This window comes from Malania oleifera, chromosome 9 (assembly GCF_029873635.1).
Source record: "Malania oleifera isolate guangnan ecotype guangnan chromosome 9, ASM2987363v1, whole genome shotgun sequence".
NCBI classification, from domain to species: domain Eukaryota; kingdom Viridiplantae; phylum Streptophyta; class Magnoliopsida; order Santalales; family Ximeniaceae; genus Malania; species Malania oleifera.
In genome coordinates, this window is record NC_080425.1 from 8,521,250 (window position 1) to 8,593,338 (window position 72,089).

The window sequence follows — 72,089 nt, forward strand, 5'->3', positions numbered from 1 at the left end:
GTATTGGTGTGAAAGATACTATTGTATTCCAGGCGTGGCCTAAGGGGGCTTGATTTAGCCTGGAAGGATCAGGTTGAGGTCAGCCCTATGAATTTAACCTAGGGCCTTCTCCGCCCCGCAAGGAGAATTTATAAAGGTTGAGATCAACCCTGTACTAATTGACCTAATTGTATTAGGTGCCGCTCCCGTTAAGTGAGCATTAGTGGAATCCTCGAATTTGCGAGCTAGAGGCGGGGACGTAGGCACAGTTGGCTGAACCCCGATAACATATTGTACGTGTTCTTTACATTTCCACAATTTATTTACTGCACGTGTATGTTTTATTGTGAATGATTGAGTTTATTTTTGTATAAACAGACCCTAGGTTGAGTAATACTGTTGATTTGGTTTAACCTAGGCGATAATTTTTAAATACCCAATTCACCCCCCTCCTTTTGGGAATACACCAAAGCTAACAAGTTAAGTTCGTCATTAGGTAAAACAGTGTAAGATGGTGCAGTGGTGCATGTAGGTTGCAATAAAATCCATAAGCGTGTGTGATGTTGGTGCAGCCATATTTTCTTCAAAGCTCAATTCCTTTTATTTTTTTTATTTTTTATTTTTTTTTCTTCATGAGAAAAATTAAACTAACAGGAAAAATAGTAGTTTGAAACTAAAACTGAGATTCCTCGGCAATGGCGTCAAAAACTTGACTCACTCGAAAAATGAGCAGGTTGGAAGTTATCCCAAGTATAGGAGTTTTGTCGTATAATATTTAGCCCAAAGGTTAGATAGTCTCCTTAAGGAATGCAGTTTAATCTCAAATTTTACGTAGTTCCAATCGGAAAGTGAGAAACAAAATGGCACTGAACACAGTTTAGATTCGGGTTTTTCAGGATGTTTGAGATTTCTTTTGATAAATTAAACGAACATGCAATTTAAATTCTAATTCCTAACACGCGTTGAATTTAACAATAAGAAACGGAAATCCTACATTAACAATTGAATAAGAATTGAAACACGCGTTGAACTTCGGAATAAAAACTAAAGACGATAACTTTCATACGTAATTAAAACATGCAATTCTAAAAACTAAACTAATCACAAATTTAAATAAAAACTAATTTTAATGCAATCAAGAACTTAAACAAAAATTCAAAATTTTAAGAACTAAGCAGTAAAAGGAAACATGGTAAAAAAATCGAACTTTAATAACATTAAACTTAAACTTAAAGAACCCCAACACAATTTAATTCTAAAACAAAAACAGCAAATTTAAATCCTCAAGAAAATATAGTTTTTTTTTTTAGTATTTTATTCTTTTTTTCTTTCAAGAAACTAAACTGAACTTTAATCAAATAACAATTAACTCGAGCAGAGATGATGTCTAAAGATAATAGTAATTAAGAGGGAAAGAAAATAAATAACTTTAATAATAACACCCAAACAAGGTTTAAAATTAAAACTTTAAAAGAAAGTCTAATTGAACTAACAATATTCAACCAAATAATAAAAAGGAAGAATAAATAAATAAAAGGAGAAGTTGTGGTGGAGAGAAGATAGCTAGCTGGCCGTGTGCTGAAGCAGGAGGGAGCCTCTCGGATTCTTGGGCTTGTAGGAGCCGTGGAGAGCAGCAACTTGATAGTAATGGCCTTCCGGTCTGGGAGGTACTTGAGCAGCCACAGCAGCAACAGAAGGAAGGGACTCGGGTTTGTGGCAGCTTCGAACAGCAAGGAGGGGTCACGGGTAGCAGCTGGGGGAAGAAGATGAGGAAGGAGCAGCAGCAACAGCAGCCAAAGGTAACAGCTACAGTAGGGAGGTCTCTCAGCTGGGATAGCAACAGTAGCGCAGGTAAGTCAGAAGGAGAAGGAGAGAAGGGAGAGAAGGATAGGGAGAGAATAAGGGAGAGAAAGAGAAGGGAAGCTGAGGGGCAGGGAAGAGAGGAAGAAAGAGAGAGACTGAGAGGGAAGAGCTATGAAGAGATAAGAAGAAGAGAAGGGGCTACCGGAAGGGGGGAAGATAGTGAGGGAGAAGCGAGTTAGAGAGAGTAAGGGAAAAAATAGAGGGGTGATGTATCTGAAAGGAGAAAAAAAGGATTATAATGGAGAATGGGAAGAAAGCCCTATGCCTAGTGCACGAAAGACCCGGCTGCATGGCCGAGTCACATCAACCCAAGTTATTTTTTTTCTTTTTTTTTTTCTTCTTTTTTTCTTCTTTTCTTGTTTTCCATTTTTCTTCTTTTTGCTTCTCAGTGAACGAGGGCAGTTTTGACCATCTTAGAGCTTGTATCTCTTAAAACTCAAAACATAAAAGTCGTAGATAATTTTCTCGGCTTTCCACATAATTTTGAATCGTCTCGATCAGAACTTGAACAAGAAAATTACGTGCATATTACGATGCAACGTCAATTTTAATTTCCAATAATTGCCCTGTGATAAAAAAATACCGAAAATTCATAAATTACTCAATAAAGCCCAAATATTATAAAAAAAACACAGTGTTAAAAAATTAAGAGTAATTAGGTATTTAATTAAAAACGTAAACCTCAATGCATAAATTAAATAGCCTAATTATGCAATTTAAGTGCGCAATCAGGTGTCTTATAGGGCCATCCCCCAATCCAGCCCTTCATATCAGGCATTCGTTGAGAGGCATCTCATTTTGCTGTCCCTCACACCAGCAAGCTCTCGAACTAAGGTCCCAAGGATCAGGGCGTTTTGCCTCGTCGTCCCCATTTGCCTTTCCTTACCTTTATCGGGGTGTTTCTTGTCACCATCGCCCATTTCCTTTCCTTTTATCGTAATTACTGAAACAAACATTAGTACTTTCACTATTTCCAATCAAGCATATGTCCATGTCAATTATCATTTCTGTAACTCAGTTTCAACCGTCACTTCCTTAATTTGGTATAAAAGTCACATTTTTGTACATACTTACATCATAGTATAAATTCACAATTTTGCACATATTCGTAACTCAGTATACTCACATCTCACAAATCAATGCAAAGTCTATCATACCATGAAACAGAATTAAACCGTCATTTTCACATGTTCATATCAAGCCTGTCATTTCATAATTAACAAAGTTAAACTGTTATATTCAAATACCCATATCGAACCTATCATTTCATAATTTCACAGTAATCCCGATATATATATATACATAAATCAGCATAGCAACATATACTCGCAGTATAATGTCGTAATAGTTCAACAGATCCATTTAAAACCTATTATTAACTTATCCCATGCCAGACGTTTTATTCAATAATTATAATTTCATAAAATACCCGAGAAATTTTCACAAACATATATCCAGTAAATTTAAATAAAAACGTGGGTATGATTAATTTCACCTATTCAATTTAATTCCATTATATCCCAAAAACCCGATATAATCAAATTCCTGCAGTTTAATTTAATCCCAAAAATATTCCCAAAAACCCAATCTGATCACATCCCTACAGTTTAATTTAATCCCAACAATATTCCCAAAATCATATACTCAAATTTAATTGGTTAAATTTTTAAAAATAGAAACCTGACATAATCTATTCCCCTTATCTTATCCTAGGAGTGGTGCCTACGACGCCCAAACCAGAAATTTCCCCGATTAACCCAGGGATATTTTCTGTTCTTCAATCGGCGCAAGTTTCACAGAGAAAATTGAGGAGAGAGAGAGACAGAGAGTACAACGAGAGAGAGAGAGAGAGAGAGGCGTGAGATGGGGGGTCTCCTCTGGAAACAACAGGAAGTCTCAGACTTCCTGTTGAGATATATATATATATATATATATATAAAATATTATATTAATATATTATAATAATTAATTAATTAATTAATTTTTTTAGGTTCACTACAACAGCGGCTGTGAGGTGCAGATGCGGCAGCGAAGGTACAGCAACGACGACAGCGATGGCGTGTGGAACTATTGGGCTTGATGGTAATGTCTCTCATGAGGTCGGGGTGGTGCGTCGTTAGTTTGCTAACACTGTTGTGGCTTGTACTGGGTTTCCGGTGATGAGGGAGATAGGGTATTATGAATGGTGGAAAGGTTGTGGGTTGCGAAAGGGTTACCAACGACAGTAAAGGAGAACTCCGCCAGCTCTAAGTTCCATGAAAGTTGTGAAAAATACTGGTATCAATTGCCGATGCATTTTTTTTTCTTTAAACAGGTCTAAGCATGGATGGATATACTCTATTTTAAGAGGAGACTTTGCCAAAATTTTTACAGTAATTCGATATACTGTGAATTTGTACTTTGCCAAAAATTTTAAATATTTTTCCTTTTTATCTTTGTTGCTATGATTCTAGATCGTATAGATCGCATTGTATTTGTATAAATGTTACCTAAGTACATTATCTTGAATTGTGCATACATTGCTTTGGGCTAAACTTAAAAGAAAAAAAAACTACTTCAAAAACAAAAATAAGTCAATGATGACCCTCCATAGATGCGTATATAAGTCACAGTTAAAGTTATAAAAATAAGAGCTTGAATACCGCTTGTAAATAATCAAAGGAACCTAACGAGTATAGGAACCACTAAAAGTATTAATGAAACAAGAACAACAACTAATTTATTGGCTCATATATTCCCAAAAAGTTAAAAACTAAGTGATAAAGGTTTTTATTTAAATTTTCTTTTGATCATTTGTTGAATTCAATGAAATCAATTAAAATCGATATCTATAGATCCAAATAATTCTAATAAAAAAATTATATTTTTCAGGCAATGTAAAACCTGCTAGATGGTCCAACGATTTTTAAGCAAAAGACGTTGGACCATCTAGTGAGTTCTGGCTGCCATGCATCAACCAACAGGCAGCCCTCCTTGTTTAAAAATCATTGGATGGTCCAACGTCTTTTGGACCATCCAGCGAGTTTCACTTCGCATCAAAGTGGGAAATAAAGTTCCCACCGTACCTTTAAGTTATTAAATATTTTAATATAAAAAAAGGAAAAAACTCCAATTCCAAGGGGTTTCGTACTTCTCTCATCTTTTGAATGAATCTTTTTTATTATTATTCTCTCTTTATAGCCATTTCATTTTTTTTTTTTATTTCTCCATGTTGTTCGCGGTTATTTGGTTAGCTCATCATCTACTTTCCACTATCTTTCTCTTCGTTCTCTTCTTCTTTATATTATTTGATGTGTTCTTCTTAGTTGATTGTTGGCTTAGCATATGAGGTCATGTGTGTTTCTGTTTTTTTTTTTTTTGTGGGTTTTATTTCTCCTCTTTGTTCATTTAGAGGTTTCCGATTGCTCTTTGTGGATTTATTTTCAGATAGGGGAATTTTAGGGATTTTTTTGTAAAGATATATCCCACATGAATGTTGAGATATATGTCCCATATGATAAGGGTAATGAATAGTCAAGTTTATGGATTAACTAAAGAGATTGGCTTTTAAAATACTATGAGATTTAATGATTGGAAGTTGAAGGGTTTTCTTGTATGACTACTGTTATGAGGAGTAGCTGAATGGTAATAAAATAATAGAGATATAGGAATTGATCTCTCTCTACCTGTGCTCTCTTTTCATTAACCTTTCTCCTATATAATCTGGTGAAGTACAGAAAGAAATCGGGGTAAAGCGAGGGAAACGATTTCTACGAGTGTTCTTCTCGATTGAATTTATATCATGAATGATCCCGGTATGTCAATTTATTGTTTCATTTTATTTTTTGAAGAAAGGTAATATATGTGAAGATCATGATAATTAAACATCCTATTTTATCAAATAACAGAAAAATATTAGAATAAATTCTTACATTTTTTATCGCAAGGCTAAAATACCCTAAATCAATAAGCTATGATTATCAATTTATCATATTTTATTTTCACCCAAATCTTCTCTTGCATTTCAATTGCTACGAAACAAAATTTAAATGAAATCAAATTATAATTTTATTATAACTTTATTTGTCAAGATCCTGTTGGAAAGCATGGCATCAACAGTAACCCCCCCCCCCCCCCCCTTTTTCCAAGTCCTTAGTCTTGTTCTCTTTTGCATAGATGAATGTACATGGTGTATCTTAGCCAGTGTTGAGATGGTGCTTTTTATAGTTCCTCAGTGACTCCAAAATACAATACTCTAACAAATTAAAGGCTAAAACGGTGCTGCTGAAACCTACCCTAATTAAGTAAATTAATTAATTAAACTCTATTTGGATACTGATGTAGGAATAAATGTGGTTCCATGGAGACCTGCATAGGTATAATCGTTTGCATAAATTAATAAACAACCCATTAGTGCATAAGATAAAATTTCTCACAAATAAAAGTAAAATAAAGAAAAAGAAGCTGATGTATCTCATCTGTTAGGGGGAAAAGAGATGATCCAGAACACAAACACAACACAATCAATCACACAGAACAAAAAAGGATTATGTGGTTCGGCCAAACTCAACCTACGTCCATGGGAGAGAGGGAGTCTCACTATATGATCAATAAGAAAGATACAATAGAGGAGGAGTAACACAGCTCAACTCAACTCTCGGCTCTAACCTCTCTACCTCTCGCACACAACTCACTTCTTCTTCTCTTGTATATTTTCTCTCATACATTTTCCTTTACAAAGCAGTGTATTTATTTTACCAGAGTGGAACATTGAGACAGAGCATAAATAAAAACAATATGCATGCTCAAGGCTATGCATGCTCCATGAGGCTGCGCATGCTCAAGGAGTTGCACCTTCCCAAGTAGAAATAAATGCACCCACATTAGTGGGCTAACAAATCACCTCCTCCAAACATGTGGGGGCAACCAAGTGTCCGCTGCTCTGGTGTTACAAAACTGTGACCTTGCTCTAGTCTCTAAGCAACCACACCCCCTTGAGAGAGTGCCCGCACCCCCTTGTTGAGGTGCTCATGCAGTGATCATCGTCTAGATGATTTCGGTAGATCTAGGAGACCCACTGAATTTGAGCATAGCAGTAATTTCTCTCTAGTCACTGTCTTTTTCAACATGTCTACTGGGTTTTGGCTGCCAAGGATCTTCTCAACCGCTACATCTAGAAGAGATCTGATGAAGTGATAGTGGAATCCAATGTGCTTGGTCTTTGAATGGAATGCTGAATCCTTCGCCAAGTGTATGGTGCTCTGACTGTTACTATGCAAAACACTCTTCACTTGCTTGAAACTCAACTCTGTCAACAAACCCCATAACCAAATCATCTCTTTGCTAGCTTCTGTCATGGCTACATACTCTGCCTCTATAGTGGATAGTGCAATAGTCTTCTATATCTATGATATCCAACTAACGGCAATAGTGCCTACTATGAATACATATCTAGTAGTGCTTCTTCTATGATCTATCTCGCTGGAAAAGTCTACATCCACGTACTCCTGCAATGTCAGATCACTTTTTCCAAAGCATAAACATTTGTTAATTATACCTCGGAGATATCGTAATATCCATTTTATCACTTCCCAGTGGATTTTTCCTGGATTCAACATAAATCTACTGACGGTTCTCACTACATGACCAAGATCGGGTCTTATGCAAACCATGGCGTACATTAAACTTCCTACAATTGAAGCATATGAGATTTTTTCCATTTCTTTCTTCTCTTCCTCTGACTTTGGTTTGATAACTTGAAATGGTCGGCTAATGGTGTGCTAACTATTTTAGCATCACTTATGTTGAAGCTTCTGAGAATCCGCCAAATGTACTTAGCCAGAGACAACTGCAAGGTTCCATCCTTTTTGTCTCTAGTGATTCTCATCCCAAGCATCTGCTTTGTTGGACCCAAGTCTTTCATTTCAAATTCAGTGGACAACTGTTTTTTCAATTTCCTAATTTTGTCCATTTTTAATCTTGCAACTAGCATGTCATCAATATAAAGAAAAAGAATTATGTAACTTGATTTATACCTTTTGAAATAGTAACAATGATTAGCATTGCATTTGTGGTAGTCATTCTTTTGCATGGAACCATAAAAATTCTTATACCACTTCTTTGGAGCCTGCTTCAAACCATACGGACTCTTATTCAACCTGCAAATAAGTTTTTCTTTGTCTTTCTCTGCAAAACCTTCAGGTTGGTGCATTTATATCTCCTCCTCTAGATCATTATGGAGGAAAGTAGTTTTTACATCTAATTGCTTGAGGTGTAAATTCACTACTGCAATAATGCTCAAAACCGACCAAATGGTCATGTGTTTTACAACTGGTGAGAAGATTTCTGAGTAGTCAATACCTTCTATTTGTTGGAAGCCTTTGACCATGAGTCTTGCTTTGTATCTTCTCGAACCATCATGCTATTCTTTTATGCAGTACACCCATTTGTTTTGAAGAGCTTCTTTTCCCTTGGGTAATCTAGCTAGCTCCCAAGTCCTGTTGTCAGTGAGGGATTTCATCTCATCTTTCATGACAAGTTCCCACTTGCTAGCCTCATCCACTCGACATTCTTCATCATAGCACTTTGGTTCACCTGCAACAATTAGTAACAAGTAATCCAAATATCTCTTTTTTGGTACAAGCGATCGGGAAGACCTCCTCAGTGTCAGAGTAGGAGTTGGAGTTAGAGTCTGTGATGCTTCAGTGTACTCCTCTATGATAGATTCCTCTGTCTGAGATTATCAATAGTCTGTTGTGCCACATTGCTATTAGTGTAATTATCCAACTCTACAATATCGGGGTTATTTAGTGCGGGATTACTTGATGATGTTGCATCTTTGTACATAACCTTTTCATTGAAAACAACATTTCAACTCCTGATTATTTTCTTGTTTTGGTCATCCCAGATGCGGTAACCAAACTCATCTTCACCATATCCAAGGAGTGTGCATTTTTAAGATTTTGGATCAAGCTTTCCCCTAGCCTAATCACTAGTATGTACATAAGCAAGACAACAGAAAACTTTTAAATGTGAAAGTTTTACCTCCATTTTGCTCCATACCTCCTCTGGTAAATGGAATTGCAATGGTACTGATGTACTTTGGTTGATTAGATAAGCAGATGTGCTGATTGCTTCTACCCAAAACTATTTTGGTAAACTTGCTTGTAATCGCATACTTCTGGCTCTCTCAGTCAAGGTTCTGTTCATTCGTTCTGCTACGCTGTTGTGTTGAGGTCTACTTGGCATGGTTCTTCCAAGTCTGATCCCATGCTCGTAGTAAAACCTTTTGAATTCTCTATCTTTATATTTACCACCATTGTCTAATCCCGACTTTTTGATTTTTAAGCTTGTTTCATTTTCCACCATGGCCTTCCATTTCCTGAAAATATCATACACTTCGGATTTATGTCTTAAGAAATAGGCCCATACTTTCTTAGAATGCTCATCAATAAAGGTGATGAAATAGGATTTCCCGCCAATGGATGAAACTGGGCTCAGTCCCCAAACATCGGTGTGCACTAGCTCCAATTTTTCTTTCTTTGGAGTTCTGTTGTATGTTTAAAAGTTGACCCTTTTCTGTTTGTTGAGGATGTAGCTCTCACATTGATCAATATTAGCTTACTGGAGACTTGGTATCTTTCCCTTTGAGTTCATGATTTTCAAACCTTTTTCACTCATGTGACTGAGTCTCTGGTGTCATAGGTTTGAATCTTCATTCCCTGCAGCAACTGAAATTGACATGCAAGCATTTGTGGTCATATAAAGAGTACTAGTTTTCTTACTACGCAAGCATGTCATTGCGCCTTTGGAAATTTTCCAACTATTGCCACAGATGGTTGTAGTGTAACCTTCACTTGCAAGTTGTCTAAAAGATATTAAATTTTTCTTGAGATCAGGGATATATTTGACATCCGTCAAACTCCAGGTGGTACCTGTCAAATTTATTTTTGCTTCTCCTTTTCCTGTAATTTCACAAGGTTTGTCATCACCAAGATAAACATTATCAAAATTTTTGAGTATATACATGTTAAGCATTTCTTTGTTGCTTATTGCATGAAACGAGGCTCCAGAGTTTAATACCCAAGCCTCTCCCTTTCTTTCCAAAGAGCATAGTCGTGCATCTCCTTCTCTTGAAGAAGAGGTGACATTTGCTTCAGTCTTATTTTCTAGTTCCTTTTTCTGGGAACGACATTGATTTTTGTAGTGGTCAGTCTTGCCACAATTCCAACACTTGATCTACTTTTTGCTTTGACTGTTGTTGGAATTTCTTGGAGCTCTTGATTTGGACCATCTGTTTCCCGATCTTCCACGGTTGTGAGAAAAATTTATGTTTTGATTTCTGCCCCTGACATGTTTCTCACCTTGTGTGACCAAGGCACGCCCTTGGAGGTTAACGATTGACTTTCTTAGGGTGTCAGTATCCTGTAGTGAAGCCATCACTTCTTCCAATTTCAAAGTTTCCTTACTAACAAGCAATGCTTTGGCAGGACTATCATAAGAAGGTGGTAGAGATGTTAAGAGAAGAAGTACTTTATCTTCTTCTTCAACTTTTACACCAAGACTCATTAACTGGGTCATGATCTTATTGTAATCATTTATATGGTAAAAAATATTTACCCCTTCCTCCATTTTTTGCTGATAGAGTTTCTTCTTCAGAAATAACTTGTTAGTTAGAGATTTTGACATGTATCTCTGTTCTAATTTTTTTCATAGTTCAACAGCTGATGATTCATCTAACACATAATATTTATCTTCATTTGACAGGCATAAACGAATGGTACTAACCGTTTTCATTTCCATTTCTGCCCAATCATCATCTTTGATATTATCTGACTTTTTCTCGATTAGCGGCTTGATCAAGTCACGCTGAATCAAGATATTCTTGATTGTGCTCTGCCATAAATTGAAATTGTTTCGACTGTCAAATTTCTCCATGCCACTTGGATAAATTATCATCTATTATAAAACAGCAACTAGTGGTTGATTTTGGCAAAATCAATTGCACCAATGTGACCGAAGCACCTAAATATAGCTAGAAATGAGTTTGGCTTGACATATGTGGGCCCCAATGATGATATAGCATGGGCCCCCACGGGTGACTGTGGCATATGGGCCCACTAGTGACGTAGACAAATCATATTTCTGAATGTGACGCATCAGACAAGCTTCTTCTGCTTTTGCTCACAGCCTTCTCCAATGCAATTATTACTCCAATGCAAATATAAAAGTGCCGGAATTCTGATCCACTCCTTTCTTTTTAATAAAGAAGTGATCTGCCCATTTTTTTTTTTTATCCAGTTTAGTAAACAGGTTGATTTCCCTGAACCCGAACCTGTTTAAAATGGGCGGGTCACAAGTGACCCGACGGGTCATGACCCGTTTTGTCAGCCCTAATGGTATGCCGTGGGAAGATTCCTCCTTCCTTCACCTTTTGCTCCGTCTCTACGCAGAGAAAATGGAGTTCTTCGTAAGACCTCACCAGACGCTGCAATCACTCGCGGTGGAGAGCTCCGACACGATCAGCAGCTGCGCGAGATCTTCACGGGAAAGCAACGAGGAGCTGGTAGATGAGAAGAAAACAAAATGGCGGCACGTGAAGATGCCGTTCACACCTCTGTTGGGCGCGTGAAGACTTTCCGAGATGAGTTTTTGCGACTCGATTTGTTGTCCCAGCTTCGTCTCGTCGTCGCCGACCCAATGTTAAGCTCAGATACCAGTTGTTAGGGGGAAAAGAGATGATCCAGAATACAAACACAACACAATCAATCGCACAGAACACAAAAGGATTACGTGGTTCGGCCAAACTCGACTTACGTCCACGGGAGAGAGGGAGTCTCACTGTATAATCAATAAGAAAGATACAATAGAGGAGGAGTAGCACAGCTCAACTCAACTCTCAGCTCTTAACCTCTCTGCCTCTCGCACACAGCTCACTTCTACTTTGCTTCTATATTTTCTCTCACACACTTTCCTTTACAAAGCAGTGTATTTATTTTGCCAGAGAGGAGCATTGAGACAAAGCAGAAATATAAACAATACACATGCTCGAGGCTGTGAACTTTGCAATCATTTCTTGAAATCAGATTACTCTTTTGCAATGTGAACTTTGCTTCTTTTTTTTTTTTTTTTTTCTCATTTTCCATTACAGAGATCTAAAAAATCAATTTAATTTAATTACTTGTTCATTTGCCCTCTCTTTATTTTCTTGCCTTTTCCCCCACTTTTTATTGTATGCATATATAATTGATTTTCCCCCTGCTTTCTGCATATTGCCGAGGATCAAAATTTTCTATTCTCCTTGAACTGTGTATAAGAAATTTCTTTAGTTTTGGTTCCCACTGTATTTTTCTATCGCAAAAAGATAAATAGGCTCTCTTTTCCTTTCAATCTGTCATTTTATTGCTGATCCTTTCGTTGCCTTTAATTTAACTTTAATTATGTTTTTTTTTTCTTTCTAGAATTCAGCTCTTAGGTTTTTTCTTCTTTTTTTAATGCTTTTTTTAGGTTGTCATTTTAACTGAGACAATGACAAGTTCAACTTTAAAATGTTTGCTTCAGGTCACAACCAAATCATGTGGGTAAGAGCCCGCCCCTAGTCTTTTCATTTTTCTTCTCCTCCAACTGAGATGTTTTTTTTTTTTTTTTTCCTTTTTCCTTCAGAGTTAAAACTCTAAGAATTTACCTATTTAAATTTACATACAAAACATAGTAATTATGTTTTTAAGTTCGCTCAATTTTTTTACATCTCTATTTTGGTCTATATATATATATAAAACATTAATGTATATTTTTACATTTTTGATCATCGTGTTTTATCACGTTGTTATTGTATTAATGAGTCTAAAACTTACTTGAACCATGCCCTTTAAAATTTCTACATTTATCTATTTCTTTAACTTGAAGAGATTCTTAAGATCATGTTGTTTCATTTTATGGGTTTATCTTCCTCTTGACATTTTACATAAATTTTAGATAAACATTCTTTTAACTTTGTGCACTCTACGTTTAGGGTTCTACATTTATGTGAAGATTCATATTCACCAATTAATATGCCTTGGGTCATCTCCTTAAATACACAAATCCTCACAAATTCTTGAGTAAGTTATCTATTTATGTTCATATCTTCCGTTAATTAGTTATATTTTAGAAAAAAAAAAAAAAAAAGGCTGAAAAAAAAGGAACATTATAACATAACCTACATTATAATATTATACGATCACATTTGTTAGGTGGTGTTTTTTTTTTTTTCTCAATTGTTCTTATTTCTTTGTGTATCTTTTGGAAAGGCCAAGATAAAGAAAAGTTAGGAGCGAAGGCATATTCCTCTCTCCCTCCCTCAAACTCCTTGGAGGCATACATTGCACTCTTTTTGCCTGTATTTTTTCCTTTTTCCTAAATATTTGATTTGCCTTTGTGGATTACTTTGACATTCTATTAGATGACTAATGAATTTGTACTCTAGAGTGTTTAAATTATTTGTTCATATATTTTTTAAACAAAAAATACAAGCACATATTATTGTGAAAGGATTGTCTAGAACCTATTATTGAACAAAGATGTTTCCAACAGATGCGAACTACTCTTTGGTCCTAGTACAACCTTGAAGAAGTCAGATTCATTGCCTTTCGCCATATGGAGCTTTAAGCTTTCCTTTATCCTATATATTATTTGTTTCAATTCCTCTGTTTCATTTTATTTGTTTTGGATTTTTCAATTGATTTATAATTTTTCAAGGAACCATTTTTTTGAAAGTATCTTGCAATGTCATGCCATTTCACCTTACTCTTGCTTCTGGGTTGTGTGTTGCTTAGTTGTCAAATGCATACTTAATCTATAACTTCTTCCTGTGATTATATGACTGACAGCATGCAAGCTGACACGCTTACCTTCAAGCCATGCTTACACAAGCTGATTGCTTATATGCTGACTTTTCCTAATTGAACTACCTCGATTCACTGAATCCGAATCCTGCCTCTTCCTTGCCACCACGATCTCCGGTGTTCTCAACCACACCTTTGACACACACATGGGTGCAATAGAAGAGGGAGCTTGTTCTTTTTATTTTGTCTAACACAAATATAATTAAAATATATATAAATACAGATTTGACGAATGCCTAACTGGCATCAGAAGCCGTGACAGCATCCGATTAACTCGGAGGGCAAACAGGGGAGGGCCGCCGTCTTGTGGGTTTGGTGCCACATTGGGGGGGTCTGAAGGGCTCGTCAATGGCCGGAGTTTCCACGTATACCCCAAAAAAAAATTATATATAAATACAAAGGTTTCTATCTTTTTTTTTTCCTCTCTCCTAGGCTGCATCTATCTTTCTTTATACGTGTGAATTTCTTGCAAACTTCTTTATAAAATTTTCATTGTTTATTTCGTTGTGTATTGGAATGAAGACCTCAAAACCAACCTTAGCTCCTTTTATTTTCTAACAAATAATTGTTCTATGTGATTTCACATTGAAAATTCATGTTTTGTTTTAACATCTTAACTTTCCTTTCTTTGTGCTCTTTTAAACAATGAAAAAGATTTTGACAAAAAAACCAAAGTGCTGAATTTTATTCGATTCAGGGAACTTTTTCAGTGTATTAGGCTTCTTAATGTATTTATACTCTTTATTTTGGTAGGCTCGTTTCTTTTGTCGTAGTCTACATTATTAACTCAGCATCCATTGTATAGTGCATAGAAGTTTCAAATGAAGACCCTTGGGAGCTGAGGCTGATATGGCCAATGAATAAATATTGGCTTTTAACGGTGACTCTAAGTCTAAAGTATTATGATGGTAAGTCGCCATAAATTGTTTTTTTTTCTTTTCTTCTTTTTCTGCTCTTTATCTGAATTAAAATTTATTCAAGTGAAAAATGAGATTACCTCTAATACTATAGTTTATCCTTTATTTTTTTGTAGGTAGCAGTTCTTTGAATTGTTGGGGTTGAAAAATCCCAGTTGAAAGTGTCCATTGGTGGAAACAATGATATTGCCAGCGTCTCCAATGGATTGGGATTAGTTAAGCTATCTACTACGCTGCAAAAAATGAAGAGGGAGAATAAGGAGAACATAGAAGCAACCCATAAGTGGTGCGAACCGACCTTCATCTTCGTTGGTGTCTTCTATCATGCTTCTGCTCACTGTTCATTTCCTCTGAAAAACCGGAGAAGCATTTGACATGGAAGCAAGCAGAAGAAGTAACACTAAAGAATTGAATTTAAAAGGCAAACCTTATAAGTTCCACTAAATTTTGCTACTAACTTTACAATTTTTTGCTTGCTATAAATCCATTTGTATGTCATTTTCTTCCCATCACACTGCATTATGCAAACAATTATGCGCCAACTGTTTAAACTTTGAACCAAAGTTCAGTTTTCTAAGTTTTACATAGATGTTACATGTACAAAAGGATAAAATTACTCTACATTTTCTGAAAATTTTTGGCTACCTATGAGCTCAGAATAAATTTACCTTTTATTTTGCTTTTTAACAATTGAATATTAATGATTTATTTATATTTCATATACGAGTTGTCTACATCAATCTGCTTATTTATTCAAATCATTATTCATGCATATTTCTCACTTTCATTATATACATTTAAAAAAAAATAAAATTAATATTATTAATTGTCCTGCCATATAGCGCTGGCCATTTTTGCTAGTTAAAATAATTTTCACATCGAAATAATGTATACAAACATTTGTAATTTTCTTATTATGCTAGAAACATTAATTTGTGGTGGTCTTAGGAGCATGGCCTTTTTGAGCCACAGAGCAAATAAATAATATTGAATTTGCTTGCACAAAAATTCAAAGTTCAAATAGTAGGATGTAAATATGAACAATGTTAAGAGCAGTAAAAATTTGTTCAGTAGGAGAAGATCCAGGAAATTTGTCCTACTTTGGATAGAACATAATATAAACAATTATTTTTAAAATTTAAATTCCAAATTTAAATTTGTGCTAGCAGAATTATTCAAGAAAAACAATTGACTTTGAGCATTGGAGCAAGTACCAAGCAGGCCAACACAGCAAAACCAAAAATAAAGGGTCGGAATAATCCTCACGCATCAAATATGTTAATTTATAGGAAATATTAAAGCAGTAAAACCACCCAGAAAAAAAAAAGTAAAATTAATGAACTCATTTCTTGTGTACATTTATATGTGGACACAAACTAATGGATACATTAATTTCAAATGTTAAACATCTGCATGAGTTCCAGATGATTCACAAGATGCACAGGTACAACCCAAATCTTTGCTTGAGAAACCCTTGATTAAAACCAGAATGGCAGAACATATGTGGATCCATCCTGAAAGAATCTATTAGCTAGCCCTGTAGCCATGATGATAAATTGGAGAGTGATCCACCCTCAAACGCCTGAGGGCTTCTCAATGATCATGAGAACACACACAGCCCATCATACCCACCGCAATCTACCTTGGCATTCCACACATTGTTGAACTTTCCCATCAGGCGACATAACTTGGCTCCTCACCTTTGCCGGTCGGGTGCGGTACTTCACTTCAAACCTTGGCAACGGTCTTTGGTGATCTTCTGCATTAGATGTCTCTGGGGAGACCTCACCGAGAAACTCATCCGCAACATCTCCGTCTTCATCTACCCTGAGACGCTTTGCATACCATTGCAGGCCCTGAAAGAACATTTTAAATAACACCCCAAAATCATTACAAATACAATGCACAAAATATAGGGCTGTAACCAGAAACTACAAGTATTGCACAGAAGGGGATAAGAAACAGAATGAATAGTTGAAAAGATTATAACCACCACACCTGCAATGTAGCAATCAGTTAATTTTGCACAAACACAAGCTATGAAAATATACTATAGAATTAAGCAGAAAGATTTCTCAACAGTTCAACACACTGAACTTAGCTACTGAGAAATTTACAAAGCAAATCAATTTGCACACTTCAAAGTGCCATCGGAAAATCAATCCATCAACAACCACCTCAACTGCTGTTTCAGATAATCACCTCTCCACTTAATTATCCAGATTTATCCTGGTCCATAACTGTTGTTTGTTTCCATTTTCCATTCTGTGGAAAAACATTCTCTTCTGACTAATAGTGGATTTTAAGGACTTTGAGTCTGTGTATCTTGTCCCTCCATTTATCTCGAGATCTCAGTAACAGGTTTCCTCTTGAATTTTACCCAGTGCTATTTGTCCATATCCTGCCATCATGGTGCAGATATGACATGAAGGCTAATGGATTATACTGCAAATTATGTGTGTGTGTGTGTGTGTGTGTGAGAGAGAGAGAGAGAGAGAGAGAGAGAGAGGAGGAGGAAATGGGGGGTCTGGTTTGGTATCATTACACCAAAAAGGGGGAATTTTAGACGAATATATAAAGTTTTTTTCTCCTGTCATATTTTATTCGTTAAATTCTATATTTGATGTTCCCTCCAGTTACAGAAAAAAAGAGATGTGAGATGGACGCAGCATTGCCGATTCATAATCATACAAAACGAAGACATATTTCAATACTAATTTCAAGACAATTAACTCTCTTCCTTCTGCACAGATAGTCTTCTACTTGGATAAATGTTTTTTCCACCCAAACATAAGAGTTTTGAATTGAACCATGCCAGATTCCATAAACCCAACCCAGAATAGTATTGCTTTGCTTTAGCTGCACATCATGTTCAAACCAGTAATGAGAAAAATGAGCTAGGAAAGCATGTTCAACCAAAAAAGAATCCCATGCATAATGTCTGGTCAAATGAACAATATACAGGAAGACCAAGTTGCATGAAGCGATGATTGTTCAAGATATTCAGAGAGAAATGAGATGCAAAGATATGACTGAAAAGAACACATACTAAGATACAATACTTCAATGTATAGTGGGACACTGACATCAAAACCTTCATTTGACATGCTTAATTCAGAAACCACAACTAGGATAATAAATTTCAGATACTCCACCATTTTGGGATAAGTAATAAAGGAAAACATGAAATCCATGTTCAAGAGCATTGCATGGTGTCTCAAAACTGATGCAAAACCAAAATAAAATGCCAAAAGTAGGCATTAAAATCATTACCCAGCCTCTTCAAATTCCCTAAAACGTGGGCAAACCAGCTTTTGGGTTTAAAACATGTTATTTCTCCAAGTAGACACAGCATCATTGCAATATGTCCTATCTGACATATTAAGAGGACTAAATTAAAGCAGCAGCTAAATCTTCCTTTACCAGAATAACTATAGCTTTATCAACGACAATCATCCAAAAAATGACATTAGGATTTATAATCAATCACAACCATGCTTTGCTCCTCAATGAAAAAAAGATGTGTTTCAACTTTTAATGATATGAATAAAGATTAATTTACTTGAGTCATTTACAGATTATAATCGCTTCACATAGGCACCATCATTGCAATTACACACCTCAAGTTCAAGAACAGAAGGCAGAGACGCGTGCATCTACAGAAACACTAGAGTGAGAGGGAGACCAAAGATCAATAAGGAATATATCATGTTAAAAACATAATTAATAAATAGAAATAAGTAGAACATGCAGGTGTTCAAGGATGTTGCATCAACTCTGAATCTCAGACACTCTCAAAGAGAAAAAAAAACAGGGGTATGTAAGGTGTATATCATAAAAACAATACATCATAAGTAAAAATGCAACCTGATTAAGGAAATAAGATTTTTTTTTTTGGACAGGTGATTGGAGTAAGGATATGGAGAGGTTCAAGGCACTTAACATGGTGGACGAACAACAAAGTTTTTTTAAGTACATGACACATAATAAAGATGATTTATGAACCACTACTTCTAAACATCAGGTGTTCTATTTTTTTAAAAAGCAATACTAATAAAGTCAAATTAGGTCCTGAGGTCATCATATCAAAATTAATGTCCATGATGCATGGAAGAATAGGATCTCTACGCCAACTCTGCAAAATGTCCAGCAATTGAAGAAAATTATGGACTTTTCCTCAAAGACCCAACAAACAGCATGGTTGAAATGTGCCTAGGCCTTAGAATGCATGTTTGAAGAGAATCGACGAACCTAAATGGATCGAATTTGACTCTTTCAATTTTCAAAGCCTTAACCTGCTTACCATCAAGGTGCATAACAGTGCACAGATGCACCTTTCTTGATTTTACAGAAAAGGTAAAAAAAAAAAAAAAATGAAAACAGTAAACAACCCCAACCCATCATGGTTTGGAACTTACAAGAAACACATTTAATACCATTCTGAGAGGCAACCTTAATTTTTAACATTGGAATCCACTAATTTCAATGTTTTTTTCTTAAAAATGAAGTACAATAACAATTATGGCAGACAAATAGTGCCAAGCATATTATGCCAACTCATCTGAACATCTTTGGTGACAAAAACAGTTCTTGATGATAAAGAGTGCAATAGGGAATCTTATACTGCAGTGGACATCCAAAGCCATCTTTGAAACCTAGCCAGCTTCTTCACAAGTGGGAGCAACATCTGGAGTGAGAGCAAGAGTGAAACTGAGACAGACTGAGAACAAGAACACAAGAGCAGCAAGGCTTAAGAAAGCAGCAGACAAGTTGCCCCTCCAGAGTGTTCACAGACACATGTGATTGCACATGCACATGTGGGCATGTATGTGTGTATATATGCATCTTCATTTATATAGAACTTGCGTGTTTTCATATTCTATAGCTGGAAATATAATGGTTCATTGCCACAAAGCAACTCCTCTTTCTAACTCCTCTTGCGACTTTGTCACCTTTTCCATCTCAACATGACAGCTCAATACCCTCTCCTTGTGTTGATGAGGAATGTATAGTGATCTGTTCTAGACAACCTGTGGACATGACATCATTGACTTGTTCCAGTGTTTCCATGACCCACATGCCCCTGTGCAGAAAGTGATGATATGAACTTGAAAACACTTAACATATGGAACAAAATCTGTGCCCCAAGAAAATGAAGCTTCTGCTCCATCAATCAACTGAGAACCCATAAACCTCCCTATCTCGGTGAATGCAGTCACTTAGATGAGGACTCTAGTCCTCCTCACCCACCTAGCCCAAACCCAAACTACCTTCCATATTAGAAAGAGAAACACTATCCACTTCAAAAGATAATCCCTATAGCAGAAGAAAAACATATGAAGCTCCTCCTCAACGTCACCCTTTCTCATGATTTGAAAAAACATATAGTCTTGGTACATCAAGATGTCATACAAAACTAAATGCAGATAACCCCCTTAAGAAAGGATGTAGAATTCCTTCTATGTCCAACCTCCTAGATTCCCTCTTTAAAAACAAGATCCAGAGATAACAACAATCCATTCAATGGAGAGGTAAAATGTTGGCTAATCATGTAGTGCACTTGGAATAGGAGACAATCTTGAAGGTTTACGTTCATATAATAGGCCTTAGTGAATAACACTCTAGGGAGATTACTATTTAGAGACACCAATATCAAGCTATTAGCAAAAGAAACCTTAAGTTACCGTCAGTGGCAACCAGGGGGAAGAGGTTATAAGTTACAATAAGCCAATGAATACAACGATGTTTGTTTATGTTATCATTGTCACATTGCCTTGATCAAATATAGTTTAATAATTATTGGTAGTGCGCTCCATATATCATTTTTTACCAGCTTTAATGTGTGATAATTATGCATCGCAAGTGCATAGCAAATGGTATCATAAATTATTGTATTATATCACACGATGTGTAATGTACAATACAGTGTATCACATGGTTTTTTGGACTTGGGCTACAAATTAGTTTTGAATGGATTCTCATCCTCCCTTTGTAGTGAAATGTAACTACCGTTTCAGTCTTACCTTCAATGCTTGGAGAGATTGTTTGATGTTTGGATGTAACACCCTCACCATTGAGTCAACCCTTACTTGTCGGTGGCCAACAAATTTTTATTAAAAACATTAGGGCCCATTTAGTTGTGGAAATTTTCCTTCTTCATTTTTCAGTCCTTCAAAGAATTAAAAAATTTTAGCTTAGGGAAAAAGGCACTCACCTCCCCTGAGGTTTGACAAAAAGACAAAGACCTCCCCTAAGGTTTCAAAAATGACACAAACCTCTCCTGAGGTTTCGAAAATACCACAGACCTCCACTAAGTTTTGCTTGAAAGACACATACCTCCCCTCAAAAAACTTGTCTTCTTGCAAAATTCAAGGGTAGGTTTGTGTCTTTTTCACAAACCTCAAGGGAGGTCCCTGAAATTTTTGAAACCTTATGAGAGGTCCCTAGAATTTTTTAAACCTCCCTCCCTAGAATTTTTTAAACCTCAGGGGAGGTTAGTGTCTTTTTCCCTTTAGCTTATTTTTTAACTTTTCAAAATTCGCACTAAAAAAGGTAAAAAATAAAGAGTTTGTTTTAATGTGCAAAACAACTTTTCAAATTGTTGTTTCTAGATTCTAAAATAATTACAAAAAAAGACATGTTGTTTTTCAATTTTCCAAAAAATATGTAAGGTAAATATTTGGAATCATAGATTTTGGGGCTTGAATTTGGATTTGTGTGCATTTAGAAGAAAATTTATAGATAATCCACACAAATTAAAGTCAAAGATCCGAATTTCATGCTCTCATATGCAAAGTAAGAGTTAGAAATCTACAAAAATAATAAAAAAAGATGTTTTCTAACTTTTCTTAATCTTTGAAAATTGGAAAAGAAGGTGGCATTCTTGTAATTGTTTGAAAAATTAAATATGGAAAATAAAAACTATTAACACATGCGAATAGTGCAAAATTTCTTCAATCGTTGTTCATTTATTTCATATAAATATTTGGAAAATGAAAAAATAGCTAATTTTTTCTATTTTTGAAAAACTAAATTGGAACATCAAAATTGTTTTCCACAACTTAACAGGCCCTTTCTTTCTGTAGAGAGAGAGAAAGAGAAATGATCTTAAGAATAGACATTCTAAGACTTCTCTGTTGCAAATGTATTTATATTATGTAGGAAATTGCACATCCCCTCCTCCAACCTAGAAACTACAAGTATAATGGTTCAATCTTGTTATGTTTTTAATAGAAAAAAAAAGTTGTTTTTAGATTAAGAATGCACAAATAGAAGGATAAGAAATCCTTCAACAATGCAAAAACTGACAACAATAAGAGAAAAGAGCACAATCAAGCTAAAACAGCTCTCTAATCACCTCTCCCTTAAAATAACCCCATGCAAAAGTCCATAGACATTGCATAAAACGCATCCTGTCCCACAGTAGAAAAATATTGAACCCCTTTCCAGCAAAAAGGGACATTCTGTTCTGACCAAATCACCCACCGGGCCACCAGACAGCAAATAAAACGCAACTCTACAACCGACCCGCATCCTTACTCTTCTCAAAACCTCTAAAAGAGATAAGCAGAAGATTTTCCAGAGTCTGTGGACAAACCCAATCTTCTCAAAACATACTAAACCATTTGATTCATGAGCCCCAAACAAAAGAATGGTGTAAGAATATGTGAAAAACAGTTTCAGAACTGTTAAAACACAACATACAAACATCTGGAGACAATGACTTTGAAGGCCTCTGACTCTACAAGATTGTTAGCAATAACTCCTTTAAGAACCACCAACCAAATGAATGCTTTAATCTTGGAAGGAACTTTGGCCTTCCAAATACGATGATGGACCAAAGAACTCAACTTCAATTTAATCAGATGATCAAAGAAATATTTATAAGAAAAATATCTTGAAAACAAATCCCAAACCCGAACATTCGACCTATTTGAAGGGTCAGAATCCTCCAACAAAGAAGAGCTCCTCTACCTCCCTATCGTTAAGATTTCTTCGAAAATCACAATCCCAAGTATACGTATTACCACTAGAAATCAAAAAGGGGGAAATGACAGCAAAATGAAACATGGAAAGATGACCAAAATGAGGAAACATAATAGATAAGGCAGAATCCCCCAATTGGATAACATCTCAAAAAAGAACATGAGACACCTCACCCAATTTATATTTAGTGCAACGAATAAACAAATGGTAAAATTGTGAAACAAATCTCCAAGGGCTCTCAAAGGAACATCTAGCACTCAAATTAAGATACCAACAATTCATCTGCACAACAATTTACTTCTACTAAGTCCTACAGATTTCACCTCTAAAAACTGTCATAGCCATTTGGCCATAAGAGCCATGTTTTTAGACACCAACATCCTCTTTGTGACCTCCAGGTGAAACTGCAATAACCATTTACGCAAAGGAGCCATGTTTTTATTCAACATAACTTGAAATTTATCCCTTTTCTGAACAAATAAGCCAGCATATGAGAAGAGTACACGTATCTTCGTTCAAAATTTTTTCCACAGAAGTGACAATCAAGCTTAGCATGCTTAGTGTACTCATGAAACACTAGATTGGAAACTATATGACTAGTGGGAAGATTGTCACGATACAATTTCATCAGAAAGGCAGGAGCAGAACCAAGTTTTCGCAAGAGATGCTTCAACCACATAAGTTTATACAAGTCATTGTCCTAATGTCCCATACTCATCTTCCACAATATATTGAGCATAAACCATCTCAATGAACCACCAATAGAGAACTTTAGATGTTTATATTGTAGCTATAGCATTCAAAATTAGGACTTCTATCTTACTTTGGAAATTTTCTAGTCATTTTAGAAGTCTAGTTAATTTAGGGTTATTTTTTATATTTTAAGTATTTTGCGGCGATTTTGCTATTGTTTGTTTTATTTGTAAAATTGTAATGTTGGGTGTGTAAGTACTCTGTATATTGTATGGGACAGTTATCAAGTTGAATTCAGAATCCCAGAACTGCTTCCTGGTTTCCCTCACCCTCTTGCTGTTTCTCTCTTCTTCTCCTTCTCTTCTTCTCTCTGTTTCTATCCCGCAATTCTCTATCTGCTCATATTTCTCACTGTCCTACATCAATTTGGTATTAGAGCCACTTTGACTCCAATCCACAATCTTCCACAGCTGAATTTCCCTGTACCATTCTCAAAAACAATCACAAAGAACCTGACACTTTGATCCAATTGCCTCCTACAATTACAATTGCTGCCATAGGGCAGAGAACTCCCAGACAGCCATACGAAACACACAGAGACAATTGTGCTTGCACTGTTTTACATCTACGATTTTCCCAAAATTACAAACACCACCACTCATTTTCAAACACCCCATTGCAGAAAGATTCAGCAACACCTCCACCACCATCAAAGAGCCTCCTGATCCTTGTTTGAATTTGATTCGGCCCTTATACCCATTCGATTGAGGGGGAAAAAAAGTGACAAGTCAATTCTACATTTCAAGTTCCCCCTTGTTTGGCAATTCTCAACAACTGATAAAACCTAGATGTCCTCTTAATTTTGATGGTTGTTCCAAGTGATGCAGGACCAACATCTGACAACTTTAATTCTCAATTACAATCTCCTTAAAACAAATACATAGGAGGCTTTTCATACCCTTACAATGCTTGGAGAATAAGGAAACAAATTTACAAAACCTAAATAACTAAAATACCATTTTCCTATATAATTATATCCTTGAATCTTGCTTCCGATATAATGATATTCTAGAATCTTGAATATATGATCCTAATAAATTTTCCTTGAATAAAACAAACACAAATACATAAAAATTAGGAAATTAAAAGAGACCTCGTTCCCGCACCATATCATTCTCCCCCAATTAGAAAGAAATTCAACAACCTTGAAGTATAAAAATTCAAAGGATGAAGAACCCTGATCACAACCATGCTTGAGGGAGACCAACAAAATGTGCCGGCTTCAAAGCACAATGAGATTGTTTTCGTGAACAGCCCATGGAGGTAAAACTAATAAATTATTGCGGATGATGAAATCAAATTGTTGGGGATCGAGCTCCAATATTGAGCCATCCACTATTTCCTGCACCAGTTCCTCAATCTCAATAGGAACATCCTCAACTATCTCTTCTTTCTGGGGTACCTCTTTTTGATTGGGGCTGAAAGGAAGACTCTTCTTTTAATTCACAACACACCAGAGTCAATGATTGATATAAGAGACAAAGAGACGCAAAGCACAGAGTCAAGCTTGCTCATCCTAGAGTCAAGCATTTCCAAGGACAAGTTAAAGCTCGTGTTCTTTTCCTGTTCTGCCCCATTTTCATCTGGCCTATTCCGGTTCTGAACCGACTCAGTATAGTCTGGTATGACGGAACTGGTTTGGTTTGATCTAATTGGACCAGTTTGGTCCATTTGAAGTGAACACTGTTTAGAAGTTGCTTCTTAGGATGAAATAAGAGCAAGGTAGTGTTACTTTGGTTCAAAACTATGCAGATCTGCTGAAAGGGCAATGTCACGACAAGAGATAAAAATTTCTGGATTCTTCCTTTTTCTTCAAATCTCTGCAGATCTCGCAGCAGAGCAATGAGACAATGATTGGAAGTAATTGGAAAAAAGGTCCAATCCAGTGAGTGAGGTTAGTCAACAGCAAAGAAGAAGGTCGACACCCAATGAAGTTGACCAACAAGGCTTCACGGAGAAGGCCTGGTGACAGAAATGCTTAATTTGACGCCAGCAGCAACTATGTTAGTCAAAGAAAGAAAGATAAAAGGCCTTCAGCAATATTGGATAGATTCTAGCAAAAGTTGGATTTGGTGAAAGGTTCCCCACAAATCTTCTGGGCACTGCTACTGAACTGCACTATTCAGATCTGGAAATCGACAAGCCATATTTGATTTGAAAACTGCATGATTTTTTTAGAAAAAAATTGGTGATTCTTGCTGTTGCGGAAGATGGATTGGGTGCAGATGGCGGTAGTAGCTGCAGCAGGAGCACGGGGTGATTTAAGTTGAAATCGTGAATCCTACGAGTTAAGTGTGAACTCACACATCATCCTATCAAACACTGACAGCCATGGTTATTTGAGCAGGAATCATGAACCTTGTCAAGTAGCAATGACAGCCACGTCAGATCTGAATCTGCTCTGATAGCACTTGATGCAGGACCAATGTCCAACAACTTTAATTCTCAATTCTAATCTCTTTAGAACTAATACATAGGAGCCTTTTCATAGGCTGACAATGCTTGGAGAAATAAGAAAATAATTAAGAAACCTAAATAAACTAAAATACTAGTTTCCTAAATAAAATAATACCCTAAAATCTTGCTTCCTAAATAATAATAGTCTAGAATTTTGAAAAGATATGACCCTAATAAAAAATTTCCCCTTAAAACAAACGAAAATACAATAAAATTAGGAAAGTAAAATAGATCTTTTTTGCATGCTGCATCATAAAGTCCCCGCTAGGACAGCTATGTTTGTCAATGACCCTACTCTTCAACATAAATTGTCCATTTCTAGCCCTAGAGAATAAGCAACAAATCGTTGCTGCTCTGTTGAAAATTCTCTAAATATGGAACCTATTGTTGAAAAAATCCCCTTGAGAAAATTTCTCCTCAATCCAGTAAGCATGTGCCTCCTACATCCCTTACATTTTCTCCCACCACATCTTCTTTAACCAAATTTAGTGAAACATCATCAATCATTCTAGAATATGGACCATATGTAATATTTGCTTGAGCTGCCCATTGATTTGGATATTAAATTGATTTCTTGTTCGGGAGACTCGTTATTTATTGGAGAATGTTGGAGTCTTCTATGCTACTTAAAGTTGGATGATTTTTAGATACTCCCCCATGGTGATTGACGACACAATCCAGTTCATGCCACCTCTCGATTTTCCTGTATGTTCAATTTGTTCACACGCAAGGAGTTTTTCAAGCTACTACACCACTCGAGGTCGAGTTTTCCCTTAAAAGAGTTTGATGGAGAACTTTAGATGCTAATATTGGAGCTGAACTAGAAATTAGGATTTTTATTTTAGTTTGGAAAATTTCTAGTTATAATAGAAGATTAGTTAATTTAGGATCATTTGTGTAATTTAAGTGTTTAGGGGTTATTTTGTAATTTTTTATTTTAGTTGTATGGGTGTTTAAGTGCTTCATTTGTGTCATATTAGACAGTTACCATTTTAAATTCAGATATTCAAAACTGGTTTCCCTCTCTCTCTCTCCAGTGCAGCCTCTCCCTCTTCTCATCTTCTTCATCCTCCTCTTTTCTTCTTCTTCCTTCTCCTTCTTCCCTTCTCCTTTTTCTGTCTCTCTGTTCTGTTTCTATTTTCTATTCTGTAACTTCTGTCTCTAATTTCTTATCTGCTCTGCTGTTTCACTCTTCTTCTCCCTTCTTATTGTCTTTGTCTTTCTATTTCTCTCCCTTAAATCTCTCTCCCTTTCTGCTTCTCTTACTGTCCTATGTCACATCTCTTTCTTATTTTTTCATGACGAAAATAAATTTCCCCTGGAAAATGTGCAATATTGACTGGTAGATCTCCTATCAGATGGCAAGTTAGAATCTGAGAAACCAACAATCAGCATATGACCATGGGATTTGTATAATAGACAAGTAGAAGGGATTTCTTCTACTAAAGAAGAGACATAAATATGGATAACCTCAATCCAATGAGACATCCGAGCCTGATCCATAAATTAGCTTACAGCCCTAACATCAAAGGACGTGCCTGGCTAACTGTCAGATAATTCTACTTCGCTATTAACCTCCTATGGTGTTGAGGATCAATCGTCAAATCAACTAGCAGCTTCACATTAGGATTTGTAGGAGAATCAATTGTTCCACACCCAGTTATCATGTTTCCTTGAGGACTACCAAGTGCATTTTCCTCTAAGCCAAACAAATACCTCAGGAGAATAAACCACCTCAACCCCAAAAAAGTATCTCAGTTTTAAATGATTAAATTCTTAATGTGAAAGTAAGATGACAAAAAACCTTGACTACTCAGATGCCATTAACATAATCACCAATTAGACATTTTTACATGTCATAAAAACTATATAATTCACCGTATCATTGTGACTATATTATAGTAAACAGCTTAAATTGAACAGGATAAAAAAATGCATCATTTCCCAAAGGAAGGACTAAAGCCTTATTAATTAACTATTAAAGATTCATTGAATTTCCTAACCTACCTACTCTATTTTAATATTTGAACTTCTAAGATGACAAGAACCCCTACCAACAATTCTAGAATATTCCTTGATTATGCTGGCATGATCAAGGCCACGAGTTTGGGTTCTAATTTTCAATTATTCAGCTGATCCATGTGGTAAATATTTAATGGCATAAACAGACCCACAGTTAACAGTTGTCTTTACAGGAGGAAGGGGTACAAGTGCCTAGAGTGATTGTGATGATGAGCATGTATCTCCTCTTCCATTGTTGTCCTCTGACCCTCGTCAAAATTTGGTGCAAGCCTTTGAAAGAGAGAATGAAAAAAGATAAAATCAAAGCAAAGATATGAAGGGCTTAATGCCAATAAATCTCTCAATAGGATTGGCAGTATAGGATATAGCTCCTTTCTAAATAGCTATAATAAGGTCCAAGTCACTAGTTGTAGAACTAGAAGGAATAATATTACCTGGATGACTAGCCGAATACAGGACTGGAGCTAGGACTATCAGACCTATCTGCTTCTAGTGAAGGCATGAATTGATGGGTCTTCTTGCATCAGTACACTTTAGCAATGAGAGGCCTAGAAGATTTGCGCATACCTAATTTAGATGCAAAAGGAATAATAGAAAAGGAACAGAACAAAATAGAGGCAGTGATTCATTGAAGAAGGAAATGATTCAAAGAACATGACATCTTTACTAAAAAGTAGACAACAAGAAGGAAGAAGAAAACAAAAATATCCCCATTGAGTATGAGAAATGAGGATACCTCAGAAACAAACATTTGAGAGATTTAGGATCACATTTATCTATAATCTGGTAACAAGTACATTGAAATGGAAATCACACGGCATTATGAAGAAAGAAAGAGGATTGGAGATTAATGAGACCGAAGAAAGTAAGAATAATATTTATCTGATGCAGCATGCATGAAGGCAAGACACTGTAGAATTTGTCAGGATAGAAATCTGACATGTTAGGATTAGTCGCAACAATATTTAACAGCAAATAAAGATCCTCATGCATGGAAACATGGCATTGGAGGCTATGAAAGGAGATATGAATCCTCAACCCACAATTCCAAGTTCTTAGGAAAATTTTGAATATAACAGAATTGATCAGCCTGCCTCGTCATTATCTGACTAACATGTGTGTGTGCATGACAGCCTTGCACATTGAATGTGCCTAGTAAAATGACTATTCTTGATCATAAATGAACGTCTCTAGAGAAGTATAGACTCAAAAGACTTTATAAATGAACTCTGGAACTTCGATTCACAAATGAATTTGGTAAATAAAGATGGATTTATGAAATGGCACACTTTAAATATAATTTCTAAATAACAATAACTATTATATATCATATATTTCTGTAATTAATAAAGTAAGGAGCGAAGCAAGTTTTCAAAAAATATTAACTAATGCTTCTTGGTTAATTGTCATCTTTAATGGTTCACGCATCTTGGTATCACTCTGCATTGTTTGCTCATCTAGGACTTCCTAGTCAGGCTTTCCTATCCACCTGACTAGAAATTGAAAGTGTGTGCTCATCTAGGACTTCCAATAGGAATTTTGAATCTCAATCCGTTATTGTCTTGGGCAAGTCATGAAACCTCACAATTTGGAAAAATAGATTGCTACACGAGTAGGATCAAATGTCTTTTTTGCCACATCTTCTCCATTGTAGATAATCATTCTAGAGATTTTCCCTATTAGGAACTCATCTTTGTGACTGCAATTCACAGCCCAAGCCCCCACTTGATCCTTTCTTAATTCGCATGATATTCTTTTTCGCTTGCATCTGCAGATTTCCCTTGAACTTGTTGAACATCCTGCACATTTCCAGCATTCTTTGCCCCCAAAACTTATTTTTATTGCTATCTCACTCATGATTAGGATTCGGTAGCAGCAATTATCTCATCAATTTCTTGTTGCTGACTTTTCAAAGCTTTCTTATTGTGCATAGGAACAGAATCGACATTAGTAACACAAATTGCTTTTGTTGGAACATAACTCATACCTTTAGGGAGAGTAGATGTACCAAAAGCTTCAATAAGTGCTTCTCATTTTCAGTGACATATTGGTTTGTTTTATCAAAACTAGTGGCATGCACTTCCTCCTTTTTTGTCACAATGACATCCTCTGTAGGCTTTAAAACTAGCTTCTTCTTCTTGTCACCATTTTTGACATAGAAAGAGTACATATTGTGGTGCTCATCATGGATAGCACTTTGGTCACATTGCCATGGACGACCAAGTAGAATACATCACACCAAACATATTCTTGATAAGAGATTTAAAATTTGGATCATATGCCTTGTTGGCACAAATACTTCCTCCCCTATATTGTGCCAAACAATGCAAATACGGCTATGGGTGTACCACCACCTCAAGCTTCAATTTTTCCACTACATTTTCTGCAACTGTCACCATCAATAACTTACAAAGCTTTACTCCTGCTGTGCATCTTGTTCCAAAATGATCCTCTGCATCATGTCATTCTCCATCTAAATATTTTCACAATCTGTCTATTGATCATCTTTTGAGGTTGCCACAATCATATTACTCATTTTATCAACCAAGGTCATCCTTCCCCTAGCAATAACCAGGGTTTCCTTGACATATGGAATAATTTATCTTTGACATATACATGGGCACCCGGAATTAATGGTTGAAGCTTGAATAAAATACCAAGTAAACCCAAGAAACAAACCAATAGACTTGGTTTAAAAAGACAAGAGGAATAACTGAAATGGAATATGTAAAGAACACAAAAATCCAAGATGAAACAGCAAATAGCAAGCAACAGAAACAAACCTAAGAAGGAACTGCTCTATTACCAATTTGATGCAGTGTGGAAGGAGAAAAGACACTTTAGAATCTGTCAAATCAGAAATTTGACATATGAAGATTAATTACAGCAATATGCTGCAATGAAGCATTAGTTAATATTTTCTGGAAAACATTCCACTATCTACTTTGTTTATTGCAATAATATTTATCAGTTATTTTTACCTAGGGATCACTATTATGGTAGTCAAAGTGCTTCATTTCCTAAGTCCAACTCCATTTACCAAGTTCACTTATGAGTCAAGTTCCAGCATTCATTTACAGGGCCTGTTGAGTCTAAAGAAGTCAAGAATAGTCATTTTCCTAGGGACATTTAATGTGGTGCAAGGTTGTTATGTACTTATGTATATGTTAGCAAGATAATGACGATGAGGCAGAATTTTCCTTTTCATTTTTGTTGTCAATTCTCATCTGTTCAGAATTTTCCTAATAACTTGGAACTTGGAAGTGTGGGTCGAGGATTCACCTAATGGCTCTTTCCATAACCCCCACCACCACATTTCTGCAAGAGAGGATCTCTTGCCAACATAACAACAACAACAAAACCAAGTCTTAAGTTCCACTAAGTGGGATCAGCTACATAAATCCTTTTCCACCAATTTATGTGATCATAGACAATTACTTTCAACAAATTCATGGCTATTGAATCCTTACTCACTATCTCATTTCAAGTCATTTTAGGTCTATCCCTACCCCTTCTACTGCCCCTCAGGGTAACTCACTCACTATTTCCTCACTCGCGCATTATGTGGCCTACGTTGCAAGTGCCCAAACCATTTAAGTCGTCACTCCCTTATCTTATCTTCTACAAGAGCTACGCCTAACTTACCGCGAATATGTTCATTTCTTAATTTATCTATCAATGCTATACCACTCATTCATCTAAGCATTCTCATCTCGACAACTTTTACTTTTTGGATATGATTCTAATCCATATAGCATAGTTGGTCTTATAGTCGTCCTATAAAACTTCTTTTTTCATTTTAAGAATATTCTACGATCACGAAGCACACTTGAAACACTTCTCCATTTTACCCAACCTACTTTAACTCTATGCATTACATCCTATTCAATTTCTCCTTCAACTTGCATAATAGATTCAAGGTATCGAAATCTAGTAGTGCTATTTATTTCTTCATTATCAAGTTTAACTTTATGTCCAATATTCCTCTTACTATTACTGAATTACATTTCATATATTCTATCTTATTTCTACCTGAGGGCGGGCCTTCGGTCAATGGTAAGGTTGCTCCTTTGTGACCGGTTGGTCATGGGTTCGAGTCCAAAGAAACAGCCTCTCTACATAAAAGTAGGGGTAAGGCTGCATACACTGTCGCAACCCTCCCCTTACCCTCGCGAATTGAGGAGCCTTATGGCCCGGGGACGCCCTTTTATCTTATTTCTATCTATCCTAAAGCCAACATATATCTTGGTAATTAACCTAACCTGTCATATTTCACATATTTCTAATCTGATTCTGCATTTTATTTCCTCCACTCATGCTGCATCATCATCCCAATAGATTTTGGCATAGCCATCTCAAACATTATAGTACAAGCAGCTTCTAGTGAAACACAAGATGAATAATGACACATGCCACCATCTTCTCAACGTAGCTTTCAGGCAAAGATATTTTAAAAATAAATGTCGGGTTAGGTTTGAGTAGCGGTAAACATCAACCACATAGAAAAACTAAAGAATAATGACACATGCCTTTGAGATACACTAAAATCATTAGGAGTAGAAAAATATTCCAAGGCATTATCAAACTGAAAAATAGAAACCTTATCAACAAATTTTGAGTCTACATCACAGCACACAAAGCTTTAAAATAGAAAACAACTTAAAGCAAACTTTCATAAAAAATGCCGACATCACTTTTAAGTAATCATCAAGAAACACAACAAATATCTAAATCCACCACAAAGAAGTAACTCAACATAGACCCTGTAATGCATTGTTAAATGAAGAAGACTACAAACTAAATTAACAACTTGAGGATAAGAGTCATGAAACACCATACGGTGTCTACACAATTGACAAGCTTCAGAGTCAATGATGGATGTAGACCTATGGACATAGACTTCAACAACTTGACTAATATCTTTGAAGTTGTCCAACAAAGGATGATCAAATCAACAAAGCCATTGAAATGAAGTAGATTGTGTGGATGCTTGACAAGCAATACCACCTCATCACCATCTATGTAATATAAGACATCACATTCATGCCCATCCCCAATCAGCTTCTTCGTCTTAAAATCCTGGACAACATGCAAGAAAAGGTATAAAAAAAAAAAAAAACTAAACAATTATGAGATTGACACAATTTACTAATAGTGAGGCAAGGACTAGCATCACCAATACTAGAGAAGGGGGATAATATAGCATGAGAGTCACACCAGAAGAAGTAAAGAGAACACTATAGAACCTCGGCTAGTATTGTAGAAGATCTAGTCATATGATCTAAGACCTCAGGAGCAAAAATCTAATATTTGCTAAGGACCTTGGGACCTTAATCAAAGGTAACTAAGGCATTTGCAGATACCATGACAACCACGTAGAGCCAATATTGTAATAACAGCACAGGCTATCAATCACTTAGGCTACTAGTTTGGTTCAACCACTCAAACCTAACCACAAAACATTAACGATGTCAACAATTAGGCAAAGACTGGGGCTTTATTTATTAAATAATACATAAAATTGGCGCCCCTTATCTCCACAATAACCCCCTCAAAAGAAGCTCAAATCCACTCCAAAGCTTCAAATTCCACCAGACCAAGTTTGCCTCTCAGTAGGAACTCTTTTGATCTATCCAAAGCCATCAAACCCAAGGGACAAGAACCAACATATTACTGATTAAATAACAAATGACAGAGAAACCCACTCAAGTCAGTTGGATTGATAAAGATGAGAATGATGATCTGGTCACAGAATTCAGAGATCTTCCATACAAAATTTCATCTAGCACTCCTACCAGATCTTGAGAGAATATTCAACACTGCCCACCGCTTATCTCATCAAAGCTAACAAAAGATTACAAAGGGCTTCAATTGAATTCAATCATCAAATCAGAAAAATTCAAAGAAGGGGTTGCATGAAGCCATTGATGACTTGCTGTCAGCGGATCACAGTTTGCCATTGCCAGAAATGTGTAGAATGTGGTCAGTGGGCCGGGGGGAGAAGGGAATAACTATTGAGTGAGAAGTGCCAAAGTGACAGGGAACCTTAACTTGAAAATGGAAAACGCCCTTTACAGATTTTTCCCACCTTCACTAGTGACTGGTGGAACCAGTTGAGCTCACCGGTTCACCAATTCTCCAATTGAATTAGCTGATCCAGCGACCAACTCGAAAGTTACATTGTCGTCAACTAATAAAAAAAAAAAAAATGCATATTATATCTTCTGCTAATTTCAGATATTTGTTAGTATGCTTCAGACCATCACACTATCATAGTCACATGGCAGATGAACAGAGACTTAAAAAGACACCTCCATTATGCTAGCTGTTTCCAAAAGAGGCATGATAATGTCCCACCAAAAAATAAAAAGAATATGCATCACAAACTAACAGTTGAACAAAGTTCAGTATCTTCAGAATCAATTATAACCATGACCAAGCAATTGAAAAAAAAAAAATCGCAAAACTTACTTGAACGCCACCATCGGCGGAACTACAAGGAACAAGAACGGGGCCAACTGGGGCTCTCTCCACGGCCACTTGAACCGGCACACCGAACCCCTTACGAGGAAGACGAGCTTCCTCTGTATTCACACGATTAATTTGTTCGTCTTCGTCGTCCTCATCGTCGTCCCTCGCCTCGTGCAGATCGTCCTTTCCAAACCCTAAAAACCCCGCAATTCTCCTCAGAATCCCCATCCCCAAGCCTCGAACTTTGAGAAAAATAAGAAGAGAGGGCCGCCGCGGACCGCCGCCGTCGGCAGCACCTCAACTGCAGAAAGAGAGGAAGAGAGATTATATTGGAAAATGGCCAATTCTCTCTTTCAGTGTCGCCTGCCTGCCCAACAGCCCTCTCATCTACTCCGCCTATCCGCCTTCAACCATAGGTTGCAACAACAAGAATGATTAAGAAACAAAAGTTCAAATAATTGTTGGATTGTGTTTTATTTTCTGCGCTGTTTTTATTGTTTGGTTCTATTTCAGGTACTAACAAAACAGTTGTTAGATCTTACGTTAGTTACATTTTCACCAAAAAAAACAAAAGAAAAGAAAAGCATTTAGTAGATTTTATTATTTGAATAGTTTAATGAAAAGGTGGTCGGATAAGGGCTTGGTTACTTTATACATTGAATTATGCAGGTTGTGTCGATCGCTTTTATCAGATTTTTAATTAGTTTAATTTAATTAGCCATCAACACAAATTATCTTTATTTAATTTTTCACAATTTTTATATAGAATTAAATCATTTTTTCTTATTTTTGTTTGTTTTTATGATTAACTTTTTTTTTTTCTAAAATATTTTAAGATGTTCAAAAACATATACACCAAAAAAATTGTAAATTTTTATAAGTTATGTGAATTAGTTATAAATATTTAAGAGTTAGATATAAGTAGTTATAAATTAATTGTCATATATATTGTGATTATTTTTTACTTGAACATTTTTTTCTTATTCATGCATTATATACAATTCACACTGTTTTTTTTTGTTTTTTTTTTGTGATCTAAATTAATATTAATTGGTATATGATGTTGGGGATTGGGAATGGTTCAGAACACAAACACAAGTAAGCAATCACAAGGGACACAAGAATTATGTGGTTCGGTCAAACTCGGCTTACGTCCATGGGAGAGAAGGTGTCTCATTATATCAATAGGAAATACAATTGAGGAGGAGTAACACACTCAAACTCAACTCTCAGCTCAACCTCTATGCTTCTTAAACACAACACACTATTTACACTTTTGTATGTCTCTCACCTATTTTTCGTTTACAAAACAACCTATTTTATAGCAGGGAGAGGAGACACGGAGATAACAGCATTTAATTAGCCAACTACTACAAGCTGCAGATCTTGACTGTAGGAGGAGTCGGTGCTGAAAGAAAAAAAAAATAATCACGCATGCTCTAGCGTGATTCATGGGAGGCTGCAATTGTTGACTCATTTTCAAGCATTAATTGTATCCACATGTGTGGGCCAACAAATCACCCCCTCCAAACATGTGGGGGCAACCAAGTGTCAGTTGCTCTGATGCTGCAACACCATGTCCTTACCCTAATCTCTAGGAGTCCGAACCCCCTCGCGAGAGTGCCTGCACCCCCTTGCTGAGGTGCTCATGTATTGATCTTCTTCTGGTTGATTTCAGTAGATCTAGGAGACCCTCTGAATCTGAGCATAACTCTAGTTTCTTTCTAATCACTGTCTTTGTCAACATGTCTATCGGGTTTTGGCTGCCAAAGATCTTCTCAACTACTAACACCCCTTCATCTAGAAGAGATCTGATGAAGTGATAGCGGAGTTCGATGTGCTTGGTCTTTTAGTGGAATGGTGAATTCTTCGCCAAGTGTATGACGCTCTGACTATCACTATGCAAAACACTTTTCGCCTACTTGAAACCCAACTCTGTCAACAAATTCTGTAGCCAAATCATCTCTTTGCTTGCTTCCGTCATGACTACATACTCCGCCTCTGTAGTGGATGATGCAACAATCTTCTGTATTTGTGATACCTAACTAACGGCAGTAGCACCTACTGTGAATACATATCCTTTAGTAACTTGAACCAAGAAAATAAAAAAAATAAATAAAAGAAAAGAGAAAGGAAAGGAAAAAGAGGAAATTGGTTTGGCTAGGAGAAAACTGGCGACGGTTTTGTGAGGATCAGAAAAACCGTCGACGTTTTTCCTACAGGAACCAAGAGCAGGTTTAAGGCCAAACCGTCGCCGGTTTGGTTAAGCCCAGAAAAATCGGCAACGATTTTCTTGCGGGTTTGTTTACTTAAGGGCTAAGTTATGTATTTTTTTTTCTCGTAACTCTCATAATCCTCTCTCTCTCTCTCTCCTAGGCCTCCCAGATCATCTTCAGGTGCTCTCGATCCTCTCTCCCTTCTTCTGGCTCGTAGGATTTCATTTTTCGGCCGGTTTGGAAAGCTAGAGTTTCAGGTTTTCATTCGTTTCGGGTCGTTTTTGGGAAAACAGGTAAGGGGATTATATTATGTCAGTTGTTTTTGCATTATGGACCGATTAAAATGTAGTATATGTTTACTTAATGATTACAACTTTTATTTTCCAATCCAACCGTTCAAACTGAGGTTTTCGAGCCTAGGGTTTAGTTAATAAATATTATTTTTGAAACCAACCAATTAAATTTGAATATGAAATTACTAGATTGAAGTACTAGATTTTCTGAATGTTTTGATCGATTGAAATTATTGATTTCAAATTGATATGTGTGTTTTATTAAGGTTCAAAGTGAGTAGGGTTGATTATCTCTGTTTTCCTTTATATTTATATATATATATATATATATATATATTAATCAAATAAAATATATGGAGATAATTAAATCTGTATTTTTAACGAAGTAGATATTTAGAATGTTATGACATGTTTTCAGTCAATAATATAATTATGATTTATCAGATGAAAATTGTGTGGCATGAGAATGGTTTAAATGGCATATATAAATAAAATGTTTTCACTCATATTATACACTATGATATGACAATTATATGCCGAGATTGACATAATGATCGGGGGCCGGGATTTACATAATGGCTGGAGGCCGGGATTTACATAATGGTCAGGGGTCGGGTTTTACATAACTGTTGGGGGCCGGGTTTTACATACTGCCGGGGGCCGGGTTTTACATACGGTCAAGGGCTTGGATTTACATAACGGCCGAGGGCCGAGTTTCACATAATGGTCAGGGGCCGGGTTTTACCTTACAGCCGAGGGGCGGGTTTTCTTGGATGACAGGTTTTATATGAAATGAGATATAATACAATTTTTATTGTGTAAATTGCCATATATGATGTTAGAGCCTCGTGGATATGAAATGTGATATTATGAGTATGGTACCGTAGCTAAATTTGGATGAGGTGCAGTCACACAGGGGATGGAAATGTGATAGGGGATAGTCGATCAAAGACTTGGGCACAGTACTTCCCCGAGGTCAGTGCCAAGGGGGCCATCCGATGCAGTTCTGGGTGACCGCAGATAGGCACAATCATACTTACAACTATTTTCTGACTCAGCTATGGTCAGCCGGTCATAAGCTGAGTCCAGCCTTCGGGCCGCACAACCCGTCATGGGGGAAGCATGTCGTATAAGTATGTAATAGCGTGATGACGCTAATTCAGTAGTGCAAGTTGTATCTTTTATGTATATATAGGAAAAGTTACTATAAAATGGACTATATTGAGCTGACAGTTTATTATTAAGAACTTATGTATTTTCAGTACTATTGATTAGTACAGTTAAATGTCATTTCATATGTGGTGAAATAATAGAAGTTTTATATTCACACAGGAACTCATGCTAGCCACACACTAGTAATAATATAATCAGTCTTACTGAGAAGTGTCTCACCCCATTATACAAATCATTTTTCAGGTCCTTCATGAAATCGTGTCTAGCTTACTACAGGGCATGGATTAGACATTTTGGGGGTTATAGACAGAGTTGGTGAGTCACCGGCGGTTACATTTTGTTATTTGGTTGGGCTGTATTATATAGAAAAGTAGTTGTATGTATGTATTTGGGATCAGTTAGAACTCTGGTAACGTGTTTTGATGTTCTAGAAATCTTCCGCTGTATGGTTTTAATTCTAGTAATGACAGGTGCACTCGGGATTCCCTGGTTAGGGTGGGTTGCAGTATATTTATATGTGGTATCAGAAACATTTATATGTTTTACTAACACTCCGAGCCCATATGGCGGGTCAAGGCACTGTAGGTGGTATTAGAACTTAAGTTGATAGGTTCTGAAGACTAGGCCGGATGATTTTACCAGAGTATAGGTTCAAGTAGGGCGAGGATAGGAATGGGTAGAATAGAAATTTGGAGTTTTGCTTAGTAAACCTGGAGGCAGAAATTTCTTGACGAACTTCTGTGTTTTTCTATATTAGTCGACGGGTTTAGAAAATCACGGCAATCTAGTGATTGTTTTGTTTTCGAACGAAAGGGTAGGAACTTGAAAACTAGAACAGGAATATGAAATTGGCAGAGTATGTCATAAATTAGGGGATAAGATTTAGGCTGGTATTTGGAATTTATTTAAAGTGGGCATTTTAGTGTTATAATTGCACCATAAATGTTAGGATATTAGAATTTTAAATTCGTTTTGGTCATATCTTCAGGATGGATCCCAGGTATAGTAACGCTATAGCCAGAAGGAGTAGCAGTGAGGGGATTGGCCATGAAGGTGGCAGCAATACTACAGTGGTGCTTCGAGATTTCGCCCCCCAACAGTTTATGGCCGAGGTTATGCGGAGTTCTTGAGGGTAGGATCATCCCACTGCTGAGGTGGGAGATTCTATCGAGAAGTTCACTCTCTTGAAGGCTCCTACCTTTGCGAAAGTACCAACCCGATCCTTGTGGAGAATTTGATTCGGGAAATCGAAAAGATCTTGGTCGTACTGCGATGCACCAATGAGCAGAAGGTGCTCTATGCCACATTTAAACTAACTGGAGAGGCTGAGAAATGGTGGGAAGCAGTAAATTTGCTAGAGGAGCAGAGACTGGTACCGGTGCTGATGACGTGGAACCACTTCAGAGAGGTTTTCTTTGATCGGTATTTTCTAGCTTCTATCAAAAAAGCAAAGGCAGAGGAATTCCTGAACATGACTCAGAGACAGCTGACTGTTTAGCAGTACGCCGTCTGATTTATGGAGTTATCACGTTTTGCTCCCTATATGGTACCTGACGAGTCCACGAAGGCTTGAAAGTTCGATAGGGGTCCGAGGTAGGAGATTATAAAGTAGGTGGCAATGTTACAGGTGCAAGAGTTCACTACACTGGTGGATAAGGTCACTGTGGCAGAGACGAGCCTATAGGGAGATGTGGAGGTTTAGAACTCGAAGAAGAGGCCAATGCCTTCTAGTTCTCACACAGGTGTGAGGCAGGGTCCCTTGAGGAGGTACGACAATGGCGGAGGCGAGTGATGGGATACGGGTTGTAACGACCTGCTAATTTTTTTTTTTAATAATAAATACTATGAAATTCCATTGCATTGCTACCTTCTAATTAATGTGAAATCATCAACCTAAGCAGCGAGAAGCTGAAATCATATAACCATAACCATATATATATATATACAATACCAGAGTGCCAGAATACTCCCAAAATATACATATACAACTATTCCCAGAATACCCTCAACTGGTACTAGGGCTATACAAAAATAACCTCCCAAAATACTCACTCTACTAATAGGGCAGCACCGTAGCCCCACTACCTGCGAGCCTAATCTACTCGCCTAGCTGGATCAACTGAAAAATATTAAACCATTGGGATGAGACAATGCTCCGTAAGACGAAATATGCTATTGCTAGTGTGGAAAATGAGCTACATTTATGTAAATATCTGATTTAAAAATATCAAGGATAACTGAATCTGAGAATGCTGGTAAAAATAACATATAATATAACTTCTACCTACGTTGCTTAACATATCTGTCTTTATAAATTTACTATTCATAATACTTCTAATATTCATAGTTACCTCTATTGTTTCTGTAAATCTATATATACTTATAATAACTGAGAAAACCTCCCTAGATGGATAACTGTATGTCATGATTTAACCCCTCATGACAGGGTTGTGCGGCCCGTAGGCGGGACCTATCTTAGTTGGCCGACCAAGATAAGTCAACTGAACTCCGACAGTCAGATTGGCCCCCCTCAACCCATATCTAATGGGGAGTCTGTCCACAATATAGGCACGATCGACTTCTGAATACCACATACTATCTGAGTAATGTGATTGCACTCTGAACTGAATATAACTACGGTACCGAGCTCTGCTAACTGAATCTGGTCCATTAGGGTATGATACTATATAAGTAACTGATATATCTAAAATATTATTTTTACCATAATTTTAAAATAACCATAACCCCGTAAACTTATCTAAAAACCTGAATAATTGACTGAATATTTGGTTTCCGTATAACTGAATAGTTGTCTAAATATCTGAATATCAGGGTGTTATGGTACTGAAATCATGATGTTATGAAATTGCTGAAAATATATGTCTCTGAGTATCCTGTATACTAAAAATTCATCATTCTATAAACATGCAAATATCATGATATTTTTGCTAAAAAGTTGTAAACATGGTATTTGTAAATTGTATAAATATTGTACTGTTCTATTACCAACTCATGCCACACAAATAAATAATATTAAAGTTATTAGGCTCTGAAAACTATATTTACAGTCTGAGTAATAATCTAGTAAAAACATATAATTTGTACTAAAATCATACCAAGGTTTCCTAGCATAGCATATTTCCCTTACCTGATTTATGCTAAAGTCCCCTACTGTGACTAGTTCTACACCCGCAAGGTTTTCCACTCAACACCCTGAAAACAACATCTCTCAAAATTAAATATTATTATTTCTTTGACTACTACATTTTCTACAGCTGCTAGAAAGCCAAATATTGAATAAGAGGTCTTACCCTGAATTTGGGATGAAATTCAACTTAGTCCCACCAACGATTTGCCCCAGCAGACTTGGAGAGAACTTTCCCAAGAGCGTTGTGGTGACCTCAGATCGACGATGTCACGCCCCGAACCCCGTAATGGAATCGCATGGGTGAAAATGTAACCTAACCTATCACTGTATCAGATAAAACATCCAAGATACAGTACAATGGATGAGGGTCCGACCCCGTGGGGTTCCCAAGCACCCTAAACACATCCAATCACAATCATATACGCAGCGGAAAGAGTCATTCTATATCAACATATGCAGTACCATACCAGAGTCTATACAAGAGCAGAATATGGCTCTAACAAAACGTATAAACTGGGTGCCCAAATGCAACTCAAAATGGCAAACCAATAAACTATAGTCCTAGCACTTACCCAAGCGCTAACGCAGTACATCGGCCACTACGCTCCCTACACTAGGACGCTAGTTCCGATTACTCGAAGGACCTGTAAAAATGTACGTACAGCAGGGGTGAGACACCTCTCAGTAAGGAAGAACACAAGTTATATCGGTGTGTGGCATTTTAGTGTTATTATGATGCATAATACAAGCAGTTAAATGCAAATCCAGTACTAATTTACACAGTGCATACACGCACACACAACACATGATCAGCAATCTTGGTGTCGTCACACCCTTCGGCCCGAAGTTGGTCCAGCATTCCGGCGTTGACCCATAGCCAACCCGCGAAGCACGGCGCCACCGGCACATGGCTAGTCCTCGACTCCCATGGCATCGTACCGACGCTAATTGGTGGATCCACACCCTTCGGCCTGATCTGTCGGGATAGACTCACGCCCTTGGATATAGAGCCGGTCACTTTTTCCTACGTGGTAGACGATAAACACACGCCCTCGGATATAGAGCCAGTCACTCTCAATCCCTGGACTCATTGGAATCGCGGTCCCATCAGCAATTCTGTATATCACACACACATGCATGCTCATATAATCAAACAAACCACACTCATTTGGTAATCTAAATCATGGTTTTCCAAACAAATACAGTTTAAACAAAGTCAAGGCACGACCATCCCAATATCACAGTGTAAAGCACACATATACTCGGTTTTCAACAAAACCCGGGATTCAGCCCATTGCCCCTTTTTTCCCAAAACTGCAATAATGAAAAACTCATAGTTTTCCCCGTTAGATCCCCCCAAATGAGTAGCCAAAACACACAAAGGACCGTGGACTACAGTTCCATCGAGTCCGATTTCAAAAATAACTAATATAACACAATTTCCCCTTACCTTAACCCCGTATAACAAAACCTGAACTCTAAGGCTCCTAAACGGCGAATCGAGTTCCAAAACCTACAAATCACAGTACATAATATATTCATAAGACCATACTCTACAAAACTACCAGATCAGAAATGAAAATTAAGCCTTACCTTGATTTTTCGCCAAAACTCGAAAACCTTCGAAACGAGATTCCGATCCGTAGAAGTTGTAGAGAATCCTTCCACGATCCTCATGGTAACTTCTGTTCTCTGATTCCATCAACGATCGGTGAAGAAATCTAGAGAGAAGGAGAGTAGGGAGAGTTTAGAGAGAGAGAGAGATTTTTTTCTAAGTTACTTAGCTTGGAAGTAATGGAAATTTCCTTTTACAGCCCTTTGACCCAGCCTGATTTCGTCGACGAAATGGTACCTTCGTCGACGAATCTTACACTGAATTCATCGACGAATCGGTGGCCTTGTCGACGAATCCTAATATTCCCATTTTCCGAAACTCCTTGACTTCATCTTGTCAACGAGTCTTTGAATTTCATCGACAAGAAAAGCACGCACTTCGTTGACGAAATCTGGCTTCGTCGACGAAGCCTGGTAAATTCCAATTTTCCCCTCTCTTAATATTTAAATTTAGTTATCACGGTTCGAGTTCTTACAATCTCCCCTCCTTAAAAAAAATTCATCCTCGAAATTTGTCATCTCTCATTCATAAAGTCATACATACAATCGATACCAAGCTGTCGCATATCTACCACTCTAGAGAAAACTGGCGACCACTACAACGCAGTCCCATCACACACATACACATACATACCCTCACTTATGGTGGAGGAATACCGTGGTTACATATACAATGGTCTCAGGAGTTCACAATACACACACACTCCTGACGACTAACCACCTATCCTAACCCACAGTAGGATCATGTACAAGTGCTCAAAACAACTATGGATACTTCCGGCATATTTCCATTTCCAGTTCCCAAGAGGCTTCCTCAACCTTTTGGTTTCGCCACAATACCTTCACTAACAGTATCTCTCTGGTAGGAAGCTTCTGAACTTTATGGTCCAAAACCTGAACAGGTATCTCCTCATACACTGAGGTATCCTTAATTTCCAACTCATCATAACTAATAACATGTGAAGGATCCAACACGTACCTCCTCAACATGGAGACGTGAAACACATCATGTACCCTCGAAAGTGCTGGAGGTAATGCAACTCTATAAGCTACCGGACCCACTCACTCAAGTACCTCGAATGGTCCGATATACCTCGGGCTCAGCTTGCCCTTTCTGCTGAATCTCATCACCCCTTTCATCGAACCAATTCGCAGAAATACCTTACCCCCCACCTCGAACTCTAAATCACAGCGGCGAACATCTGCATAACTCTTCTGTCGACTCTGAGCTGATCTAATCCTCTCCCGGATCAAACCCACCTTCCCAGACGCCTGCTGTACAAGTTCAGGTCCTAACACCTGACGTTCACCAACCTCATCCCAACAGAAGGGAGATCGACACCTCCGACCATACAAAGCCTCGAACGGTGCCATACCGATACTAGTCTAGAAGCTGTTGTTATAAGCGAACTCCACAAGTGGCATAAACTGTATCCAGCTACCACCAAAGTCTAACACACAAGCTCGTAACATATCCTCCAATATCTGTATCATCCTCTCCGACTGTCCATCAGTCTGGGGGTGGAACTCCGTACTGAAAGTAAGCTTTCTCCCCAATGCCTCCTGCAAGCTCGTTCAGAATCAAGAAGTAAACCTCGGATCTCGATCCGACACAATAGAAACTAGTACTCTGTGCATTCTCACAATCTCTTGCACATACAACTTTGCTAGCCTACTCAAAGGATAACTAACTCTCATCGGTATGAAATGAGCTGATTTAGTAAATCTATCCACGATCACCCAAATAGCATTTTTACCGTGAAGCATTGATGGCAAACCGGTCACAAAATCCATGGAAATATGCTCCCATTTCCACTCCAAACTAGGCAAATGCTGCAATGGCTCTACCGACCTCTGATGTTCAGCTTTCACCTACTGACACGTCAGACACTGCTCCATGAACTGAGCAATCTGCCTCTTCATACCAGACCACCAGAAGGTCTCACGCAAGTCCTGATACATCTTTGTACTACCGGGATGTACCGTATACATAGAACGATGCGCCTCCTCTAGAATCATTCTTCTGATCGCATCATCGTTCGGAACACATAGCCTGGTCCCAAATCTTAGCACACCTCCCTCAGAGATGTTAAACTCTGTAGCCAGTCCCTGCTGTACCTTTTCCCTAACCTCGGTCAACTCTGCATCACTAGCTTGCGCGGCTTTTATACGTTCAAACAAAGTCGATTAGACCACCAAACCAGCAAGATAAGCCTGATGATCACCAACCACTGACTCTATACCTGAGCTCTCCAAATCTCGTCTAATGTGACACTGAGTTATAACAGTAGATACAGCCGTAGGCCCTAACTTCCGACTCAACACATCAGCCACCACATTAGCCTTCCCCGAGTGATAACTGATCGTGCAATCGTAGTCCTTAATCAACTACCTCTGCCTCATGTTTAACTCCTTTTATGTAAAGAAATACCTGAGGCTCTTATAGTCAATGAAGATCTCACACTGCACCTCGTACAGGTAGTGTCGCCAGATCTTCAGTGCATATACCACAACAGCCAATTCCAGATCATGCGTAGGGTAGTTCTTCTCATACTCTTTTAGTTGCCAAGAAGCATACGCCACTACCTTACCCTGCTACATAAGCACACATCCCAGACCTTTTAGAGATGCGTCACTATAAATCACAAACCCACCATCCCCTGAAGGAATGTTCAACACCGGAGCAATAACTAGCTGGTGCTTCAACTCCTGAAAGCACTGCTCGCAATCACTGGTCCACTCAAACTGCACTCCTTTCCTGGTCAAATGTGTTAGAGGTCTAGATAATTTAGAGAAACTCTCAACGAACTGACAATAATAACCCGCAAGTCCTAGAAAACTTTGAACCTCTTGTACATTCTTCAGCCTTACTTAGTCGACCACAGCTCCAATCTTGCTAGGATCAACTGATATACCATCCCCAGTAACCACATGGCCTAAGAATGCAATCTGACTCAACCAGAATTCACACTTCTTCAATTTAGCATACAACATCTTGTCCTGCAGAGTCTGTAATACTAACCTCAAATATTCAACGTGTTCTTCCGTACTCCTTGAGTATACCAGAATGTCATCAATGAATACCACTATGAATCGATCTAGGTACTCATGGAAAACCCTGTTCATCAGATCCATGAACACCACTGAAGCATTCGTTAACCTAAACGGCATGACTAAGAACTCATAGTGGCCATATCTGGCTCGGAAAGCAGTCTTCGCTACATCCTCTGCTCTAACCCTCACCTGATGATATCCTAACCTCAAGTCGATCTTCGAAAAGACCTGTGTCCTCTACAACTGGTCAAAAAGATAATTTATACGAGGTAAAGGATAGCGATTCTTCACAGTTACCTTGTTAATCTCACGGAAGTCAATGCACATCCGCATCGATCCATCCTTCTTCTTTACAAACAATACTGGAGCTCCCCAGGGCGAAACACTAGGTCGAATGAATCCCATGTCCAGTAATTCCTGCAACTACTCCTTTAACTCCCGAAGTTCTACTAGAGCCATCCGGTACGGAGCTTTAGAGATCGGTGCCTTACCGAGCAGTAACTCTATCGCAAACTCCACCTCACGATCTGGAGGTAAACCGGGTAAATCATCCAGAAACACATCCGGGAACTCGTTGACTACCTGAATGTCCTCGAGTCTCAACTCATCCTACAGTGGTTCCTTTATACAAGCTAGGTACCCCTGACATCCGTCCAAGAGTAGCCTTCTCGACTGTAGTGCTGACAGAATCTGTGGCGCTGAACGCACACATGATCCCATGAATTCGTACTCCTACTCCCCAGGAGGTCTAAAAACTACCACCTTCCTACGACAGTCGATCACAGCATAACTGGAGAACAACCAATCCATCCCCAGAATGATATCGAACCCCGACATGTCGTATACCACAAGATTCGCTGGTAGCAACTTCTCCTGAATTTCCACTGGGTAGTCCTCCAACATCTTCTTATAGAAAGATACACTCCCAGATTGCGTAGTAACAGATAATACCTCATTCATGTCTCGGGTCTCAATCCCACATCGTCCCACAAAATTTACAAATACAAAGGAATGGGTTGCACCCGAATCAAACAAAACAGAAGCTTTATTCGAAAGCAATAATAAGGTACCTGTCACCACGTTACCTGCATGCTCAACATCCGCTGGAGTAAGAGAGTATACTCTGGCTAGAGTTGTATTCGTCTGAGCGGTTCCCCGAGGTATTTGATTGCTCCCTCGGTCCCCACTAACTATAGGCATGTATCGCCTCGGTGCTCGACAATCGCGAGACTTGTGGCCAGTTTGGCCACAGTTGTAGCAACTACCCCCAAATGATCGGCACTCACCCTCGTGCCGCTTGTGACATCTGATATAATGACCACTAGTCTGGCTCCCCTGAGAATCCTGGCGCTCGGTATTCTAGCAGTAACCGTAGCACTTGCTCCTCTTCTTCCACAATCCCTCACGAGATCTTGTCTGAGAACCAGAAGGTATTGTCCTCTTCCTCGATTCCTGATTTGCCTCATCCTCTCGAATACCAGTCTCGATCACCGTGGCCTTATCCACCAATACCAAGAACTCACGGATTTGAAGCATACCCACCAGTCTACGGATATCCATCCTCAAACCCTTCTCGAACCTTCGAGTCTTTTCATACTCACTCGAGATCATACATAGTGCAAACCGAGACAGCTTTACGTATCGAGCCGCATACCCCTGCACCGTGATACTCCCTTGAGTCAGTGCAGAGAACTCATCTGCCTTCGCATCACGTACTGAAGCCGGGAAGTATCTATCAAAGAACACCTCCTTGAATCGGCTCCATGTTATCTCCTCTGAACCACCTCTCTGCTTCTCCTATAGATTCACTGCAGTCCACCATCGACCCGCCTTGTCACGACCTGCTCATTTTCCACATATTTTTCTTTTATAATAATATCATCATAAAATCAATACCACACATCTCACATTCCAGCTCAGCAGGTCACAATCCACTTGGACCCTTGGGTACCAGGGATACATCAGAACATAGAGCAGAAGCCTACGCAGCAGAAAATGTATAATCATATACATACCATCATATCATATATCATAATGTGTATTACAACACCAGAGTTACTATAATCACTATATCCCAGTATATACATCCTAAAAATCATATCTAGGGACATTTTCCACAAAATCTAACTGTCCCTACAAAAAGAATCTTACCATTCAAAAAGGGCAAATATCCAGCACTAGGTCAGCGGGGCTTTTCCCGCTCGCCTATTAGGGGCTCCTGAAAAGTTTGTCAAATTTAGGGGTGAGACACCTCTCAGTAAGGGAAATAAACTAATACTAGTGTGTGGCAACATGAGTATTCTGTGTTCAACATATATCATACATAACATGTTCAGTACTATTTATCAAATCTGGGAAAACTTATATATAAATCAAAACATGGCAGAACATACTGCATTTTCATAACATATCTTATCTCATAATAATAATAACATAAAACAATTCTGGTAGGTTAGTTGGCTGTTGTCATGTATTACCCCTACATGACTGGGTTGTGTGGCCCGAAGGCGGGACCTGACAATGGTTGGCCGACCACTGCCAAGTCAAATAGTAGTCTGTAGGTCCGATGGGTCTACCCAGACTGGTCCTTACACCAGGGGCGATAACAGCACACTTCTTGAAAATAACCACATCGACCATCCAATCTCACACCACTCCGTACAGTGGTGTTAACACAGATATCATGATCATGAGGACCATGGACACATAGCAACGGTACCGTGCAAGTGCTAGCCTAGACCAAGCCAACCAGGTTCTGATATCATATACATATACTAAAAATCGTGATACATGGATATCTCATATCAATAATTATCAAAATAATCATATCATTTTTCACATATACATATTTCATGAAAATCATCGGCCCGTACGCCGGAATTACACATTTTATCATAGCTCGGCCTGTACGTCGGAAAATTACATAGCACAGCCCGTACGCTGGCAAATCACATAACTCGGCCCGTAAGCCGGCAAATCACATAGCACAGCCCGTACGTTGGCAAATCTCATCCACATAGCATGGCTCGTACGCCGGCAAATCACAAATACATATAAAAATATCTTGGCCCGTACGCCGGTTTTCCCATCATAAAAACCCGTGCCATAATCACATTCCTAGAAAACAATTTTTCATACATTTTATACTCATGCCACACAAATGAATTTTCACATATTCAATCATACGATCATTTTCACAGTAATTTGCAAATATAAAACATATATATAAATATATATACATTTTCCGCAAATCAGATGCTAAATATATATATATATATATACATACATTTTCTCAAAACAAAACTAGCTTAGTTTATCCCCTTACCTGATTCCTAAAATGCCCCTAAGAAAATTTCCCCTACACCTGCAGGGTTCTCAACTCAACACCTTGAAAATGAAAACTCGCAGAATTAAAGTTCAGTATTTTCGCACGTACAACATTTTCTATAACTTCCACTAAGTCAAATTCGGCTTAAAAAGCCTTACCTCAACTTAGGGATGATTCCCAACTTCCCACTTAACACCCTTGGAAACGAAAACTCCCAATATTAAACTTTAATATTTCAACACGCATAACACTTTTCTCAACTGTCACAACTTCAAATTTGCCCTAAAAAGCCTTACCCTGGATTTGGGATGATTTCCAACTTGACTCCACCGACGATCCACTTCGGCAGACTTGTAGAGAATCTCGCCAGGAGCATCGCGGTGACTCCTTACCTCAACTTAGGGATAATTCCCAACTTCCCAATCAACACCCCTGGAAACAAAAACTCCCAGTATTAAACTTTAATATTTCAACACGCATAACACTTTTCTCAACTGTCACAACTTCAAATTTGCCTTAAAAAACCTTACCCTGGATTTGGGATGATTTCCAACTTGACTCCACCGACGATCCGCTTCGACAGACTTGTAGAGAATCTCGCTAGGAGGGTCGTGGTGACTTCGGATTATCGATCCGACGTAAATCTGGCCCGAAATCAATGAAAGAAAGGGAGAGGACCGAAGGGGAGAGAGAGAGTATGAGTTAGCTTCTTAATGAAGCTTTAAAAATCCGGATTTCCCATATTTATAGAACAGGGAATTTCGTCGACGAGCCCGTACTTCGTCGACGAGTCCTTCACAAATTTCGTCGACGAAATCCACCCCTTGTCGACGAAATTCAGTTGGCTCAAAAACCCCTCTCGGTATTTTCTCGTCGACAAGCCCCTCTGTGTTCGTCGATGAATTCTCTCAAGCCTTCATTGATGAAACCCTGTGTTCGTCGACGAAGTCCTACTAATCCCCTTTTTTTTCATTTTTCCTCCCAAATTTCAATGTCATCGACGAAGTCGACGGCCTTCTTCTATTTCCGGTCTCCATTTCCCTCTCTTTATTATTTAAATATCATTCTAAATTCGGGTTGTTACACGCCTCCCCAGACAGCTGGAAGGTGGCATAAAGGACTCGTTGCCTATTCGTGCAGTGCAGGACCTCTAAGATCCTCTCAGTCTTCTCCACCTAATCCTCTGCTGTCGTCGGGTCAGGTCCTCCAGAGAACGTCGGAGGATGCATGTGTGTGAACCTCTCAATGGTGCACCCCGCAGCAGTAGGAGAGTGCTTGCGTCTCCTCACACTCCGCCCGATCTCCTGTAATACCTGCCTCGTCAAACCTCGAGGCACAGAAGGAGACTTATCACTCGCAGTCTCCTCGGAGCCACTTCCTAGGTTATTATCCTTGCGCTCCATCCTGCAACACAATAGGAATCTATCAGTATCCTTACAACACATACAGTTAACACAATGATCTACACTAATCGTGTTAATTGCTCCCTGCTAGGTCTAGGTCTGTCCTATCACACCAACACGAAAGTCATCAATGATATGCCCTACTTTTACTGGAATCATCATCCTAGGAAAAACACGGAATACCGTCGACAAATCCCGGTCTAGCAACCGAACAACCCTCAACCAAATCTACCCATATCCACATCCTATACTCTGGTCTGTACTCATAACTAAGCCTAACCAAGTCTACAAGATCTAGTAACCTGGTTAGCTCTGATACCAAGTTGTCAAGCCCCGAACCCCGTAATGGAATCCCAGGGGTGAAAATAAAACCTAACCTATCACTGTATCAGATAAAACATCCAAAGATACAGTATAATGGATGAGGGTCCGACCTCATGGGGTTCCCAAGCACCCTAAACACATCCAACCACAATCATATACGTAGCGAAAAAAGTCATTCTATATCAACATATGTAGTACCATATCAGAGTCTATACAAGAGCAGAACATGGCTCTAACAAAACGTACAAACTGGGTGCCCAAATGCAACTCAAAATGGCAACCCAGCAAACTACAGTCCTAGCTAGGGGTGAGCATAATTCGGTGAAAACCGAATTAACTGGCCGAAATTGGCTGGTTCGGTTCGGCTAAAAATCCTGGTTCGGTTATAACTCTACAAAATTTCAGTTAATCAGTTTCGGTTCGGTTAAGGGTAAAAAAAATTTTGGTTAACCGATTAACTGAATTACTAATTAATTAGATTTTAAATATAATTTATGAATATAAATTTTGCTTAAACAAGTGCATTAAGGAGTTTAATTAACCTATTTGCATTCTTTGTTTTACGGTAAAATATTATTTTCATTAATAAAATTAATAAGTAAGGTATTTAATTAAGCTGGATTTGGTTTAAAAAAAAAAATTATAATTGTATTATATTTCTAGCAATTAATTTTAAATGATTTCGGTTAAAATCGGTTAATTGAATTACCCGAATGGGCAATTCGGTCGGGGTCGGTTCGGTGTCCTTTGTCAATTCGGTCGGTTCGGTTAATGGTATTAATTAATCGAATTTTTTGGTTAATTCCGTTAATTACCCGAATTTAACCGAACCGACCGTTTGCTCATCTCTAGTCCTAGCACTTACCCAAGCGCTAACGCAGTACACCGACCACTACGCTCCCTACACCAGGACTCTAGTTTCGATTACTCGAAGGACCTGTAAAAATGTACGTACAGCAGGGGTGAGACACCTCTCAGTAAGGAAGAACACATGTTATATCGGTGTGTGGCATTTGAGTGTTATCATGATGCAACATACACGTAGTTAAATGCAAATCCATTACTAATTTACACGGTGCATACACGCACACACAACACATGATCAGCAATCCTGGTGTCGTCACACCCTTCGGCTCGAAGCCGGTCCGGCATTCCGGCGTTGGCCCGTAGCCAACCCGTGAAGCATGGAGCCACCGACACATGGATAGTCCTCGACTCCCATGGCATCATACTGGCGCTAACTGGTGGATCACCCTTCTGCCAGATCTGTCTGGATAGGCTCACGCCCTCAAATATAGAGCCGGTCACTCTTGCCTACGTGGCAAGCGATAAACACACACCCTCGAATATAGAGCCGGCCACTCTCAGTCCCTAGAATCATTGGAATCGCGGTCCCATCAGCAATTCTGCATATCACACACACATGCATGCTCATATAACCAAACAAACCACACTCATTTGGTAATCTAAATCATGATTTTCCAAACAAATACAATTTAAACAAAGTCAAGGCACGACCATCCCAATATCACAGTGTAAAGCACACATATACTTGGTTTTCAACAAAACCCGGGATTCAGCCCATCGCCCCCTTTTTCCCAAAACTGCAATAATGAAAAACTCATAGTTTCCTCGTTAGATCCCCCCAAATGAGTAGCCAAAACACATACAGGACCATGGACTACAGTTCCACCGAGTCCGATTTCAAAAATAACCAATATAACACAATTTCCCCTTACCTTAACCCCGTATAACAAAACTCGAACTCCAAGGCTCCTAAATAGCGAATTCAGTTCCAAAACCTAAAAATCACAGTACAGAATATACTCACAAGACCATACTCTACAAAACTACTAGATCAAAAATGAAAACCGAGCCTTACCTCGATTTTTCGCCAAAACTCAAAAACCTCCGAAACAAGATTTTGATCCGTAGAAGTTGTAGAGAATCCTTCCATGATCCTCGTGGTAACTTCCGTTCTCCGATTCCATCAACGATCAGCGAGGAAATCTAGAGAGAAGGAGAGTAGGGAGAGTTTAGAGAGAGAGAGAGATTTTTTCCTAAGTTACTTAGCTTGGAAGTAATGGAAATTTCCTTTTATAGCCCTTTGACACGGCCCGATTTCATCGACGAAATGGTACCTTCGTTAACGAATCTTTTATTGAATTCATCGATGAATCGGTGGCCTCGTTGACAAATCCTGATATTCCCATTTTTTGAAACTCCTTCGCTCCTCCTCGTCGATGAGTCTCTGAATTTCTTCGACGAGAAAAGCACACACTTCGTCAACGAAATTTGGCTTCGTCAACGAAGCCTGGTAAATTCCAATTTTGCCCCTATCTTAATATTTAAATCCAGTTATCATGGTTCGGGTTCTTACAAACGATCCGGCGAGAAACGAGACCGGGATCGGGGAGAGAAGAGGAAGAAACCGTGGAGGAGAGAGAGGGAAAATATTTTGCTGTTAATTCTATGTAAAATCCGAGATTTGTACTATTTATACCTTGGCCTTCGTCGACAAGCCACGTCACCTCATCGACGAGGTCAAGAAGGAGATTCATCAACGAATGCCCTCTCCTCATCGACAAATTTCAGAATTTGGAAAAATAATCTCTCGATATCTTCTCGTCAATGAAACGTGTCCTCGTCTATGAGATCCTCATGTACCCTCGTCGACGAATCCCCTGTGTTCATCGATGAGACCCTGATTAAATTTCTTGGGTTGTTATATTCTCCCCTCCTTATAAAAATTTCGTCCTCGAAATATACTATTCATATGATCTATCCTCCTTTAAGATAAATGGTCTACTTATTTTATTACTTGCCCTCACTTATGGAGGAGGAATACTGTGGTTACATTTCAAGTTCTAAGAGATTTCATATATAAATTAAAATAAAATTCTCTCAAAACTAAAAGACCATTCATAACTAAACTATTACATGTACCTATAAAAGAAATATTGCATATTTACGTACATTTTCCTAGTTACATTTGAACTTTTTGGAACAATTGTGGGTAATTCTGTCTGATTAGTTCCTCGAGCTCCCAAGAAGCCTCTTCTACTGCATGATTCTTCCATAGAACCTTTACCAGAGGAATCTTCCTATTACGTAGTTCCTGTTCTCTTCTATCCAGAATTTGCACTGGTACCTCCTCATAGACTAGTGAATCACTAAGCTCTAATTCACTATAATTGATTAAATGAGAAGGTTCTGGGATGTATTTCCTCAACATGGAAACATGGAATACGTCGTGCGTCGTGGATAACATTTGTGGTAAAGCTAACTTATAGGCAACCGACCCAATATTCTCGAGTATCTCAAATGGGCCAATAAACCTAGGGCTCAACTTAGCCTTCTTCCCAAACCTCATGATTCCCTTTAGTGGGGTTATTTTCAGAAACACATGATCACCCACTTCAAATTTCATTTCCCGGCGGCGAGTTTCCACATAGCTTTTCTGCCGACTCTGTGCTGCACTGATTCTATCCCTAATGAGTCAAACCTTGTCACATGCTTGCTACACTAACTCTGGTCCCACAACTTGCTGCTCACCCATCTCGTCCTAATATAGAGAAGAATGACATCTTCTACCATATAGAGCCTCAAATGGAGTCATGCCAAAGCTGTCCTGATAACTGTTATTATATGCAAGTTCTACTGGCGGCATGAACTGAGTCCAACTACCCCCAAAATCTAACACACACGCTTGCAGCATATCCTTAAGTACTTGAATCGTTCTCTCTGTCTGACCATCTGTCTAAGGATGGGAAGCGGTGCTGAATTCTAACTAGGTCCCCAAAGCCTCCTGCAAGCTTTTCCAAAACCGTTATATAAAGCGAGGATCACAGTTTTATACTATAGATACCGGCACTCCATGGAGTCGAACAATGTCCTGTATATAAATCTCTTCTAGTCTGTTAATAGGGTAGCTAACTTTAATGGGCAGAAAATGAGACATTTTCGTCAGCCTATCAACAATTACCCAAATTGCATTTTGACCATGCGGTGCCGGCGGTAGCCCAGTAATAAAGTCCATAGATATGTGGTCCCACTTTCATTCGGGAATGAAAAGTGGCTGCAACTGACCAACCAGCCTTTGATGCTCACCTTTAACCTGCTGGCATGTCAAGCACTATTGTACAAATTCTGCAATCTCCCTCTTCATGCTGCTCCACCAGAAATACTCACGCAGATCTCTATACATTTTCGTATTGCTAGGGTGAACAGTGTATAGAGACCTGTGAGCCTCCTCTAGAATTGTTCTCCTAATGATATCATCTGCAGGCACACACAATCTAATGCGAAATCTCAAAGCCCCATCACCTGAAATGCTGAATTCCTCTCCCTAACCATCCTGTATTCTGGCCATTACTTCCGCTAATTCTGGATCATCCCCCTAAGCATCTTTAATCTTTTCATATAGTATAGGCTGTACAACTAGGCTAGCAATAAATGCTTGAGGATCATCTTTCGCTAGCAATAAATGCCTGAGGATCATCTTCCACTAACTCCACGCCAAGCCTTTCCAAGTCGATCTAAATTGGGTGCTGAAGTGGGTGCTGAATTACTACTACTAACTGTACTGTATCTTTTGATTTACGGCTTAGTGCATCAGCCACCACATTTTCTTTACTTGGGTGATAACTGATGGTACAGTCGTAATCCTTTATGAGTTCTAACCATATCCTTTGCCGCATATTCAACTCTTTTTTGTGTGAAGAAATACTTTAGACTTTTATGATCAGAAAATATTTCATATCTCTCACCGTATAAGTAATGCCTCCAAATCTTTAGTACGTGCACTACTGCAGCCAATTCCATATCGTGAGTAGGGTAGTTCTTTTCATATTCTTTCAACTGCCTAGAAGCATACGCTATCACCTTACCATGATGCATCAACACACAACCGAGCCCTTTCAAAGACGCGTCACTATAAATTACATAACGATCACCTCTTGATGGAATCATCAGTACAGGTGCAGTGATGAGCCGCTGTTTTAATTCCTAAAAACTATGCTTGCGTTCTTCATCCCACAAAAATTTGACATTCTTCCTAGTCAAACGGGTGAGAGGTCCTAATAAGGTTGAAAACCCCTCAACAAATTGATGGTAATAACCTGCTAGTCCCAAGAAACTTCTGACTTCCTGCACGTTTTTCAGCCTGACCCAATTCACCACCGCATCAATCTTGCTGGGGTCCATTGAAATACCATATCCCGAGATCACATGGCGCAAAAACACAACCTTCTCAAGCCAGAACTCACACTTGCTAAACTTGGCATAGAGCTTTTCCTCCCTGTGTGTCTGCAGTACTTGTCTCAAATGCGTCTCATGATCCTCAAAACTCATCGAATAAAGCAGTATATCATCAATAAAAACCACTACAAACTGATCTAGATACTGGTGAAAAACTTTATTCATTAAGTCCATGAACACGGTTGGGGCATTCGTCAGACCAAATGGCATAACGAGGAATTCATAGTGCCCATACCTGGTCCTGAAGGTAGTTTTCGCAATGTCTCCTACTTTTACCCTCACTTGATGATAAACTAATTTGAGGTCGATCTTGGAATACACCCGGGTACCCTGGAGCTGATCAAACAGATCGTCTATATAGGGTAGAGGATATTTGTTTTTAATAGTGACCTTGTTTATCTCCCTGTAATCAATACACATCCTCATAGACCCATCTTTCTTCTTTACAAATAACACTGGAGCTCCCCACGGTGATACACTGGGTCGTATAAATCCCTTTTCCAGCAAGTCTTGCAACTGATCCTTTAATTCTCCTAATTTAGTTGGAGCCATAAGGTAAGGAACCTTAGAGATTGGCGTTGTCCCTGGAGGTAAATCTATAGCAAAATCCACCTCACGTTTGGAAGGCAACCCAAGTAGCTCCTCTGAAAAAACATCTGAGAATTCTCGTACTACCGGTGTACTGTAAAGCTTCAATTCATTTTCTAACACTTCCTTTACAAAAGCCACAAACCCCTGATCTCTATCCAGGAGCAATCTGCTCGCTTGCATGGCTAACATTAGTTGTGACGAAGCATGTACACGTGAGCCAACAAACTTGAATTTTTGCTCACCAGGGGGTATGAAAATTACTTCTTTTTGATGACAATCAATACTGGCATGATTAACTGCCAACCAATCCATACCCAGTATTACATCAAACCCACACATAACAAACACAATTAGGTCTGCTGGTAGCACTCTCCCTTGAATTTCTATTGGATAGCCCCCAAGTACCCTTTGACACCGCATCACTGGCCCTGACGGTGTAGCTACTGATAATTCTATATCTAATGATTGGGTCTCACTTCCAGATAATTTGACATAGGATACAGAGACAAAGGAATGAGTAGCACTTGAATCAAATAAAACAACAATTGGATATGATAGAACAGTAAAAGTACCTACCACCACATCTGTGGCCGTCTTAGCATCACCCAACATTGAAGCGTAAACCCTCGCCAGGGCTACATTCCTCTACTAGCTTGCCCGAGCCTCCTGATATCCTCCCTGATAGGGCCTAGAAGCTAGAACCTAGTTTGGTGGTACTGGGCATGCACGTGCCATATGGCCAAACCTCCCAGAATGATAGCAAACATCTCTCCTTGCCCGACATTCCCCCAAATGTCGTCTCTCGCATGTTTGACATACTGGGTAGGTCTGCGTACCCTAATTCTTATGAGGTCCTGTTGTCTGCCTCTGATCTCCCCTATCACAGGCTCCTCTCCATGGGCCCTAACTGGAGCCTACCTGGAAACCCAAAGGCGTGGGCCTTTTCCTCCGACTCTGAGCTGCAATACCTCTCTGTATACCACTCTCAATAATCGCAGCCCTATCTACAACCTTTGCAAATGTCTGAGCCCTAAAACCAATCAACTGTTCAAACAAGCTCTGCCTCAGACCCTCTTCGAACTTCCTTGCCTTTTTCTCTTCCTTTGGTGCTAAATATGGGGCAAATCGCGACAACTCAATAAATCGAGCTATGTACTAAGATGCTGTCATTTTTCCTTGTACCAGGTGCATAAACTCTGCTGCCATCGTGCTCCAAATGACAGTAGGGAAATATCACTTAAAGAACAGCTCCTTGAATTGGTCCTACATCAACGATATTGGAATCATTCTCTGCTCCTCAATGAGTCGTGCTGATCTCCACAAGTGCTTCGCCTCTCCTGTTAGTTTAAACGCAGCAAATACCACTTTCTATTCATCCGTACATGGAAGCACAACCAATGTCTCCTTAATGTCTTGGACCCAATTTTCAGCGATAACCGGGTCATCTCCCCCAACAAAAGATGGGGGCTTCATCCGCGTAAACTACTCGATCGTGCAGCTACGCTCCCTTGAGCTCCTAGCCATCTCAGCCATCACCTGTTGGGTAACGCTGTGTAGTACTGCGTCAGTATCTCCACCTCCCATACTAGAAGGTCGTGGCCTGTCTTCCCTAGCGTTCGTGCCACTACTTCCTGAGTCCATCCTGAAAAATGAGGATCACATTTTAAAGACCTTATCTCCCGTGCCAACCTATATTATTTCTTTCAACTGAAATACCATATTCATAATTAACTACCTTCCCTGATCTTAATTCAAAATCCAATTCTGCAACCTAGACACACGAGCCAAAAATAGTTTACTATGGTTTTCCTGAATTCGTTATCCCAGGAAAAACACAAAAACCACTACGGAAATTCTGTACCTATATTACAAAACAAACCTCAAATCCTTTCCAATACTCTGGCATTGCTTCTATTGCACTTTAAAGTCTACAGAACCTAGAACCCTAGGCTCTAATACCAAACTGTAACGACCTGCTAATTTTTTTTAACAATATATACTATGAAATTCCATTGCTTTGCTACCTTCTAATTAATATAAAACCACCAACCTAAGCAGCGAGAAGCTGAAATCATATAACCATAACCATGTATATATACAATACCAGAGTGCCAGAATGCTCCCAAAATATACATATACAATTATTCCTAGAATACCCTCAACTGCAACTAGGGCTATACAAAAATAACCTCCCAAAATACTCACTCTACTAATAGGGCAGCATCGTAGCCCCTCTACCTGCGAGCCTGATCTACTCGCCTAGCTGGATCACCTGAAAAATATTAAACCACTAGGATGAGACAATGCTCAGTAAGACAAAATATGCTATTGCTAGTGTGTGGCAAATGAGCTACATTTATGTAAATATCTAATTTAAAAATATCATGGATAACTGAATCTAAGAATGCTGGTAAAAATAACATATAATATAACTTCTACCTACGTTGCTTAACATATCTGTCTTTATAAATTTACTATTCATAATACTTCTAATATTCATAGTTACCTCTATTGTTTTTGTAAATCTATATATACTTATAATAACAGAGAAAACCTTTACGGATGGATAACTGTATGTCATGATTTAACCCCTCATGACAGGGTTGTGCGCCCCGTAGGCGGGACCTATCCTAGCTGGCCGACCAGGGTAAGTCAACTGAACTCCGACAGTCAGATCGCCCCCCCTCAACCCATATCTAATGGGGAGCCTATCCAGAACATAGGCTCGATCAACTTCTGAATACCACATACTATCTGAATAATGTGATTGCACTCTGAACTGAATATAGCTACGGTACCGAGCTCTGCTAACTGAATTTGGTCCATCAGGGTCTAATACTCTATAAGTAACTGATATATCTAAAACATTGTTTTTACCATGATTTTAAAATAACCATAACCACGTAAACTTATCTGAAAACCTAAATAACTGACTGAATATTTGGTTTCTGTATAACTGAACAGTTGTCTAAATATCTGAGTATTGGGGTGTTATGGTACTGAAATCATGGTGTTCTAAAATTGCAAAAAATATATGTCTCTGAGTATGGTGTATACTGAAAATTCATCATTCTATAAACTTGCAAATATCATGATATTTTTGCTAAAAAGCTGTAAACATGGTATTTGTAAATTGTATAAATATTGTACTATTCTATTACCAACTCATGCCACATAAATAAATATTAAAGTTATCAAGCTCTTAAAACTATATTTATGGTCTGAGTAATAATTTGGTAAAAATATATATTTTGTACTGAAATTATGCCAGGGTTTCCTAGCATAGCATATTTCCCTTACCTGATTTCTGCTAAAGTCTCTTACTGTGACTGGTCCTACACCCGTAGGGTTTCCCACTCAACAACCTGAAAACAACATCTACCAGAATTAAATATCATTATTTCTTTGACTACTACATTTTCTACAATTGTTAGAAAGCCAAATATTGAATAAGAGGCTTTACCCTGAATTTGGGATGAAATTCAACTCAGTTCTACCAACGATTCGCTCCGGCAGACTTGGAGAGAACTTTCCCAAGAGCGTCATGGTGACCTCAGATTGATGATCTGGCCAGAAATGGGATCGAGATCGAGGAGAGAAGAGGAAGAAATCGTAGAGGAGAGAGAGGGAAAATATTTTGCTGTTAATTCTACATAAAATCTGAGATTTGTACTATTTATACCCTGGCCTTCGTCAACGAGCCACGTCACCTCGTTGACGAGGTCAAGAAGGAGATTTGTCGATGAATGCCTTCTTCTCATCAATGAATTTCAGAACTTGGAAAAACAACTTGTCGGTATCTTCTCATCGACGAAACATGTCCTCGTTGACGAGGTCCTCATGTACCCTCGTTGATGAATCCCCTGTGTTCATCGACGAAAGGGATTCATCAACGAAACCCTGATTAAATATCTTGGGTTATTATACGAGTGGTAGAGCATTTGAGGGTACCTCATTATACCCTGTTTGCCCTAAGTGTGGCAAGAGGCATTCGAGAGAGTGCAGGGGCGGACCAGGTGACTGTTTCCGGTGTGGTAAGCCTGGACATAAAGCACTGTTGGAATTGGTGTGATCCCAAGAAGGGGGGTGAATTGGACATTTAAAATTTTTTGACTAATTTAAAACATTTCGCTGATTCATCACAATTCATATCACATTCAACATATATACATGTATGTAAAATGAGTTTAACAATGAAAGCAAAACTACACGTGTGCAGTATCTTATTTAAATCAAATGTGTGTTTGCAAATTATTTTGAAATTAAATAAACATTCATACACATGCTGAAATTAAAGTATAGGAATTTAAATAAGATAGAGAGAGCAACACCAAATTTGTTATCGAGGTTCGGACAAACCAGCCTACATCCCCTCCTTGGGCATACCCCATAAGGATTCCATTATACCTGCTCACTTAACCGGGTGGAGTAGAAGTCTTTTACATCCTCTCTTTATGAGGCGAGGAAAACTCCTTCAATTTTCAAACTGAACCGAACCGGTCTCATTTACGGGGTTGAGACTCCCCAGTTCAATTCTGGGTTGAACTGAACTGGTCTTATTTGCGGGGCTAAGACTCCCTAATTCAATTAACGGGATGAACCCAATCATACAATAAAACATTTTTGTACATATAACAATGCTTCTGAAATACTAGCAAAAATGTACACAATAAAGCTCTAAAATGTATGTACTATCTTATGATATGATTTGAGCTCAGTAGAGTAAAGGGTGCATTTCTAAATAATCAATGCACAAATATATGTATGAAAATATGAGTATTATGTTCTCCTATAATTTTTTTTTTTCAAAAAAGAAACATTTGGAGAATTTAGGAATTTAAATTCAATAAAATATTTGTGCTGTAAATAATTTCTCCCAAAATATTTATCAAAAAAATATTCAGGAGAAATGCAAGCAATACTCTCAAAAATTGATTTTCAGAAGATAAATAACACGTGAGAGTATATGCATGTCAATACAAATAAAATGCCCAAAATAAAATACTCTCTTTAAAAATGATTTTGAGATAAAACAAGTAAAAGAGAGTTGGAGAGATTTGTTTAAAATATTTGGACCTTGAAATTAGGAATAGCTTCCCAAAAGGGGGGGGGGGGTGAATTGGCTTTTAAAAAATTTCTTTTAATTCCTTTTAGAATTTTTAAACTTATTTTATTTCTTTTAACTAATTCGTGACTTATTTGTTTAATTTGTTAAGCACTCAAGAACTTAGTTTCTTTATTTAATTCTTAACCATACAAACATCCAATCATTCAATCAAACCAATCAATTATAATTAGAAAGCAAACAACCAAGCCAATACACAACACTTATGTAATATAAAAACTCAAAATGATTGTTTGTTGATATTAGCCAAATTTGAACTAAGCCTTGTAGTGAATGAAAATTTATGCTTGCTGATGTAAGGCCCTGTATAGATGAATCAAATCACTCTTTCCAAATATTTAGAACTCAAATAAACTATTGGTAAATTTATCTTTGGGATGTTAACCAAGTAACACCCTCCCGTAAGGTTTCCGCAAGATATGGTGTAACTAATGTACTCTCTTTCGATTTCCGCAACCCAAATCAAAATTGGACTTTAAGTTTACTTGATTTCCAAATATACGTAGTATGTATAATTTAGATATTTAAAACATCCATGCAGTTGTATATGAACTGAAAATAAAGAATAGGGAAAGAGAGAGTGAGACGGAGATTTTTATGAGGTTCGACTTATACCCAGCCTATGTCCTCGCCTTTGGCAAACCACCAAAGGATTCACTAAACTTGTTCCATTGGCTTGTGGAACAAAACCTGATTACAAGCGATACCCCACGCTCAAACACTCCTTCACTTAGGCTAGAGCCTGCCTCTCCAAACGATGTCCCCTCGTTCGGTCACTCCTTTAGGCTAGAGCCCGCCTCTCTAAGCAATATCCCCTTACTTAGCCAATGATCCAAACAATCCTTGGAATGTCAAAGAACTACAAGAAACACAAGATAAGATCTTCGTACAAGTATACTCTCTCAAAGAGCAAGTTAGTACAATTTCGGCACTATAGACTTCAATATAAAATATCAATATGAAATAGAATGAAGCTTAAGTGTAGAATTCACCAATATCCTTCTTAGATGAGAATTAGTAGTAGGAATTCAGAGAAGGAAGGATTAGCACTTTAGAATATCTCAGCAAAAGAGATTTGCAATGAGTGAGTAAGAGAACTTGTAAGAACAAGAGTGCTTTCAGCTTTCTCAAAACAGATTTTTCAATTCTTGGATAAGTTTTGATTTGCAAAACCATGTATTTATAGGCTTTCAAATAAGATTCCTTGTTGCTAAAGTTTCCTTAGATAATTTCCCAAGTTGTTAGAAAATTTGAAGCCCAAACGGCTATTTTATAAAATATTAGATTTTAAAAAATTTTCCCATTAAACAGTGTTCAAATGACTGAAGAGTCGAGTTCAGTCATCTGAAGTTCCTGAGATCCTTTAAAAAATGAACTAGACACAGGATTAGATGTCTAAAGAGTGGGTTTAGACATTTGAAGTGTCGGGTTCAGATGTCTAAAGTGTCAAGTTCAGATGTCTGAAGTGTCGAGTTCAGTAATCTGAATAGCTACTACCTGTTTTAGTTTTGTCCTAGAAAATTTTCAGACGTCTGAAGTGGTTCTGTGTGTTGTTTAGTCAATTGAAGTTCCTCCCATGAACAGTGTTCAGTTGGCTAACAACTATGACCCCGCTTTAGTGTTTTGGCCATAACGTTTTCTATATAACTCAAAATTACGTTTTCTTGGTGTCAAAAGAAAACTAAGAGAAAATACTACAACTATTATGTTGACAACATTTTATAATAAGGAGTTTTTGATATAGAAAAATTCACTTAAATTCGGATGTATAAAAACTGACAGCATTTGGAAAAACTCTTTTTGGTGCTTTTTATTCCAAAAATGATTCTAACCTTTTTAAAATAATTTTTGACCTTATAAAAATATTTTTCAAGTATTTTAAAAAGTATCTAGGTCCAAGAATTTAACCTAAGAGCTTCATAATATTTCAAACGATATTTTAAACACTAAAATACTTACATAAAGACCTCTAAGACATTAACATTTTAAACGCTCAAGTCTTCATGCTTGCTCTGGCCCTTTCTTGATCTTCAAGCTTTAATATTCAAGGTTTAATATATCATCTTTAAATCCATGCTTTGACTCTTTTAAGCTTCATTTGATCCTTGTGAGTACTTTGGCCTCGCTTTCTCATATATGAGCCCTGAAATATCATTACTCACATAAATACATTAAATTTCACTTGTTTATTAGCATCAAAACAAGATAACAAAATTTTAAGTCTTGTAAGGCCAACAACCCCAAAAGAATGATTTAAACAATAAAAAGCATTTTGGGGGAACTTTAATTAACAATGGATTAGAGAGAAAATTTGGGTTAATTAAAGTTGTTAATCTGGAGTAATGAGGGGGTATTTATAGAGTTTGTGAAAATTATAACCGTTGGGGACACATATGTCATTTTAGAAAAAGATTAATGATGTTTAATTAAAAATAATCTCATTTACCGACGGTAAAAAATTAAACAACCCAAGAGGCTTGGTCAACCGTACATGAGGTTCGGTTGACCAAATGGCTACGTTCAGTTGATTGTGATAATTTGAGCTGAAAGGATGGTCGACCGGACATGAGAGTTCAAGGGCGATTTTCCAATTATGCGCGGTTCGGTTGACTGAGTCAATTTGAACTATGAAGTTTGATCAACCGGGCGGTTAGGGCTTCACCCGAGGATGTTCGGTCAACCAGGGCATTGGCCATATAACTTTGGTCGGTCGACCGAGCGGTTCACCTGTTGACTGGAGGAGGTTCGGTTGATCAGGTCTTGCTTGTATATATCTAGTCAGTTGAGCGAGAGGTCAACTTGTTGACCCAGTGGGAGTTCGATCGACTTAAGAACTCATGTAACTAAGTTTAGTCGACTGAACATGCCATCCTTGGCCATTTTGGTCTTTTCCCCTTTATTAAATTGTCCCTAATTATATAATGTTTATTTTCAAGACTATAGGGGACATTTTTATGCAATATTTAGGGTCCTAAGGTCAGTCTAAGGCCTTTGAGAAATAACCCTAAAAATCCGGTGTCGGTTGACCTGCCCTAAGGTCATTCGGTCCCTATGGTCACTCTACGGTCATCTGAGCATTTAAAACATATCATGCAAGATGTATGCATTATTACAGACTAAATATAAAAATAAATGCATATACAATTTAAAACAAATGTCTTCTTTATCTTCTTTGCTCTTAAATCTTCAAGGAAAACGCTAGGAGAGTGTGAGCTTTATGTTCTTACTGGCATCCATTTTTCAGTATCTTACTTTCATGCTGAAATGAAAACCTATTCACACACTAAATGCATACATAATATATTGGTACTTTGTCAGCATCAAAACAGGGATCAGACTCAAAAAGTCAATAGGCACGAGATTGCCGCGCGACGTTGAATTTCCCACCTCCACAACAGCAGTATCAGGGAGGTAACTAGGCACTGCGTGGAAACTACTAAAGGGGTATGACCCATGTGCAGGTGTATTCCTTGACTCCCAGCAACGCCGAGAATGTAGAAGATATGGTGGCAGGTAATATTTACATGCTTTCCAATAAAGTCATTGTATTGTTTGATTCAAGTGCGACGCATTCTTTCATTTCTCAGGAATTCATCAAATTGTGTGGGGCAGAAACACAATTGTTAGATGCCGAGTTAGAGGTGGTCACACTAACAGGGTCAGTGGTAGTGTGTAGTAAAGTGATCTGAGACTGTCTAGTGGAGATTCAGGGGAGAATGATGCTTGCTAACTTGATTATCTTTGTCATGCATGGTTTTGATATCATTCTGGGAATGGATCAATTAGCAGCTAGCTATACAAGTATTGACTGCCACAGGAAGGAGGTAATGTTCAGACCTCCTAAGGAGCAGGAGTTTATATTTATTGGATTGTGTGTGCGCTCTGCACCATGGATTCTTTTAGTCATTCAGGAAAAGAGGTTACTCCTAGAAGGATGTCAGGGGTACCTAGCATTTGTGAAAAAAACATCGAGGGAGGAACTTAAACTGGAGCATATCCCCATGATAAGGGAGTTTCAGATGTTTTCATAGAGGACTTACCAGGATTACCTCCCCATCGCGAGGTCGAATTTGCCATTGAGTTTCTTTCATGGATAGCGTCTATTTCTAAGGCTCCATACAGAATTGCTCCAGAGGAACTAAAGGAGTTAAAGGAACAACTTCAGGAGCTACTTGATAAGGGGTTTATCAGACCAAGGGTATCACCCTGGGGAGCACCGGTGTTTTTTGTAAAGAATAAGGATGGGTTGATGAGGATGTGCATCGATTATTGAGAGATTAATAAAGTGATAGTAAAGAATAAGTACCCGTTACCCCAAATTAACGATTTGTTTGACTAGTTACAAGGCACATAGGTCTTCTCCAAGATTGATTTGTGATCCGGGTATCATCAGGTGAGGGTTAAATCAGAGGATAAACCAAAGACGACTTTCCGTACTAGGTATGACCATTATGAATTTCTGGTTATGCCTTTTGAATTAACCAATGCTCCTACGACATTCATAGACTTGATAAACAGGGTATTCCACGAGGTTAGTACTTTAGGTACTTAGGGGAAAAAAGTTGTTTGCAAAGTTCAAGAATGCGAATTCTGGTTAGAGCAAGTGGCATTCTAGGACATGTAGTGTCCAGAGAAGGTGTTTCAGTGGACCTGAGTAAAATAGAAGCGGTAGTTGATTGGGCAAGACCAAAGATCGTGCATGAGATTAGAAGTTTTTTGGGTCTGGCGGGATATTACTGCCGGTTCGTAGCGGGTTTTTATAAACTATCAGGTCTGTTGACACGGATCACGAGGAAGAACATGAAGTTCGAGTGGAATGATGATTGTGAGCAGAGTTTGCAGGAACTGAAGCAGCGACTAGTTACTACCCAAGTGTTGACTATTCCATCCGGAGAGGGTGGATTTATGATCTACAATGATGCATCTAATAAGGGACTTGGGCATGTCTTAATACAGTAGGGAAAGGTTATCGGAAACACTTCTCGCCACCTCAAGGAGTACGAGAAGAACCCGATGCATGACATGGAATTGGCAGCAGTAGTCTATGCATTAAAAATCTAGAGGCACTACCTGTACGGTGAAAGGTGCGAGATCTTTACTGATCACAAGAGTCTTAAGTACTTTTTCACTCAGAAGGAGTTGAACATGAGACAGCGGAGATGGCTTGAGTTGATAAAGGACTACGACTGTACCATCAATTACCACCTAGGAAAAGCTAATGTGGTAGTTGATGCTTTAAGTCGGAAGTCAGGGAATGCGTCAGTATCAGCAATTGGAGTTCAACATCGGATCAGGATGGACTTGGAAAGGTTGGGTGTGGAGTTAGTGGAAGGAAATCATGAAGCATCATTGCTAGCCTGATAGTGCAACCGACCTTACGGGAAAGGATCAGAACAACCCAGAGGAAAGATGCAGAACTGGTAGAGATTGTGAATGAGGTTCAGGATGGGTTGAAGGCAGACTTTAATGTTTTAGATGACGGGGTGTTAAGATTTCACACCAGGATATACGTACTGAATGATGCTGAGATTAAACGAACCATCCTGGAAGAGGCACATCGCTCTCTATATATAGTGTATCCAGGGAGCACAATGATGTACAAAGATCTACGAAAATGTTTTTGGTGGTCTAACATGAAAAAAGAGATCGCATGTCTTGTTGAGCAATGTCTGAGATGTCGGCAGGTAAAGGACGAACATCAGAGCTCAACAGGACCGTTGCAACCACTTCTCATCCTTGAGTCGAAGTGGAAGCACATTTTCATGGACTTTGTCACAAGATTGCCATCGACACTTCATGGACAGAATGCTATCTGGGTAGTTGGTGACAGACTAACGAAGACTAGCCATTTCATTTGGTAAAATTCAATTATTCCATGAATAGGCTAGCAGGACTCTTTGGGCAGGAGATAGTCGAATTGCACGGGGTACCTACGTCCTTCATTTCAGATTGGGAGCCGCGGTTTACTTCCCGATTTTGGAAGAGTCTACAAGAAGCATTGGGATCTCAACTGACTTTCAGTACTGCTTTTCACCCACAGACTGATGGTCAGTCAGAGAGGACCATTCAGATTCTGGAGGATATACTGAGGGCGTGTGTACTGGATTTCAGGGGTAGTTAGATTAAATATCTGTTGTTAGTTGAATTTGCATAAAATAACAGTTATCAGGTCAATATCGAGATAGCACTGTATGTGTGACAACTCGAATAAAGATGGAATTTAAATAGTAAAAAGGAAAGGAAATTATCAGAGGACTTGTCAACGAAGACATATTCGTTGATGAGGGCATAAGAGAATTCGTCGACGAAGATTGAATTTCGTCGACGAGTAAATGCCGAGGGAGATTTTGAGCCGAATGAATTTTGTTAACGAGGACTGAACTTTGTCGACGAAATTATTAAAGGATTCGTTGACGAATGACGTGGCTCATCGATGAATCCCCTGTTCTATAAATATCAAAATCCGAATTTTTAACTTCACAATTAAGCTAACTCTCTCCTCTCTCTCTCCCCTTCGGTTCTCTCTCTTTATTTCTTCAATTTCGGGCTAAATTTACACCGGATCGACAATTTGAAGCCATCATGACGCTCCTGGGGAAGTTCTCTCTAAATTTGTCGGAGCGGATCGTTGATGAATGCAAGTTGAAAATCATCCCTGAGTTGAGGTAAGACTTTTTAAGCCAAACTTGGTCTTGCGGTAGTTATAGGAAATGATGTACACGTGGAAATATTGAAGTTTAATACTGGGAATTTTCTTTTTCAGGGTATTGATCAAGAAATCCTACGGGTATTAGACCAGGATATTTTAGGGGGCTTTCTCAGTAGCCAGGTAAGGGAAATAAACTAAAACAATCATTTTCACGCAAATTATTATTATTTATGAGTATTGATTTCCTGAAAGTATTTATGATATTTGAATATTATGGAATAAATGTACGTTTGAGAAAAATACTGCTAATGTGATGAAACGTATATATATGTATGAGATGCCAGAAGTTATGATTTTTAGAATATAATGTATGGTTTTATACAGCAAATGTGTGGCATGAATATTATTTTCCATGGAAGGATATCATGATACGATGATGATATGAATGAAATGTGTTTTGTGAAATTATAAAAGAGTACAATATATTATGATGATTTTGAAATGCATGGTAATTGATTTAATTTTAGAACGATATGTATGATATGTTCGGCGTGAGGCCGTAATTATGATATGTTCAGTATGGGGCCGTAATTATGATATGTTCGGCACGAGGCCGTAATTATGAAATGTTCAGCACAAGGCTGTAATTATGAAAGATGCTATATTATCATGTACTATATGTTATCAGAATCGGGATGTTAGTTTAGTTCAGTTCAGGAGTTCGGTATCGTAGCTATATAGATTATATATCTATGTTCAGATTAGTGCTAACCACTCCACAAAGGGGTGGGAGATGGATTGTCGATGTGGCTTTCAAAAGAGTGTGGACGTCCACCTGGCAGTCCAATCCAGGGTGTGGCAGGCCTATCGTACTTATAGATATTTTTAACTCAGCAGTGGTCGGCCGGCCATTGTCGGGTCTCGCCTTCGGGCTGCACAACCCGTCATCGGGGGTAATACATGACATTAGCTAGCTATTCATCCTGGGTATGTTTTCAGTATTATCAGTTAGAACAGATGTTTATGTACGATATGATTTACCAGCAAATATGAAAATATATGATTATTTAGTATGACATGATGAATGTTTTCAGATATATGAAATGTACTCTATATGTATAATTGCATTAAATGTTTATGTTGCTACACAGTTGTATTTAGTTTATTTTCCCTTACTGAGAAGTGTCTCACCCCCGAACTAAATTAATTTTTTAGGAGACCCTAAGAGACTAGCAGGTCATGACCGCCGTTGAGTTAGTGAGTTACCTCACTAGGAGGGTAAGATTTTGATCTAGGATCAGGAGATTTTTGTTGTACGATCATAGGGTTATTTTGATGTTTTGAAGGTTGTACATAAATACAGTATTTTAATGATGTAGTAAACTATGGTATTATGTTTTATGGTTGGATGATTAAGATTTTATACTTGCTGCTACTTAGATTTCTGCTGTGATTGACAGGTATCCCCGTTACCCACGGGTTCGAGTTGACCTTTCTATTTATTATGCTTCATTTTATATTAAGGAATTTGAGAACGTTACAGTATGGGGCGCTGTATGGTTGAAGGTTCCGATCTCCATTATACTGGGATGAGGTTGGTGAGCGGAAAATTTTAGGGTTGAAGCTTGTGCAGCAGGCTTCTGAGAAGGTCCAGTTTATTAGGGAAAGAATTAAGATGGCACAAAGTCTGTAGAAGAGCTATGTGGATATACGCTAGCGAAAGCTGGAGTTCAAAATAGGTGATTCCATATTTTTTAGGATTGCTTCTATGAAAGGGGTAATGAGATTTGGGAAAAAAAGGAAGCTAAGCCCTAGATACATCAGGCCATTTGAGATTTTGGAGAGATTCAGTTTGGTGGCGTACATAATAGCATTACCCCCAGTACTGTCTATGATTCACGACATGTTCCACGTGTCCATGCTAAGGAAGTACATTCCAAATCCTTCACATGTGATTAGTTACGAATTTTTGGAGCTCGAGAACACTTTGCATATAAGGAGATACCGGTTCAGACTCTAGACTAAAAGGAACAGGAGCTACGTACTAAGAGGATTTCGCTTGTAAAGGTACTTTGGCGTAATTATGTAGTGGAGGAAGCATTATAGGAATTAGAGACAAAAATACGTTAGATGTATCCACAGTTGTTCGGAGAGGCTCGGTGCTAAATAGGTAAGTAGAATGGTAGGTAGTGTTGGTTTTGTATATGAGTTTCTTAGAGTAGGTTTGCTTAGCTTTATCAGTTGTTTACTGTTTTTGATCATGGTTGGTCTTCGAGAGAGTTTTATATGGATATTATAATCTCCCGAAATAGTATATGTAACCATGGTATTCCTCCGCCATTAGTGAGGGTATTTAATAAATTTGGGACGAGGCTGCTATGTGGTTGGCCGCTGGCTCTTCCTCGAGTCGGATCAGTAGATCAGTAATCATTCTGTGGATGTGATGGAAATCAATTGGTAAATTTTAAGGATGAAATTTTTGTAAGGAGGGGACATTGTAGTAATTCAAACCAAGAAAATAAAGAAATAAATAAAATAAAAGATAAAGGAAAGTAAAAAGAGGAAATTGGTTTGGACAGGAGAAAACCGGCGACGGTTTTGTGAGGATCAAAAAAATTGTAGACGATTTTCCCATAAGTAAACAACTGAGAGTGGGTTTAAGGACAAATCGTCACCGGTTTGGTTAAGCCCAGAAAAATTGGCGACGATTTTCATGCGGGTATGTTTACTTAAGGGCTAAGTTATGTATTTTTTTAATAACTTTCACAATCCTCTTTCTCTCTTTACTTAGGGTTTTTGGATACCCTCTCTCTCTCTCTCTCTCTCTCTCTCTCTCTCTCTCTCTCTCTCTCTCTCTCTCTCTCTCTCCTTGGCCTCTTGGATCGTCTTTGAGTACTCCTTGATCCTCTCTCCCTTCTTTTGGCTTGTAGGATCTCATTTTTTTGCCGGTTCGAAAAGTTAGAGTTTCGAGTTTTCGTTCTTTTCGGGTTGTTATGTCAGTTGTTTTTGGATTATAAACCGATTAAAATGCAGTATAGGTTTACGTACATATGATTACGACTTTTATTTTCCAATGCAACCTTTCAAACTGAGGTTTTCGAGCCTAGGGTTTGGTCAATAAATATTATTTTAGAAACTAACTGATTAAATTTGAATATGAGATTACTGGATTGAAGTACTAGATTTTCTGAACATTTTGACTGATTGAAATTATTGATTTCAAATTGATATGTGTCTTTTATTAAGGTTCAAAGTGAGTAGGGTTGATTATCTCCGTTTTCCTTTATATATATATATTAATCAAATAAAATTTGTGAAGATAATTAAACTTGTATTTTTAACGAAGCATATATTTAGCATGATTTGACATGTTTTCAGTCGATAATATAATTATGATTTATTAGATGAAAATTGTGTGACATGAGAATGGTTTAAATGACATATATGAACAAAATGTTTTTACTAATATTATATAGTATGATATGACGACTATATGCTGAGATTGACATAATGGCTGGGGGCTGGGATTTACATAATGGTTGGGGGCTGGGTTTTATATAACGGCGGTGGCTGGGTTTTACATAACGTCCGTGGGCCAAGTTT

At 38.2% G+C, this 72,089-nt stretch overlaps 1 protein-coding gene and 1 long non-coding RNA gene across 2 annotated transcripts; one reads left to right on the plus strand and one right to left on the minus strand.

The window, feature by feature from the left end:
* Positions 1 to 10,901: 10,901 nt before the first annotated feature.
* LOC131164980 (uncharacterized) lies at positions 10,902 to 15,254 on the plus strand. Its single transcript, XR_009139380.1, has 3 exons — positions 10,902 to 14,104; positions 14,509 to 14,611; positions 14,737 to 15,254. It is a non-coding gene; the product is annotated as an uncharacterized LOC131164980 (long non-coding RNA).
* Positions 15,255 to 15,936: 682 nt separating this feature from the next.
* Positions 15,937 to 34,869, minus strand: LOC131164981 (uncharacterized). The gene is made up of 2 exons (XM_058122557.1): positions 34,310 to 34,869; positions 15,937 to 16,476 (listed from the first exon to the last, which is right to left on the minus strand). Exons 1-2 carry the CDS (start codon positions 34,535 to 34,537, stop codon positions 16,243 to 16,245), a joined length of 462 nt encoding a protein of 153 aa, XP_057978540.1. The 5' UTR covers positions 34,538 to 34,869; the 3' UTR covers positions 15,937 to 16,242.
* Positions 34,870 to 72,089: the final 37,220 nt, after the last annotated feature.

Bases quoted from the DNA above. Each gene is read 5' to 3' on its own strand.
- LOC131164981 (XM_058122557.1), bottom strand. From the start codon at position 34,537: ATGGGGATTCTGAGGAGAATTGCGGGGTTTTTAGGGTTTGGAAAGGAC. The intron at 16,477-34,309 runs GTAAGTTTTGCG...ATGTTCTTTCAG, and splicing joins CCGCCGATGGTGGCGTTCAA to GGCCTGCAATGGTATGCAAA.